The following is a 60827-nucleotide window of genomic DNA, read 5'->3' as shown; positions in this document are numbered from 1 at the left end:
CGGTATGTCGTTCCCGGCTCCCTTCAAGGCCTCGAGGCACTTCCTAGTCCCAAAGGCTTGGCTGTAGAGTAACCGAGCCTCGTCGTAAGGACCCCGACGCTCCTCTCGAGAACGAATCCTGGCAAAGCAACGATTAGCCTTGGCGGCCATTTCCGCCTCTACTCTCCCCCTTTCTCTCGTCACCTCCAAGATTCTGGAGTCTCTCAGACGTTTCATCTCTCGCTCGTGCGTGGCGGCGAGTGAAGCCCTCTCACTCTCGAGATCGGTGTTTTTCTGTTCAAGCTCGCGGACGGTTCGTCGAGACGAATCCAGCGCAGCTTTAAACTCGTCGCGTCGAGCAGCGGTGCGGGTCATCACCCCGTCGAGCCTCTGCAGATCAGCCCTCGACTCGTTCAGTTGACGAGCAGACACCTCTTCCTTCTCAGCGAACTCTTTTTTGGCCCGCTCGAGCTCCTCCAAGGCTCCTTTAAGGGCCGTGTCGTATTTATCAATCACGACATTCATCGTGCTATCACCCTGAACGCGCGACACAACAGAAATCGTGAGAAGTTAGGAGTCAAAGGATTCAAAAAAATCGTGAGAAGTTAGGACCAAGCCGTTTACCAGCAGTTTGACCCTTGCAGCTTCTTCGTATTCACCCCCGAAGATCAGGTCCTTCACAGCAGGAAGAGGTTTCGCCCTCCCTCTTAGTTGACGGAGAAACTCCCCACATTTCTCCGGAACATATACTAAGGGAGCCGGTCCCTCGTAGTGAAAGGCGACCTTGTCGGGAAAGTTGAATCCAGGAGCCCTCCTTAGAATAGCAGAGCCACCGGAAGAAGTGCCGATCTGGACGGCCCCTCCTCCGACGGGAATCGGAGTTCTCTCGCAAGGAAGCGTCAGGACAGGGGACTGCCTCTCATCGTCGCCTTCATTATTTCCCCTCCTTATCAGGAGTGGCGACCCCTCGCTATCCCCTTCGGAATCATCCGAGCAAGCGACATTAAGAGAAGTCTCGCGCTCCCCTCCTTCACTCACTCTTTCCTCGTTATTCCGTCCCTCCGAGGCTTCGACCTCAGAACCCCCTTCTTCGGGTTGGATTTCTTCTCCTCGAGCATCTTCTTCCTCTTGCTCGATTTGCTCGTTGGCATTTTCCACCTGCTCATCGGCATCTCCCAACTGCTCGCCGGCGAACTTCTTCTTTGTCTTTTTGGGCTTGCTCTTCTTCCGGGGCTCAATAGAAGGAGGGGCCTCGCTCGTCCCCTCGGCGCCCCTCCCGGCTCCCGAACCATCGTCTCTTTTTCTTTTCTTGCCCTTCCCCGCAGTTCTGGCGCCGGAAGGGAGAGCCTCGCCAGAACGAGGAACCGCTGCTGGGGGTCCTTCCCCGCTAGCCAGCTCCAGCTGGGCCGCTATTATTACGCTCAAGTCAGGGAGAGTGCCCATCTTCTTCGCCTCGGTAATTTGTTTTTGGATATCTCTCGGGGATGTCCAGTCGCTTAGCACGAATGGGAAGAACGGTCGGATCTCCACCCTCCTGAAAACATAAGGCAGAAGAGTCAGGACGCGACAAAAAAAAAAATTGCGACTAAAAGAGCACAGTCTAGAGGTGCGAGAGAACGTACTTCGAGCGATTCGATCTTTAAGCCCACAGATCCTTTCCACGGATATCTCAGACCAGCGATAGACTCGAAGCAGAGCGACGGCGCGAACACTCCTCAAGAAATCTTCGGGATAAGCTGGGGAGGTAGGATGGCCGACTGCATACAAAAAAAAAGGTTGGTCAGAATCGACAAATCGCTTACGGTTCGCGATAGAGTATTCTACCGCAAGAACGGTTCCAAAGAACTCGGTAATCGTCTTGGGGAGGCTCCTCAAAGGCCGAGCTGTCGGACTTAAGGAAGAAGTAGGAGCGCTGCCAATTCTGCGTCTTGTTCGGATGACCGGCACATATGTTGCAGTTTGGTCGCATCTTCACCGAGTAGGTGCCATCTTTCATATCGGTTATCGAGGTCATCTCCTCGAACGACCTAACGCTCATCGGCATGTCGATCTGCTCCGCCAAAACCGACAAAGTAACCGCTAGACGCAGCGAGCCATTCAGCAGCTGACTGATCGCGAGATCCCGACGTCTGGCGTATGCTGTGATCAGTCGCGGGATGGGGAACCAGCAACGAGTGTCCTCCTGAAAATAGGATTCGTACACCGTCTGGTACCCCATCGGAGGAGACCAGGGTCTCTGCGCTCCCGTGGGCACAAGGAAGGTCACGCCTACGGCACCCGTAGCCCGAAGAACCCTCTTCACGCTTCCAAGAGTCGACCTCGTCTCCTCTACGCCTTCCCAGTCCTGACCGGCCAAGAAGGCAGGACGCAATAAGTCGGGATGAAGTTGAGGAAGCTCCTCGAAAATTCCATCGGGGTAAAAAGTGGTCGGGAAGAACTCAACCTCAGAATCATCGCCATCCGAGAGACCAACCTCCGCAGGTCGAGCTCTCAGGGTGACCGAGTCAACGGGCATCGCCCCGCTCTGACCGTCTCTCGAACATTCCACTGCATCCCTCGCAACGACGTTCTGACATCCTTCTCTCGCGAGTCTCGCAGCATCCGCAACCAGAAGTCGATGAGAGCGAGATAGATTTGCCGTGTCCATCATCGCCTCGCGATGAATCGCCTCCGAATCTACGACACGACTCCCGTCGGGATTCCTCGTCGGATTCGACGTCGCTGCGGCTGCCTTTCCTTTCGATTGTTCCGATAACCTCTGACCCGACGACATCGCAGAGCGAAACAGCGAAGAACGTTTCGAACAAATCTAACAACGCTTAGAGAGATAAGGGAAAGAGAGAGAAAGTACCTTTGATCGCGGAGAAAAACTTGAAGGAATGGAAGGGGATCCGCGTATTTATAAGGAAAAGAGAGGGGGGAAACTCGAGGCGCCATCATTAGGTCTATTCGGGCCTAAACGGGCCTCGAAATCCGCCCTAAAAACCCAGCGGACCCTCGCGGCGTTTCAACTTCTCGATTCATCTAGAAGAAGAAAAAAGGGGTGGGGGATTCGAGGTATCGTCATTAAAGCCTAAACGGGCCTTAATGGGCCTCGAAACTCTCCCAAATATCCAGCGAACCTTCGCGACGAACCCTTCTTACGACACGACGACCAAAAGGAGAGATAAAAGCCTCTGCTGCTCGCTTCCGAGAGGGCAACGCTGTGCGACTCGCCGACCGATCGTTCAAATCTTCCGACAGACCTCCTATTCTCTCAAACCTTCAAACCTTAGAATCCATCACGAGCTGGAAATCACCCGCTCACTGATGGACTAGGGGGGGACTTACTGTAGAGGATGGATTCGACCATCCCACAGGGCCCGAGGAATAGGAAGGCCTGGCCCGAGTTAGGAAGAGCGACGGCTCGATCTGTCGGCTCGAGAGTCAGGTCTCTCGGCTTGACTCTTGAGTACTTCTAGCTGACCATCGTCGACTGAAGAGCGTTCGGCTCAGCGGTTGCTCGAACACCTACGGGCCTCTCGGCCCAGCAAAGGAGGCCCACCAAGATGGCGTAAAATTAGGTCAAGAGCGAGGCATCGGGACGTCTATATAAGGGAAAAAAGAGACAACGAGAAGAGGATCCGAAATCACTGACCAACACTTGACGGCTAGATTAGGGTTTTCACCTTTACTTCGTCTCGCCGTTAGTTATACTTCTCCGGTAGCTTATCGAGCCACCGGTTTCCTTTCTGTCGCACTCTCCTCTTATTTCCTTGTAACCGATCGAACGTTTTCTCTCCGACCATTAATAAGACGTCTTTGTTTAAGCCCACATCTTATTTATTACCGTTTCACGATCAAACATTCAGTCTGTGGCTCTATCTCTTGTGGTGCTACAGATTCATCATCTCCAGGACCAGAAGCAACCTCTTGACAAAATCCGAGAATCATTCTTATACTCCTTATCTCTCCTCCTTCCAAGTGATTTAAAAGTGTCTCCTTCATCTCTGGATTATTACTTCCTTTTACATCAACACAGGTTTGTCCTGCTTCTGGTTGTGAACATCAACACAGATTTTAAAGTCAAATAAGTAGATTTCAGAATCAATGATATAGATTTCACAGAGTCAATATGAGTCTGTGCATTGTTTGCTGTCAAAAAAAAAAAGATATAGATTTCAAAATCAAAATAACTGGATTATCGTAAATCAGCCAAATAGTTAAGGAGAGATACCATAATGATAACGTGTTAATATTATGGGCAAATCTCCAAAATAGCACCTTTCTAAGTTTATATCACAAAAATAGCACTCAAGAACTAAAATGACCAAAATAGCACATTTCTAAGTTTATCCTTTGAAAATTTTAATTTTTTTATTTTTCAAAATTTGAAATCTTAAACCTAAAACCTCATTTCTCAACTCTAAACCCTAAACCCTAAACTCTAAACCCTAAACCCTAAATTTTAAATCCTAAACCCTAAACCCTAAACTCTAAACCATAAACCCTAAACTCTAAACCCTAAACTCTAAACCCTAAAATTTAAACCCTAAAATTTAAACCCTAAACCCTAAACTCTAAACCCTAAACCCTAAACCCTAAATCCTAAATTCCACCCTTTAACTCTAAACCCTAAGTTTGTGACTTTTGATAAAACATTAAGTGCTATTTTTGTGACTTTTGACCTTGAGTGCTAGTTTGGAAACAAAAACTTGATTTAGTGCTATTTTTGTCTTTTTCTCTAATATTATTACCCCCGATAGTGCCTACAGGTTCTTATATCACTGTTTACATCATTATATACAAGTTGTATCTTCGTATGAAAGTGAATTAACCTCCACTCTGTATATACATAATAGACTAACGCTAAAGGGATAAAGATTGGCTATGTGGGATGTTCCAGACAAGAAACTGTTAAAGCCATGTGATGCATAGAAGGGACCATACTGTAGCATTAATTTAAGTTCTCATTACCTTTACATGGACACAGAAAACAAACGTCTTTGTAACTGGCTGCGGCTAACATTGTCCAAATAAGCTCTCTATATCAGTTCGTTTATGTCCTGATAATCATAAGTTCAATGATTAAAGATAGACACTGATTAACTGCTTTACGAAGCAAGATTTAAAACAGGAGCAGCTACGTACAATAATCTAGAGGTCTCTTATTAACACCAGAGGAAGTTGCAACAAAATAGCCGCAAGAAGGTATCGAGGAAGACTAAGAGAGACTCTCGAGTCTAGAGAACCTAGACTGCAATTTATTTTCAATGCAATTTTCTCGTCACCTCCTGTAGTACAAAGACAGAACCAAAAAAGTAGTAAAATAACTACTTCGTATATGAAGCAGCAATTTATTATTATATTACTCAAAATAATAATAATAGATAAGTTCAGTTTTGTAATAAAATAAATATAAAAACTACAATGTGTGTTTTAGCATTTTGTATATCATGATAATATAAAATCTGTCCACATATTTATAGCTATTGACACTCTCATTTGATTGGCATGTTCTCTTTGTTGATCTTGAGTTGCAAGAATTTCTTCACCATTGTTATTAACTTCTTCAAGTTCTTCCACATCAGCATTATCTTTTTCTTCAGGAAAAATATATGTTCTACAGAACTTTCGAAGAAAATTATGTAAACCAGCACACGCAAGTACAATCTCCGTTTGTGTCTTATAAGGAAAAGGGGGTGCAGACTTAAATATTAGAAATCGAGATTTGAATATACCAAAAATTCTCTTGATAACATTACTCACGGAAGCATGACGATGATTGAACAATTCTTTGTCATTTTGTGGAGTAGAATCTTGACCTGAAAACTCTTGTAGAAGATATCGAACACCACGATATGGAGCCAAAAAGTTGCGACGATTTGCAAAACCGCAATCAACCAAGTAAAATTTTCCTGATATTTAACAATAAAATAATTATTTCTAGAAAATTTATCAAGGATTACAATATATATATATAATATATTTATATGTACCTTCTGGAACTGGTAGTCGATTTGTGTTCCTTGTTAAAGCATCATTTAATATTTTTGAATCATGAGCTGAACCTTCCCATCCACTAAGTACGTATATGAACTCAAGATCAAAATTACATGCAGCCAACACTTTTTGTGATATATCTTCTTTTCTGTTACAAAAAGAAGCTGCTTCTTTTTTTTGTACCATTGCAAATATATGTGTACCATCAATAGCTCCGACACAATCTTAAAAATATAATAAATATATGATCAAAATAATAATGATATGAACAGGGATCAAAATAATATATATATAGTATATATAGTTATAAATACCTTAAAATAAGGATAAAATCTTGTATTTTCTCTAATCTTTTGAGGTATTCCGGGTCCAGCGGTAGCCATGAAACTTGGTGAAATTTGGTTTAAAGCTCGCAAAACTTTATGAAAGTTCTCACTTACAGCAAATTTGGATCTCTTAAAAGTATCTCGTGTATATATATATCTTGCGTTTTGGCCAACTATTAAGAGAAAAGATGCAACCATTTCTTCAAGGCTAATATATCTTGTATCGGTTAAACCTGTCTTCCCTCGGATGAGGTTGCATAACTTCAAGAAAATATCTGGATACATTCGGTATAACTCTCTAAAATGAATAGGATCTTCTTTCAACACACTTTCTATATAGTCTTGACCAGCTCTTGTGATTACACGTCGAATGGGACGTTCAATTTGCGTTCGAATCCTGCAATTGACGTTCTCGTTGTCGCTTCTTCAAACACATCAGCTGACGAAAAATTAAGAGCACCAATAAAGTAATATGGACATCTAACTCCTCATCTTCATGTGACATGTATCTCTCTTTGTCATCAGAAGTTTCTTGTCGCCCAAGAAACTCAGGATTCATGTTTGATAATGTCTACCTATGATAAAAAAAAGAAAAGAAAAGGTTAAGCACGGCTGTTTGACGAGATGATCTTACTTTATTTATTTGATCGTGCTTCTTTTCTTTATTACTAAATAAGCAACCAACTTATAAAATAATGTAAATTATACATATCAAAATTTTACATTTGACAAAAAAGAATGTAAGGTTTCCATTTAAATAAGAAACTAAATTTACGTAAATTTAACAAAAAAGTATGTAAATCTAAAATTACGTAAATTTAACAAAAAGTATGTAAATTTACATTTAAATAAGAAACTAAAAGCACGTAAATTTTAAATTAAAAGAAAGTAAAAAAAAAATGTAAAAAGGATGGATAGACAATCACACAAGGTAAGGCTACAACGCTCTTTGATTTATACATTATGTAACATAGTTTAAGCAACGAGGTTTACATCTCTTGACCTGTCATAGAGCAAATCTTGTCCAAGCACATATTTAATTAATTCCAGTTTTGTTTGTTTGCATACTTGCATGTTTTGGACATGCTCAAAAGCTTACAACACAGTGGAATTATCAATTTTGAAATTATAGAAAAGAATGATAAAAAAGTAATTTCATTATAAAAATCTTTTAATACAATGCAAAAACCCAGACTATAAAACCCATATCAGATGATAAAAATAAGGGAAATTGGATCCTACATCCATCAAACAAATTATAATTCATTCACTAACTAAAACTCCTGTTTTTTCAATATACACTATACACATTATAGATTACTAGGGTCGGCCCGTCCTACAGGCGGGATATTGTATCAAATTAACTAATTGTCCAACTTATAATTATAGATGTACAAATGTGGATTTGTGATAAAGTTTGATGACAATACTGTTTTTTCTTTTTAATTCTTATTCATAGTGGAGTGTGCATGTGTCAGAAAGAGGCCTATAACAACTTTTATGTTTTTGCGTATGGATTTTAAATATATATTATTTTGTATAATGCATACTTGCTCTACAACATTTGCTTGTAAACTAAAAAAACTGTTTTCTATATTTTTAAAAGAGAAAATATCTAGTCTATAATATAACATGGACATATGTATTGACTATATATATAAGTTGGGTGTTATTTTAAAATGACATATGTATAGAGGTTTTTCAACCATTACTTCACTGGCACAAAACATTTATAACTGTAAATATCTTCTTTTAAAAGCAAAACTAATAAAAACGTGTACAACAAAGGTATTTTGATATATATTATATGCATCAAGTTATAAAGGTTGGAAACATTGCAAAACTGTTTGGAGCAAAGTTTTTAACTTCACGATCTTCATCTTGACGTCAGTTCAGTGTCGGCCCTGGCCACAAGCAGAAGAAGCATGGGCTTCCAGCCGACACGATAATAAGTATTTTCGCGGCCACATATTTATAAAAAGTGACTTCAGCCTAGTGGTTCTAAGAAAAATTACCAGTGCTAGAGGTGCTGGGTTCGATTACCCCTGACTGCATTCATTTATTTTGGCTCCAAATATAAAATGGGACACATGTCACTCCCATAACGCACGACTTGATGACGTGGCTTCACGGGAGAGAGACGAACATTTCTTTATATATATAGAATAGATTGCCATATTACCCTTGCAACCAACCGGTGAAACCTACTAACAAAAATAATTAAAAAATATATAAAAAACTTTTAGCCACATCTTCTAATCCATCACCACCAACTCCACGTCTCTACTCCACCATCTCTTTCCAGTGTCTCTCTTTCTTCTTCAGATTATCAAAAAAATCATACATTTTCTTCTGTCACATAATTCTTCTCTTTCAATACTTCACCAAAAGAACAATCAATTGTTCTAAAGAAGAGACAACGATGAAGTCATAGACGGTGAGCACACACAACAATTCTTTCATTTTTTTTTATAAAATCAATTGATTCTCACAATCATGCTTTTGTTTTCATACTCTGTTTTCATTTCTGTTTTTGTTTTAAAGATCCAGTGGTGAAGAACATACAACGAACAAAGCGTAGACGGTGAGCACACACAAAAACTTTTTTTTTTCTTCTTTTTTTCTTAAATCAATTGATTCTCACAATCATGATTTTGTTTACATACTCTGTTTTCGTTTCTGTTTTTGTTTTACAGATCCAGTGGTGAAGAACAACGATGGCGAATCGGTTAAAGCATCATCGTGTTGGGAAAAAGAGATGAGATGGAGATGATCTCTATATGGTGGTGAACGAAATGAATGTATATCAGCCTGTCTAAAAAAAAAAGAATTGAAGAAGATGAATTCGACATCTATACTATATTTGGTGAAATGAAAGTATAGTATATATTTTTAAGTATAGCTACTTATGTACGGTTACCATACTATTTGAGACATATTTCTATACTACTCCTTAAAAATGTAATAATATGTCATGTTTTTAAATTTGATAGGTCTCTTCTTTGTCAATTTGTGCGATTGATTGTAATATGAAATTCATTTTTCAAGTGTTAGACAAATTTGATTATTTGGAACATTCGTTTACTACTATACTACTTAGACTATATGGAATATAAGCTATGCAATATGCTAACCAAGTAAATGTGATTTCAAGTGTTAAATATTGGAAAACAATTTATAGATTGTATTTGGGTTTATAGGTTCCTGCCTAGGGTTTAGATTTACTAAGTAAAAGTTTGGGTATAGTAAACCATATTATATACATTCTATTTGGGTTTATACTTCTTTGATTAGGGTTTAGCTTAATCTATTTATTTAGGTTTAGGGTTTATGATATATTTGGATTAGGGTTTAGTGACTAAAATGTAAGGTTTAATATTTAGAAGGTGAGGGGGTATGGTTGGGGTGAGCATTAACTTCTTTCATGCAATCATAGACAATTTATAGTTTCACCAATATGTATTATGTTATATATTTTGTTCCATTCTATTTTGGTTTTGTGTTTATATTTGGGTTTAGGGTTTATATTTGAGTTAGGGTTTAGTGATTAGAGTTTAGGGTTTAGATTTACTAAGTAAAGGTTTGGGTACAGTAAACCATATTATATATATTATATTTGGGTTTATATTTTCTTAATTACGGTTTAGCTTAATCTATTTATTTCAAGTAAATGTGCTTGCAAATGTTTAATATTGGAAAATAATTTATAGATTGTATTTGGGTTTGTAGGTTCATGCCTAGGGTTTAAGTTTATTAAGTAAATGTTTGGGTATAGTAAACCATATTATATACATTCTATTTGGGTTTATACTTCCTTGATTAGGGTTTAGCTTAATCTATTTGTTTAGGTTTAGGGTTTAGGGTATATTTAGATTAGAGTTTAGTGACTATAATTTAGGGTTTAGTATTTAGAAGGTGAGGGGGTATGGTTAGGGTGATCATTAACTTTTTTCATGCAATCATAGATATTTTATAGTTTCACCTATATGTACCATGTTATTTATTTTGTTCCATTCTATTTGGGTTCTATGTTTATGTTTGGGTTAGGGTTTAGTGATTAGAGTTTAGGGTTTAGTGATATGAACCCGTCAATGTCGTAGTGTCAGTCTATTCTATTCAATAATTGAATAGTAGAACATTCATATAACCTTGCTACTAAAGTCCTCTGAGTTATTGAACCAGAACTAAAGTTTAGTTCCTCGTACACTCTAAAAGTACTATACTATATCCACCGTGTAGTATAGTATTATGAACCTGGTGAATGTCATTATTTGAAAACGGGGAAACTTGTTTATATCTCGGATGTGGGTTGACATTTTCAGGTTAGAGTTTAGTGTTATCATCTGGGTGGGGGTTTCAATAACTCACCCTCGTTGCTCCGTTACTTGTATTAGTGATATGAACTCATCCATGTCGTAGTGTCAGTCTATTCTATCCAATAATATAGTAGTTGAACATCCATATAACCTTGCTACTAAAGTTTACTTCACAGTACACTGTAAACGTACTATACTATATCCACCATATAGTATAGTGGTATGAACCTAAGTACACTTGATATTTGAAAACGTGAGAAACTGTTTATATCTTGGATGTAGGTTGACATATCCTGATTAGATTAGAAATATTCAATTCCTTAAGGAATAGTACGCAAGACATTGTAACTTTACCATATTACATCATCTACACATTTGTCAACATTTATTCTTTAATGGAGAACGACATCATTATATTTACACAAATGAATGGACTACACCATTTATCAAACTATTGTTTTTCTATTATCCTCTACATATTTACTGAAACAATAAAACATATGTGGTTTGTATGTGTATGATGTGGCCTCATTTAATTTGGATGATGTGGTTTGTATGTGTGTGATGTGGCCTCATTATTAGCCATATTTAATTTAAGTGATGTGACATTACCTTCTTCCTTTCACCTGCTACTTGTACGTGAGAGGGTTATAACCGGAACAAAAGAGACATAATTGTTACTTACTTAATTATGTCAACATCATAAGCATGCACTTAATTTCACTTATGATTTAGGTTATTCAGCAAATAAGCCCTAAAAATAATCAAAACCCCATCGTATAAAATAATAGCTAATTCAAAACCTCATGACATTATGTTTAATCCAACCATAACGTTCATCAACAGACATGCTAATGAAAACATCTTTCATTCCTTGTTGATGAATTATTTTAACCGCATCATGACGTACATGTTCCTTCAAATCAGAAACTTCTTTGATTGCTTCCCATAAGTTATTCTTTTTTTTTCTGCTTCTCTTTGTTCATCTTCTTGCTTTTGTCTTGATTCCCTTTCTTCTATTAAATTGAAAAGTTTCTGAGTGATCGTTGTCAAAGTGTTAATCTCAGAGCTAGCTTCTTCTACACCTTTTTTTGAATGGATGGATCATGAGCTTTATGAAGAGAATTAGTTTTTTTGTTTCTTTCGTAGTGGGAGCTTTTCTACAGTATCATTTGAAGGGCTGCCAAAAAAGGATGATTGTGATTCATAATTTTCTTGAACATTAAAAGAAAATTCTTCACCATGATTTGGTTGTTCCTTTTCTGCTTCCGCTGTTTCAGTTGTTCGAGCGTCAGTTGTATCACCCAATCCAATCGCGCTTCTGCCAGTTGCTAAATTCCTTTCAAATATAATTTTGAGATCATCAAATTCTTCAAAAGTTTCATCACGAAATTTTTTGTAGTTTGGATGTGCCTAAAATTAAAAAAAAAGTTAATACAAAGAAAAAAAATTATAACAATATAGTCTTACATATCTTTTTACCTTTATATATTCAGTCCACACTTCATCTGGAGCCGTAAACCGTTTTGTAGTTGCATCCCATCCGAACCCAGAACTAAAGCGAAGAAGTTCAGCAGCACCTAGATACTTTGTTTTCAGAATCTTCATTCTGTTTGAGTAGTGCTGAAAAGTTTTGGCGCTCCCATGCATTTGATTGAGAGTAGGTAGGATTCTTCTCTCCACTGTGAATTTGCTGAATAGACCATTACTATCACGTAAACCTGCAGCAATACAATCTAAAAGTAGATTTATCAAAGTTTTATTTTCTTGAGAACTCAATTGAACACAAGAACCTTTTCCACGTTCTTGTGGTTCTTGTTGTGATTCTTCCATTGATGCTCTTTTAGGGTTTTAAAGTGTTTGTTTCTTGTGTTAATTTTCTAATGTATAGTAGAGATTATATATAACTATGATAGACCGACCACTACGATACAAATAGAAAACTAGGAAAATGTGGAAATTGGACAATTGGAAAAATAGAAAACTTTCAAAAGTGTGATGAGTGCTCGATGTTTTTAAATGGAAATGTTACAAGCACCCTACCATTTAACAAAATAATCATATTTTTGTGAGTGCTTGTATAATTAACGTATGCAATACATATATACGAAACTTGGTGCCGAAAAGATATTAGGAAAACCAATAATACAGATTTGTCAAAATATCAAGGTTCAACTCAATGTTTGCTCATTTGTATTTTTAACTTAAAATCATTCATAAATCCATTCAAATCTAATTTTAAATCAAATCTTCAAACAAATTATTATTATTGAATAACACCTGATTTTAAAATCTATTTTAAAATCATAAAACCAATAACAATTGATTTGAATATAGATTTTAAAATCATATAACCAATAACAATGAATTTGAATATGGATTTTAAAATCACATAACCAATAACACTAGATTTGACTTGTATTTTCAAATCCATTAAAATATATGAACCAATAACACCTCCTTACCAAATAAATTGGTTCAGATAGTTCATCGTTAGAAATTCAATACCAATCAATTTAATACTAAAATTTCGGTTTGGACATTTCCGGTTTAGTATTATAGGTTCGGTTAAAGCATCAATAAGGGTCTTAGAGGTTGAACCTTTAGCCTCAAGGCTTTGACACCTCTTTGAGTGAGTTCCAAGAAAACAAATGCATTTTATACAATCATGGTAAACTTAACATGTGCAGCGTTTGACCGTCACCAGAATTAGGACCCAAAAACTAAAAGAAAACTAGCTGAAGATGGCTTTCACCTCTATCACTGTCACCTGGTAAGGAATGATCATCAATAAAGACCGAGAAAAGAAAGCTTAAATGCAGAGGCCAACAACAATAACAGCCAACCTTCTGTGGCTTCTTCCATGCTGCTCTCCGGTTGAAAGAGAAGACTATAGTTGAACCGAGGTGGGAGATGAGCAGGAGAGCCGATAGAAATTCTCATCATCTCCTGTGTGTTCCTTGGAAGCATCCTTGGTCCTGGTAATGAAAAGACAACTGAAGAGTTACAATCTCAGTAAAGAAAGAAACAACAAAACACGCTTTAACTCAAAATAGAAACTAACCCAAGTGACATTCAAATAGATCCATTCCAGAAGGACTTGAAGAAGCAGAATAACTCCCTGTCTCCAACAGCTGTTGAAGATGCTGCTGTTGCCACTTGCTAATGTTTCACCAAACCATAATAAGTAAACAAACCCAAAGCAGACTAAAAGACACAAGAGGGATCAAGTACATTACTTTTGAAGGATCTTTCCTTTCTCCTTGTACGGTTTAACGAGCACACGTGAGTCACAGATGAAATGAGGGTTGCCTCGAGCCAATATGATTCTCACAGTTTCAGCATTAGAGAAAGTAACAAACCCATACATCCTTTGCTGCTGATATGGTATCCTCACATCTTCCACAGTTCCAAAGTCGCTACACATTCAAAGAAGATACCATCACACTGTCAACAACAAACAAAGAAACAATCATGACTTGATTCTCTCTTACATTAATTACCTGAAATAATAGGAGACGTCTTCATCAGTGAAGGAGGTTTCAGATGGAAATGTCAAGTAGATCTGTGTCTAGAGACTGAATCATCTCTTTCCTGCCTGCTTGGAATATCAGTAAGAGAGTGCAGTCTCTCCAAGTTCTACAACAATGTGTAAACTATTTCTTGGATCAAACCCAAAAGAGTTAAATTGAACAAAAGCGGAAGTGTAATGATTCTCCTCCAAACTGAGAGATCTTCCAAATACATACTTAAATCAAAACACACCAAAAGTCATAAAGATTTGCCTCTAATAAGAAAGTTCCTAAACATTATGCAAAACACCATAAAAGTTGAGAACATGTGACATTGTTTGCCTGAGATCCTAAGCAGATATTCCATTCTTGGCCTGGTTTGTTTCTATGGTTTTCCATTCTCTGATCTTTGCCAAAGTCTTCTCAACCTTCATCATACGTGCCTCTAGGCTCAATGATATCTCATCTATTGCAAGGTTTGTATGCTTCAAACTTTTACCATCATCTTCCTCCTCACTGGATCTCAGGTTTTGTCCATCTTCATGGAGCACACACTTTTCATCCTTGCTTCCACCAGCGACTATAGCCTTCTTTTTCTCAGTGTTGATTCCAATTACGCCAACCTCATCATCACACTTTTGTCTTGTCTCTGGTCGTGACAGAACAGTGTCAACTATTCCTCCATTAGCACCAAGAGGAGGATCTGAGGAGTTGTTACCGTTAGCTGAGCTCAGAACCGTATTCTTCCCTGCTTTGTTCCCCGTCTCTTCTTGTTGTGCTACAGTTTCATCTTTAGTATCAATCTTTTGACGGATCCATGAATCATTGTTCTCTCTCTCAAGTCTTCCACTGTTTCTTTTCCCAAGTGATTCAGAAGCATCTCTTACACCTTTCTCTCTGTCTATGACCATCTCAGCTGTGGTAATGTTACGAGCTCGCTTGTCTCCCAAATGCTCACTCTTCCTCTTCACTACTTCCTCCTTCTGAAACAACTCAGTATTTGGCACTTCTCTTGACGCTGATCCACCAGATTCTACTATCTTGGATCTCACATTTGTCGGTGTTCTAAGATCTCTAGACCTTTTGAGTTTTTCAGAAAACTCTTTTCTCAGCTTTTGACCCACTTCTCTTGATGGCAGTACCGTAGGAGGAGGATCTAAGGAGTGGTTTTCATCAGATGGGCGCATAGCTGTCTTCTTCCTTCTCAATCTCATTGCTTGACCAATGCTTAAGCCATCATCTTTCTCATCTTTCTCTGATGGAACCTGTGTCTCATCGTCTTTATAAACTCGCTTCAATGACTTCTTAGCACCAGAAGCAACAGGCTCAGATGTATCATCATCACCTCTTCTGATGTTTCTTGGTGGAACATGTGTCTTATAATGATCCTTTTGAGTCTCATCCTCCTTACTAACTCGCTTCAATGACTTCTTAGAACCAGAAGAAACAGGCTTAGATGTATCATCATCACCTCTTCTGATGTTTCTTGGTGGAACCTGTGTCTTATAACGATCCATCTGAGTCTCATCCTCCGTACAAACTCGCTTCATTGACTTCTTAGAACCAGAAGCAACAGGCTCAGATGCATCATCATCACCTCTTCTGATGTTTCTTGGTGGAACCTGTGTCTTATAACGATCCATTTGAGTCTCATCCTCCTTACTATATCGCTTCAATGACTTCTTAGAACCAGAAGGAACAGGCTTAGATGTATCATCATCACCTAATGATTCAGCTAGTTCAACAGCTCGCTTACCCTTCCTCCACCACTCACAGTACACTGAAGTAAAATAAGATAATGCAGAACGAGAAGGGACGAACAATCTCAATCCATCAATAGGCTTGTTGTACTCATCCCAAGCTGCCTCTTTGAAGAGGTTGCTTTGGTTAACAGGACAAGGAACATCCTGAAGCAATCCAAACTGTGAAGCCACTCGGTTGGGAAAGTAGCATTCCACACTATCCTTTCCCACAAGCTCAGACACCTTGATGCATCTAGCAAAGGAGATGAACTCCTCATCAAGATCAGGACCAATAGGAACAGACATTGCTTTCTCAGGGTAAAACTTAGGAAAGTTCCAGTTCCTCACAGCTTTTGTGTAAGGACGCCACTCAAAACTCTCCATCTTCGAGTTTGCCAGTATCTCCCTCACATTTCTCTTTGTTCTCATCCTCACATGCCTCTTTGTTTTCCTTGGTTTCGCTTCATCCCAAAGAGCCAACCTTGGCTCACCTTGCCGCAACGGATTAGTGTTGTTGGGACGTAGCTCCCTGAACCTCTCCCATGTCCAAACTTGAACCAACTTAAACAAGGCACTCAGCTCAACTTTGTCGTTTAACATCACTGTCTTGAAACCTCTGATGTGCTCTTTCAAGAGACTCAAGTCAGCATACAGGTGAGCAAGAACAGGAGGAGCAAGAGCAATCCTAGTACCTCTAGAGAGATGAATAGCTATGGACAAAACAGCTTGGTCAACATGGCAATACCTTGTTGGTAACACAAAGTAGCTTAGCCACAACCCAAGGAAAGCCGCATGCTCAAGCTCACCCCTAGTGCCCATGAATCTTCCCATCCATTGGAGTTTAGTTACCAAATGGGCTGAACTACCTTTCCTAATCTTGACCCATTCTTCCTCCAGTGTCCTCAGAATCTCCTCTCCCGAGCTATCCAGAGGAGTAAAATACGGTGAGCCCAAAACAGAGAAACCTAGAAGTACCATAACGTCTTCAAGTGTGATGGTTGCTTCACCCCAAGGGAAGAGGAAGGTATTGGTGTCGGGACACCATCTCTCAGCGATACCCAGAAGGAGATCTGTGTCTTTGTTGAGTCCTTTGGTAGATGCCATGACTGCTTCGAAGATCCCAGCTTTTCTCCATGTGGGTCTGTGTAAAGATGACATTTTTATAGCCCATGACTTGAAAGCTGAGTTCGCCTCTCTCCACCCATGGAAGGAAACACTCAAAGACAGAGCCTTTAAGTCAAGTTTGGATTCATCAGTGGAGGTGAGACTAGGAAGTGGAATGTTCTGAGAGGGTGGAGCCATGAGTTGTTCAAATGCTGAAGATCACACAAAGAAAACAGAGGAGGTTAAGAGCAAATAACAAGTCTAACTTTTGAACTGATGTAATAAATAAAGCAACAAACTTTACAAGTTAGCAAAACAGAGAACCTATTTGCATCAGTCAGTCAGATCCAACACAAGATTCTAACTTTACTGCTCTTTAAGCCTTACACAGACAATATCTAGGAAGGGAATGCAAATCCCACACAAAACGAGTACCAAGTTTCCCTAAGAGTTCAAAAGAAGATACCTTTACGTGAGAGAAACAGAGAAGAAGCTTGGCTTGTTGAGAAATACAGTGAAGATGACAAAATGTTGAGCTCGGAACTGGTTCAGAGATTTTGTGTGTTTTGCCTTTCTGAAAAAGCTTAACTTGTTGGAACCCTAAACCCAAGAAAAAAAAGATAATGAGAGAGAGGTCTCTTCTTTTCTAATTTTTTTTTTTAATTCTGAAAGTTGCAGTGTGAAGCAGTGCCTTTTTTAAGGTAAATGGAAAGATATGAAAGGTCTCTCATCATCGGTACACACAAAAACAAAAAAAATATTCATTTAACATTTTTGATTATATATTTCAAATAGTACTAAACTAAATACACACGTAACATCATAAAGCTAAGTTAAAGTTCATAAGATTATGCAAAAGAGTGATATGTGACGTTGTTTTATTCTTTCTGATCTTAAGGTTTTTGACATGATTAACTTAAGCAGAAAGTCCAGTTTGGATATGGTTTCTTTTGGTTATCCAATTTCTAATTGTTGCCAAAGTATTCTCCACCTTCATAAAACGTGCCTCTAGGTTCAATGCTAGCTCCTCTGTTGTAAGCTTTCTATGTTTCAGTCTTTCATCATGAAGCAAACACTCTGCTTCCTTGGTTCCAGGATCAACCACAGTCTCCACTGCTTCACTTCTATTTACATCAACACAGGTTTCTCCTGCCTTCATTGGTGACAGAACAGTGTCACCAATACATGGGATCATAACCACAGTCTCCACTGCTTCACTTCTAGTTTCTTCTTCATCATTCTGTGGCTCTATAACTTGTGGTGCTACAGCTTCATCATCTTTAGAAGCAAGCTCTTGAGAAATCCTTGAGTACTTTTTATACTCCTTATCTCTCCTCCTGATTCCAAGTGATTCAGAAGTGTCTCCTACATCTTCGACCAGAGTCTTCTTCATCTCTGGATCATTACTTTTCCTTACATCAACTTCATCAACACAGGTTTGTGAATCATTGTTATCATCCTTATCTCTCCTCCTGATTCCAAGTGATCCAGAACCATCTCCTCCATCTTTCTTTCTACATTTTACCAGCTGAGAAATGGTAATATCATCATAAGAATCCATACCATTATCATCATCACCCTCACGAGCTCGCCTGCCTCTCAAATTCTCACTTGTCCTCTTCGCTAACTCCTTGTGAAACAACTCACTAAGTGGCATTTCTACTGAAACTGATCCCATACGTCTCGCTATTCTAAGTTTCCTAGGTCGCTTGAGTTTTGCAGGAAACCCTTCTCCCAACTTCTGAAGAACTTCACTTAGAGGCTGTGCCTCAGGAAAAGCACCATCATCACCAGCATTGCTTGCACCAAAAGTTTCATTTGACTCCTCAAAACCAAGAAACTGTGAAACTGATTTCACCCACCAATCTCGGTATCTCATAGTAACAGAACCTGCAGCAAGACGAGAAGGCATGTACAGCTTCAAACCAACAAGAGACTTATTGTAATCATCCCATGCTTCCTTCTCTGTGTAGTCACTGCTATGACGAGTAACCAAACCAGGAAGATCTTGACTAAACCCGAACTGCATCGCCACTCGATTCGGATAATAATCCTCTACAAAACCAATCCCAACAAGCTGAGAACTCCTCACACATCTAGCAAACGCAACAAACTCATCATCAAGACTGTTATCAACATTCACCCACATAGCTTCCTCAACGTAAAACCTAAGAGGGTTCCAATTCTGTAATGGTTTAGTATATGGACGCCACTCGAAATCATCAAGACTCAATCTCACATTCTCATACTTCTTCTGCAAACCGTCCCACCGAGAGATTCTCGGCTCCCCTTTAGGTATCTCCTTAGCTTTTGGTCTCACGTTCTTGAACCTCTCCCAAGTCCACACTTGAACTAACTTCAACAGAGACTTGGGATGATAAGACTCATCTCCTGTAATGGCACCTAAATCTCTGTACACGCTAGCGAGAACCGCAGGAGCAAGAGCAACCCTTTCCCCTCTAGCTAAACGGACAGCAACTGGGAACACATGTCTTGAAATAGAGCGGCGAGACATATGTGGAAACACCAAATGAGAAAGCCACATGGCAAGAAAAGCTTCATGCTCCAACGGATCATCTCTGTCTCCGAAACGCAAAGTCCATTGTGACTGTCTCACTTGCCCACCTTTGCCCCCCATAATCTTTGTCCTTGCTTTCTCCAGCTTCTTCACGGCATCTCTCATCTCTGAGCTTTCCACAGAGGCGAAAACAGAAGAACCCAAAACTGAAAACCCTAGAAGAACCATCACATCCTCTAGCGTTATCGTTGCTTCACCCCAAGGGAAGACGAATGATTTGGTCTCAGGACACCATTTATCAACTAGGGCTTGAATCAAAGATGGGTTTTTACTGATTTTGAATGTAGATGCCTTGATAGCTTCAAAGATCCCAGCTTTTCTCCAAGTGGGTTCGTGTAAAGCTTCCATCTTTCGCATCCAGGATATGAAATTACGATCTGTAGACCCAGCCCCATTGCCGAAACTCCTCAAAGACGGAACCTTTACGTCTGATGAAGAAACAGAGACACGACGACGACGAGGAAGCTCGGCCACAGGACCGTCAATGGAGGTTACGTAAGGTTTCAGGAAATGGGTTTTCATCAAGCAGCAAGGATCTCTCGTTCTTTCTACACTTGAATCCATAAGATGATTAAAGTTTTCTTCTTTCTCTTTTTCTACACCTGAATCCTTATATGGTAACTTGAGAGGAACTCAATTAAATGAACACAAAAAAAAAGATTTATTTATTTCATAAGGGAGCATTTTATTTAACCTGATAAATTAAATTGGTTCAAATTCATTGTTAAATCTTCAATACCAATCAAGTTAATATCAAATCTCGGTTTGGACATTTCCGGTTCAGTTAAGTTGGGCTAAAGCGTCAAATTAGAGTCTTAAAGGTTCAACCTTTATCCTCAAGGCTTTGTGAATTGTGCCACTGACCCTTTTTTGAAAGTGAGTTCCAAGAAAGCACACGTATCTTATACAATCATGGTAAAAACTAACAGATGCAGCTTTTGCCCATCACTAGAACTAGGACCCAAAAAAACTAAAAGAAAATCTAATTAGAGTTCCAGTTACTGTGTTGATCCGATCATCCTCCATATGTTGTCTGAGGTTAGTCATAATAGCTTTTTGTTGATTACATAATATCCTAAAGCTTGACTGATCTCTTTAACCTTTTCTCTTGTGTTTCCATGTTAAAAACCCCTCTTAAGCTTTGGTATATATACACAATTTCTTTTCTACTTCCATCTTTTATCAGTCTTTACCTCTCTGCACTCAAAACAAGAAAAAAAAAAACAAATGAAGTTAAGCAACAAAAGGTAACAGTTTTATAGGAGTTTCAAGTTACTTCATGGCGTAATTGCTCACCTTTCAATCAGTACACTTGTTTCTTTCTACCTATAGTGAGTGAGCCTGAAAAGGTAAAAGATGGTTTGGGTTTAGAGAATATGCTATTTTGTTATGAGATACTATCTGAGTTTAGGTTGAACATACCCATTCCTCTGCTTTGGTATCAGACTCAGTTTGGAGTGTTTCTTCAGACTTAATAGGGAAACCAAACAAGCTATCAGGAAGAGTATTCTCCGGACTTGTCTCTTGCCTTGAGAAATGATAAATAAGAACGTGTGTAAGAACTAATGAAGTAGCTTATTTAGGCCTTAATTCAAATCACTCGTTTACCTGTTGTGGAACTCGTTACTGTATCCGCATACTTTGTTGTTGTTTGGTACTAGATGAAGATGGCTTTCACCTCTATCACTATCACCTGCCAAGAAAAAAGATCATCAATGAAGGCCGAGAAAAGAAAGCTTAAAAGGTCAACAAGAACAACCTTCTGTGGTTTCTTCCATGCTGCTTTCTGGTTGAAAGAGAAGACTATGGTTGAACCGAGGTGGGAGATGAGAAGGAGAGCCGATAGAAAGACTACGCTGGAGATGATGAACAGACTCATTCTCCCTCCCAGGCAATTGCAGAGCCAAGAACCTTCTTCTTTGGAGTTCTACTTCAATGGCATGTTGTGCATCAGCTTTCCTTCTCATAATCTCTTGTGTGTTCCTTGAAAACATCCTTGGACCTGGTAATGAAAAGACAACTGAAGAGTTACAATCTCAGTAAAGAAAGAAACAAAAAATACAATTCTTAACTCAACACAGAAACTAACCCAGGTGACATTCATAGAGATTCATTTCAGAAGGACTTGAAGGAGAGTAGTTCCCTCTCTCCAACAGCTGCTGAAGTTGCTGCTGTTGCCACTTGCTATCATTTCACCAAACCATAATAAGTAAACAAACCCAAAACAGACTAAAAGACACAAAGAGGGATCAAGGTACATTACTTTTGAAGGATCTTTCCTTTCTCCTTGTACGGTTTAACAAGCACACGTGAGTCACAGATGAAATGAGGGTTGCCTCGAGCCAATACGATCCTCACAGTTTCAGCATTAGAGAAAGTAACAAACCCATACATCCTTTGCTGCTGATATGGTATCCTCACATCTTCCACAGCTCCAAAGTCACTATAAATTCAAAGAAGATGCCATCACTCTGTCAACAACAAACAAATAAACAATGATGGCTTGATGATTCTCTCTTAACATTACCTGAAATAAGAGGAGACGTCTGCATCAGTGAATGAGCTTTCAGATGGAAATGTCAAGTAGATCTGTCTAGAGACTGAGTCATCTCTCTCATGCCCACTTGGACTGTAATAGTAACCACTTTCTTCTCCTTGTCTGCAAGAAACAAAGAAAAAAAAACATTATTTCTTGTAAAGTCAGAGTCTTTCACAAACACAGATCAAAAAGATTCAAACTTTACCTTAGCGCCATGAGCTGAGCCATTCTCTGTTGCTGAGCTAACTTCATCCTCATCATCCCCTCTCTCTGTAAGCAAACGTAGCCACTCTCAACACCAGATGAATCGAACCAATCAACTAAACCGGTCTGTGGAAACCGATAACCGGCTCCTCCTCCTCCAACTCCAAACCCTGGTTCCTCTGGTTCGCCGTCTGCAGAGAAACTCCTCTTGTGCAAACTAGCAAACGGATCCTCTTCGTCGGGAAACGACAAGCGATTGCTTAACTGTTGCTCCTCGCCGTCACGAAATGGGCTAGAATCGAAGTTAGGGTTAGGGTTTCTAGAGAAGTCGAAGAACCCATTACTTGGAGAAGACTGAGACAATGGCTGGTGGTGATGGGGTCTCGAGATATGGTTTCCGTTTGAGGAAAGACCTAAAACGGATTTGGCTTGACGACAGAAAGTCTGTAAGAGAGTGTCGGGACCAAAAGCAAGACGAATCAAATCGGTTTGTTCCATGTCTTGCAATAGAAAGTAGCCAATGAGTTTGGGGGCGTTGTCTGGTTCTAAAGTTCTGATCTTTTTGAAGATTATGGAAGTGGGATCGTCGGGATCCATGGCCGGAAAAGTTTTTGATTTTGTTCTTTTCTCTCAGGGGATGATGAAAAAGGAGACTCTTCTCTTGATTTGCCTCGGAGAATGGTAACGAGCGGGATTATAATGAAAAAGATTATATAACTTTACTTTTTGCCTTTCCTTTTGGTTAATTAGCGTTAAATTGCGATTTAGGGAGTATCAGCATAAATAGGAATTAGGAATCAACCCTCTTCTTCCCCTTTTCTTGGATAAAGTAGCTTTCCTATGGTTAAAAAAAAAAATTAAATACAAGAGAACCTCTATAAATTAATAATGTTGGGACTTTAAAATTTTATTAATTTATAAAGATATTAATTTACAAAAGTTTCCTATTTTAGATTTTTTTCTATTTTTGAATATTTTTATTAATAAAACAAGAAAATATTTGATTTTACCATATGTAAATTATTTAAATTTTAGAAATTTGACTTTCATATTATTTTATTATCTTATTTGGTGTATATTTTTATGTTTCATATAATTGTTATGTAGTTTTCGATATAATTTTACTAAATATTATCAAAATATATTAAAATATTAAGAAAAATATAAGTATTTTTATTGTGAATATAAAACCAACAATATAATGTTTAGTTTATACTTATATAAAATATATATAGAGATAGATTATTAATTTATGATTTTAATGGGACTATATATTTACATAGGAGTTTTAAAAATATTATTATCTTATTATTTTATCGATTTGTGTCATTTTTTACACCGGTTCAAGTTGAAACCGACAAAATTTATTAATTTATGGAGATTATTAATTTATCGAGTATTAATTTATAGAGGTTCTACTGTAAACAAAAAAAATTAAAAAAAATGTATTACATTTTCACTCAAATGCTATTTTGAAAAATATTTATTGGTATTCTTAAATCAGGTAAAATAAATGTATGAATTGAAATAATAATTTTTCCTAGATTTGTTTTGTTGGGTAAGATTAGAAAGCAATGTTCAAGTAGAATGATTCAATGTGAACAAATGAAACAGTGATGATTATCATCAAAGACATGGAGCAGTATTAGTATGTATACAAACCAAAATATGATATAGTAGTATCTTAATTGTTAACTGATAAAATAATCTTATACAATAAAGTAGAGTTTAGTCTCTCCTCCTTCTTCCACATCATCAGAGAAGGAGGGGCAATTGAGGACACGTGGCACCTCAAGAAATCTACAATTTTTATTAACATTTACGGGTCTTTTCGTGGGCCTGTTATTTTTAATATTGAATCTTAGTATTTGGCCTACATCGTCGTCTTCTTCCTACCCTAATTTCGAGTTCCTCTGCAAAAATGGCATAGTAACGCTTAGGTTTAGCATTAAGAGCTCGACATTTACATTCACATTAACTCACACTAATCGGATGCATCCACGACGTCTTAGTAATTGCCCCACCACCCTCTGCTTCAGCTTCTTCATAATCAAACACCTCTAAATAGCCACCTCCCTGTCGATCGTTTTCACAGATTCATTACACCCTTCCTCTCCTCATACTCTGACAAGCATCCAGTAGTCATGGCCGCTTCCCAGCTATCGCTTTCCTATTTGAATCCCAGACGTTGTTCTCAGGTCGTTGTCATCCGCCTTCTCTGCTTTTGGGAAGCTAGGAATATGAAGTAAGGTGGGACTACTCTTGGATGATAAGGTTGTTCCTACTGTGTTACTATCATTACAACGCTTCGTCCTTTTCATTCAAATATTGAAAACATTCATTCTGTCAGGCTTGCTCATTGGATTTGTAAGCCTGATTTCTTCTATGGTGGTGCTAGATTTAAATTTTAGATATCATGTATGTGTTGGATGGGATTAATGATTGCAAGGAATAAATAGGCACAAGGAAAGCTATGGACGATGTTGGGATCTGATTCTTAAGCTCAGGTACCTTCCCTTTAATTGTTTATTACATGCTTAGACATAATAACAACTTACATTCTAATTTTGCAGGATGCAATTCGTGTAGCCGTTGCAAGAATCAGAAGCTTCATAACCTAAGGACGAGAAATCACGGTTACATAACTTCAGAGTTGTCCATGCTAGCGCTAAGGTATGTATGGCTTTGCTTCACTTTCTTTACTCATATTTATCCTTAAGCTGAAGCTTACAAAATACTATCTACCATTGATATCAGTAGAGAACTTTTCAGTGTATGACAACATATGTGATTGCAAGAATTCATGACGTTAAGCAACATTGTGTTCTGAATCTGTTTCTTATGGTGTTGATGTGGCCGTTTGAACTCCACGTGGATCATTGATCTAATTAAGCGAGGAGATTTAAATCTATATGGGGTTCAGTTTCCTTTTATTTGTTATGTTAGGTATGCTCTTAGTTGAGAGTGTTGAGACTTTCAAACTGTTAGATGGACGAAGGCAACATTTGATTGCATTTAAGGCAATTTGATCATATATTTCAAGAGGGAGGATTACACTGATAAATAAAGAAGAGCAACAGAACCTCCCTTTATCTTTCTGGCAGCTCCATCACCAGGCAACAGATATTGTTTTCAGCAGTTCTATATGGTGTTGTAGTCGGATTTTCCAAATACTTTGGGTGAGTAGGGGTATGAACAAGAGCAGAGTGATCAGTGTCCACAACATCTTCTTTTGCATCTTTGTTATACATCTGAAAGACATGCGAGTGCATATTAAAGCAGCATCTTTGATCTTTCAGAAACAAAAGTTATCTTTTTGTACGTTGTTCTTTCCTGCAGAATGATGGAAGACTAAAGAGAGAGAGACAGAGAGAGCAAGAAACGTGACTGCAGGTAAAAAAATGATCTGTGAACATTAAACTGCATTAAAGTTAACTTGATTGCTTCCACCGCTGATATTTTATTTTTCTTTTGCGTTTTTTCTATTCTGGATGAATAATAGAGAGCTTAATCAAGTGTTGTGATGCACACGTAAGCTATCATTGGCGGGTGAACTATTTATGCGACGGGCGTGATTTGCCTCAGTTTTTGGAAGATCATCATGGGAATTTCCCCTGAGAATGACTTATTTGCAAGGTTCAAGACTCTAAGTCTGGTCAAACCTGAAAGAGAGGCTGGGATGCTTCCCTTGAGTTCATTGTTGGAAATATCAAGAACTTTGAGATTCCTTAACTCCGAGAAAATCGCTGGTAATGGACCCGAGTTAGTAGTTAGGTGTAAGATAGAGATGAGTCAGGTTCTTGAGGATGATGATGTAAGAAAATGGCTTCTGTTTTTCTGTAACAAATAATTCTTTAGCTGGAGAATTTTTGCAGGTTAAAAATATGTTATATATTGTGAAATTAGATAGATACTGGGGCAAGTTGCTTGTAAAAAATATTTGTTTTATAGTCTGAGAAAAAACAAGATGCAGCCATTAACAAATGATGACTATTTCTCTGCATTTTAGTTTTCTGACTGTTCTATTATTTAATTTTTTTTGCGTGAAACATTTTCGCAGTAACAATTTTTTTTACTGTAATGTAAAGCAATCAGGGTAAGCCGTGACCGGTGTAAATTTCAAGGCGATCAACTCTTTTTTAGTTAAAGTTGAAATAATCTACAACATTTCAAAGTTAAAAAACTACAACATTTTATGATAGTTTACAATATTTTCTTATTTACTTTTGTATTAGGGGTTATCCACAAGGAGAAGCACAACTAAAGATTAATTAATAAATAATCAAAAAGATTTCCAAAAAAATAAGAAATCTAAAAAATATATATATAACAATAAATTTTGATGAAAATATACTATATAACCCAAAACACACAAAAATAAGAAAAACACATAAATATCTAAATAAATAGGCAGCTTAGAATAAAACTTAGGGATTTTTTTACGATATTGTCTTTTAATGATCATCAAATGAAATTAAAGGAAATTAACAAGAAATTGATGAAAAACAAAACTAAAGTAGAATACAATCAAATAATCTTTTAATAAAAATATTCAAAAACCAAAAGATATACTCTTTCTGTTTTTTTTTAAATGTAAGTTTTATTATTTTCACCCATATTAATAAAATATTAAATATTTATTATTGACATATTAATCTGTAATAAACTATATCCCAGAACTTTTAATCAATATAATTAAAAAAAACAATTTGTTTTTGAACTGTGAAATTTAAAATAAACAATGTATTGTAAGTGTAAAAATGTATCTTTCTAAAATATATGTTATTTTTTAAAATATGAGTCTTTTCTAAAAAGGAAAAGTATATACCTCAAAAATAAACACAAGAACAAAAAAAATATGTAAAATAAAGGAAAAAGTTATGTCATGAATTTCGGAAAGTCCTCAAAATACAAATAAAATACTATTATGAAAACAAAATGTATATTCATATAATATAAATGAGAGACGCAATATAATATAATTTTACAAAGATAATAATAAAATAATAAACAAATCAAAAGACTTACACTGTTAAAATATATTCTCATAAAAACTATCACAATAATTCTATTACTAAATTTAGTTTTTGAAATAAAATTTGGAGCTAGATATCAAAATATGAAACAGTTTCAACTGATAAGATGATAAAAATGAGTAAATGATTCAACAGTTTACACATAATAAATAAAAATCTTGGAGCATGATTAAGAATTAACTTACTAGATTCAGGATCCCCTTAAAGACAAAGTGTTTAACCAATACGGTCATAATAAAGTTCCTAACAAATTGCCACATCGCTGACATGAACAAAGTATGCAAAGATCGTTACTATTTAAGTAGATTATCACAAAAACCATGCATTTACATTATTCATTTTCAAACTAAAATTTACTTTGTAATGACTATCAACTATTTCTCTAACTTTAATTATATCAATTAGTTATGTTATTCTTTATGACCTTAGCAACTTCTAAACAAATTAATACATTGTAGTCGTTTACCACTATCAAATGGATCGAAAAATATCATTTTTTCAACATATTTTCATCTTCATATTTTTGAAAATAGTTTCTTTATTAATACTATAAAATAAATTGTAAATTCATTACGAGATAAAACATACAAGAACCCGGCGCGTAGCGCCGGAAAACCACTAGTTTCAAATAATTTGATATCATGAAAGCTTAAAAAGGCATGCTATGATTCAGTCTCGAGTGATATCTTTATTATTATTATCATTATCAGCTTTTTAGATAAAAAAATAGTTTTTTTTTTGTTGTTTCGGAAAAATCCTCACGATTAACGTTTGTAACAAAATATCTTTGTCGTTGGAAGTAAACAAACAAAATAGAATGTGGTAAATATATCTCGTAAATCAGGGAACAAAATCACAAACTTAGATTAACAAAAAGCTAAAATCTTATAAACGGAAGCTAGAATCATAATTTATGTAACTGGAATATTTGATTCCACTGTTTAACGTTTTAAAAAATTCAAAAAGAATTACAGGTTACAGAGTTATGTTTTAATCTCTAATGGTTATCTCTCTTAATCTATTATCTTTGATCTATTGATTCATTAAACGGTATGTTTTGTTTGCGATAAGACCAGAGAAGAAACAATGCCGAGTAGGAAGAACAGAGGGAACACCCAGTGGACGGGCTAACTCTGGCCATCGTCTTGGCTTGTATCACCGTTTTCATTGTTGCCATTTTCATCAACGTCTGCCCCCAAGACGGCCGCTGGTCGCTGGAGCCAAGGGAGATTGCGTTGCAAGGTTTCTCCGTAGGTTCTTGTTCCAGCCACTCAAAGAGAACCTCTCTTAAACACATCTTCTTCATTGTAAGAATTCTGTATGTTTCAAAATAAAAGTGTCAATCTTTTTCCTTCCAAGAGTGAACGTTTTGATCAGTCTGATCCTTTACTGCCTTACAAATCAGGTTCATGTTTGTTTTATGTTTCAAAAGTATCATTCGTTCATCTTTTTTTACCAGAGTTGCGTTTGATTTTTTTATGCTTGATTCTTTGACGCTTTAGAATTCAAGTTCAAACTTGTGGTTTCAGATTGGAGAAGATGGGAGCTTCAGAATGGAGCAAAATTCATGAATGGTAGAGAAGCCCACAAAGATACAATTGAATGTTAATTATTTAAGGTTTTTAAAAGACGCCAAGTGTAACCTCCTTGTAAAAGTATTAAGTTAGGTGGACACATGAGATAGTGAAACCCAGTTAGTTTTTGTTTAGTAGAAACACATTTTCATTCTCACCTTCGTTTGCATCTGATTCATCCATACGATGGTTGAAGTCTGATTTCTAACATCTTATTTTGGATGTGGAGATACTTTAAGATTTTTTTTCTTTGATTATATAATGTTTACTAAACCCTAAATTGTCTCAAATTCTCTGTCAAATTTTTTAAATTTTATTGATCGAGAAACACGAAACTGACACCAAACCAGATATCAAATTAGACCTGTTTTTCTTTATTTTTTGAGCCAGGTTACGTGATTGATACATAATATTTAGAATTAGTTGAATAAAGTGTAAGATAAAATTAAATATATTGTTTGCTCTGTGATTTAATCCCGTTGGACGTGTAGAATCTGTATGTAATAATTGTTGTGATTGTTGTAGTCCGACAAATGTTTTGTTGGAAATTATTTTTTTTTTTTCTGAAAAAGGCTATTGCTGGAAATTATTTGACTTAATTTATAGTTGTGCTCAGTGTTCCTTTTGTCATTTTTTCTATCTTGTTTGAAAACCTCTTTTCTCAAAATCGAACCATTTGAAGCTTTTGTTGTAACCATTTACATAGGGTGACAAAGTTCAGACATTTGCAAACTACACTCTAGAAAGTCTACATCTTTTCTCAAAAAAAAAGCCTGCACTCTAGAAAGTCTGTAGAAATATCATTTTTTTAATCATTTAAGCATGGAGTATCAATCAAAGTGGAGACTTATTACACTCTGGTCAACACAACATTTTCAACAGAATGCGTGTGGCTACTCTCCCTCTTTAGCCCACTGAATGACCTGCAAACATGGTAAATAAAGATAATGCATCTAAATAAAGATGGTTGAGGATATGAGAGAGAGAGAGAGAGAGAGAGAGAGAGAGAGAGAGAGAGAGAGAGAGAGAGAGAGAGAGAGAGAGAAGAGTGCAACATAAGGCTTACCAAATGACGTAGGTGGAAATGGGTGCTCGACAATGCTTTTTCGTGTTTTGCCATGAACTAAACAGAACCATAACCTGTATAATGTCCAGCATATATTCCTCTTTGTAAGTCTGAGACCCTCAATTCACATAAACAACAAAACGTAAATGATTGTGGTTGATCTTGCTCGGAATAGTAAATCTAACAATAGTTTTAATTCTGACAGAGGCTAATGTCACATCCCCGTGTAGCTGTTGTAAATTATTTATAAAGATAGTCATAAACCGAAACGATGCATAAGACCAGAACTTCAGTAAGTGCGCTGTTACCTGCCAAATGGACTGATTGTCTTAGTTCTTTCTTGGTTGCCTCAACAGCTAACTTTTCACATGTAGCTTTGTTGAGGATTTTCTGAATCTTTCCCAACCGTCACTCTCCATTTGCGTTCAGAAAATTTTAACTTTAAGGCAAGCCCATCCAGAGAAGCTCCCTGAAATCAAACAGAAATGAGTTGCTGTGATATTAAATCCAATCAACTCGCAGTTTCAAAGAGACAACTATTATACACATGTACATCTCTGAGTCGAATTCTACAAAACTATAACCGCTTGAAACATTTTTCACATTCCTTACACACTTTATTATCTGCTTATATGGATTAAAATTAAAAAAAAAACACTAAAACAGAGTCATGGTTAAAAGCAAATCATTCATCCATGTGTCAGCAATGAAAAAAAAGGCTTACCTTCACACTCAGAATCTTTCCTTGGTTCACCAGGTCTATTAAATACTTCTTCAAACTCTCATGATCTCATTAGTGTCTTGAAGCTCAGATTCATAACATGAATGACATTTGACTGAAATATAATACACACCAAGAATTCTCTTTCGAATCCGACCCTGTTCTACCACCGCCACGACCGGGATTAACCCAAAGGGAAACTCCATCTCCGGGAGGCTGCCAGAGATCCGGGGGGTCTCCTTGAGAGCACAAAAGAGCAGACTTTACACCGTTCACCTTCTCTGCACCTCAATTCGTAGCTTAACACCTCTCTCTCTCTCTCCTCCCGTAGGCTTGAGAGAAGAGATCTTGTTACGGTGGTGGTTGGAGTCGCGGCGTGGAAACGGTTCAAGATGAAGTATTGAAAGCGAGAGAGGGTGAGTGAAGCGGTTTTTCTGGAGGTCTTTGACCTCAAAGCTTGCGGCCATGGCGGGTTAACAGGAAAAAAAATCAAAGTGAGGGAAAGTTAATCAGCAATCGATTAACATCATCCAGTTCAAGCTGAGATTTTTGGAGATGGGTATGCGAGAAATGAAGGAAAGATTGAAAATTTTGGAGATATGGTGATGTATGGTTTTGAGAGATGGGAAGCTAGCCTTTTTATAGCCTTTTGGAGATATGGTGATGTATGTTACCTTTATTAATATACGTGTTCTTCGTTACGCACCGTTATAGCTTTCCAATCTCTCAAAACCATACATCACCGTCTGCCGATCGAAGAGAAACGAAGAACACGAAGGTTTCGCATCGCAACTGATTAGGGTTTCCTTCGACATTTGTGGTCGATGGGTCGCAAACGTACGCACGACATAAAGCCCAAAGCGAAGCCCGCAATTATGATAAGTGCATGTTAATGAAACGATGCGTTTCATACGTGTCGGAACAGTATCACGCGAAGCGAATTTGTGACCTGTCAGCTGACGTAAATAGCCTGGGAAGGATCCAAACCTTCTTTTATATATATAGATAGATAAATATATATATATATATATAGATAATCTCATAATCAAGTTAAATTATTGAGACGTGCATTTAATACCACGAAAAGATTTAAACTCCTCAAAGAAAATTTGCGATCTCATAATTACCTCTCATCATTCTTGTCGTGAATATGGAGGACGGAGAAACCACACCGACCACTTGCTTGCATGCCACGGAACCAAGACCCATGAAAAACCCCAAGTTGATGGTGAAGCAATAGAAACAGAGGAAATTACAAAACTCTAAAACCACCAAAGGTCGACAGAAGATAAAGATCAAGGAGATCAAAGAGGAGAACCGAAGACAAGTAACATTTTCGAAACGCCGAACCGGTCTTTTCAAAAAAGTGGCTGAACTAAGCGTCCTTTGCGGCACACAGATTGGTATAATAAAATTTTTACGTTGTGATAGAGTCTACTCGTTTAGTAATAAAAAAAGTACTTGCGTATGGCTCCGGTGACGCTAAGGTATAAGTTTGGTGATGATGTGGCAACCGAACGAGTGGAAGACAATGGTTTTATGTGGTGGATGAGGGCGGTGGAGAGTGTACCGAAAGAAGATATGGAAGAGTATATGAAGGGGTTGAGTGGTTTAAGGGATAATTTGTGGACGAGGATTTATGAGTTGGGTGGTGATCCGACGATGCAGATTAATGCTCAGGCGTTTCCAAGTCGAATGGCTCTGGTTTACTGGGAAATGATGGATGAAAATCTGGTGATTAGGTACGATCAAGATGAAGCAGTTAACGGGTGTATATGTGGACTTTGCGGCGATTCCGTTTCTGTCTCAAAACCGTAGGCAGTGAAGTGTTTTCATTAATATATTTACACTTCGGTGTTATACCTATATGTTTATCTAAATTATTTACATTGGTTTAACTAAATTAATTCATGGTTTTTCACATTTAAGCTTTTAACATTGACTTATTATTCTATTACAAATATCTAGAAATGTTACATAGACAACTATACAATCGACAATTATAGTTGTCTTATGACGATTCATATATAACTGTTATACTTGTAACATCTAAATATCTCATGTGTACATTTCTCTTCACTAATTTTCATAATTGTATTATCGTTTTTTTCTAGACTGAAAATTTGAATTTGTTAGTGTATAGTTATTGATGAACTCGTGGTCTATCCACACTACACGCGGGATATATTGTTTATGTTATTTAAGTAAAACTATTTGTTGTAAGTTATTGTTGTTGTGTGAAATATTAGCATTTGGAAGAGTTGATTGTGTGAATGTTCTGTTTAAAAAAAAAAAAATCTTAATATACATCCACATAATTGATTATTTGTTATTTGCGCTTGCGAATTATCAAAAATGATTTGATTTCTTTAAGTATAAATATGTAGGAAATTATCTTTTTTTTTTTTATTAAAACTGATGAAATAATAAAACGAATTGCTTTCTAAATATTTTAATAGTTGAAAGAGAAAGACAATGATTTTTTGGGTTGGATTTTCTTGATTCTCTTCTTTTTTGGTTGTAGTCTTGTAGATGAAATGTTTAGTTTCAGTTCATGTCTGTAAATTGACTCATATCCTTCTTTTAATGCTTTGATGTTTTTCATTTTGTTTTCAGAGTAGAATTGTGTAGCAGGTGATGAGACCATCAATAGTTTTGCTTAAAAACTAAAGTAGTTTATTATTTTAGAACGAATATATGTAGCATAAAATAAAATGTTATAAAAGAAGATATTGCCATATAACTGGCCCAAATATTTGAGTATGTTATTCTCTATCACAAAACAACCTACTATAATTGGATTAATAATGCCCTTCATGTGCATATAATTATGCAATGATCATGCCAAAACAATAACAAGGAAAAATAGCATTTTATTAGTGTGAGTAGCTTGGTCGGTATATGTTTTAATTAAAATATGATAATTTTTTCCTGATGAAAATCATACCTCAATAAACTGTCTGTCTTTATTAACTAGTCTTATTCAAACTAAATGAAAAAAAGAGAGTAACAACATTCCTCTAGTTCCACTTTTTCTTGTAGTGTCCACCTTCTTCAATCATGCTAGCTATACATTGTTGTACTCTCATATATGTGGTTTCTCATTTCTATCTCTAAAAAGTGGATGCATCATTAGTATATGGTTTCCATATTTAAAAGTCATAACATTTTTGTTATCTGATCCATAAAAATAAATAAATAATTAAAATAAATAGATAATCCAAAAATAAAATAAAATAAAAATATTTTACCACAAAAATAAAACTTATTAACTTCTTAAAATTCTAATAACTTATATAATAACTTTAGTAAATGAAAATATTGTAAAATTTGTATACAATATAATATTTATCATATATATATATATATAATTCTTTGAATATATGTATATATATGCATGTAACGGATCGATCAGATATCCGTTCCTAAAAATATTAGACTTGTAATTTGCTTCGTTTCTGACGGGTATTGCATATTAGTATTTTCTTTGCTTCGTAGAGTTACGGATATCCAGTTTTTCTATTCGAATCGGAACGGAGAACGAATTGAACCAAAATTTACGGATATTTGTCAAATCGTACTTGTATCAATAGGTAAATAGGTTATTATACTTTAACCGAAGAGACACACAAACAAAGAATAGGTCGCCATGGGTATTTCCAAATTTCCGTAACTTTGGAAAAGAATAATACTTTATAATTCCTAACTAAAACTAAAATATACACTAATCTTCAAAGATTGTCATATCTAAACTATGTAGAATAAGGGAAAGCTATTTATTTTGTAATTTCAAAAATGAAAAAAATACCAGAACACTAAGTCAAATACATGACAAATTCATGAACCGTACTTGTTTATGCAAAGAAAATTTATGACTTTCTGTCAAACTGAACTTACATGTTGAAACTTGCAAGTTTGAAGTTGGGACATTTATAGAGAACAATTTCTACAGTATTGTAGCGAAAGTTCAACCAGAGGGCCGAACTTGCCACCTAGTTTTTTGTGTCTTTATACGTTAAAAAAGAAGAAGATAACTTCAACATTAAGACACAAACATTACTGCACCAATAAAAAGCAGCTGAATGCAAAAGAGAAACTCAATAGCACAAATTCTATTCATTTTTGGACAACACACACAGCTCTAATCTTTTACAACCCACACATAAACTTTAAGAAAACATATATTGTACCAGAAGGTTAACATAATCTAAAAGAGAATGAGAAATTCAACAACACCATCAACATTATATTGTTCTTTATCAGGCCCGACTCAAGAAATGGGTGGGCCATGTGCCATCTAACACTTTTTCTGCTATGTTTGTATATGATTGTAAAAAATTGGACCTTGTTACAAAAGTCAAGATGGTTTCGTAAGGAAATGAAGATGGAGCCCATACCATTAATGTTCACAGTAATATTTGTCGAAATATCTGTCTATATAAGAGATTGTAATACGTTCATTTTACTTTGCCCCCTTCGAACGTAATAACATCAAACTCTCTTCTTTGGTATACTACTTCTTCCTCTTATTTATTATGATTCTTATTTTTTCTAATTCTTCCTCTACCTTTTCTCATATTTACGTAACATGATCAAACAAATAAACACCTCATATATACAAAACACAAATAAAATAATATATAATATAATTATAACACGTTATCAGCACGATCACTCTATTATTAAAATTCGTTCTTTTGATTATCATGTTCGGAGTGGGGCCTCCATTTTTATTTGTTACGTTTATGATTACCGGAGTGCAGCCCTGCCGCCCCGCTTCTTATTGTTAATTTTATAATGGTGATGAATTACAATTCTGCTGTGTTAGGAATTGTGGCCAAATTGAGAAATTGTGGTGAAACGATCACCGAATCTCAAATGCTTGAGAAGACATACACCACATTCTACAAGAGCCACATCACCCCACAACAACAGTACAGGTTGCGGGGATATACCAAATTTTCGGAATTGATTGTGGCGCTTCTCATAGCAGAAAAGAACAATGAGCTTCTGATCAAGAATCACATGACTCGTCCAACTGGTTCTAAACCGTTTCCTGAAGCAAACACATTAGATGCGAAGAAACCAGTCAAGAAAAATAAGGCCTTTCGGAGTCGCGGTCGTGGCCGTCTAAACTACCGTAGACGTGGACGAAAGTACAATCTACAAGATAGGAAGTCATTCCAGTGGGTCCGCTCTGAGCAATCCCCTAATGGAAAAGAACACCAAGGAAATACCTCCCAGAAGCGAGAAGAAGCTTGTTTCAGATGTGGTACTAAGGGACATTGGTCTCGTTTATGTCGTACCCCTGCACACCTTTGTGCTCTATACAAGGAGTCCGTCAAAGGGAAAGAAAAAGAAGTAAACTTTGCGGAACACTCTGAGGGTACAACGCACCTCGATGCGTCTGACTTTGTGAATGATTTCGAGGAGACTGCTATCACGGAAGCCTAAGTGCCCATCATGTAACTCTTGAAATTCCACAAATATACCATAAATAATTGTTGTTTGTGGAAGATTAATGTATAATTGTTGTGTTTTTTTCACCTTCTTATGTATAATTATTGTGTGTTTAATGTTTGCTAATGATGTATAATATTTTATGAATAATATTATCTTAAGTTAATTATTTTTGTTTGTCTCAGGAATGGACATTACAAATGGAACACCAACCAAGATCAATGCTAGAGATATTTGTATACCAGATAGTGGAACAACACACACTATTCTGAAATACAGAAAATATTTTTCTGAACTAAAACCGACAAATATCACTGTTAACACAATATCGGATCCTGCAGACTTGATCGAAGGGATTGGTAAAGCCCATTTCACGTTACCCAATGGGACAAAATTCTCTATAAATAATGCATTATTTTCTCCAAATTCTAAAAGGAATTTGTTGAGTTTTAAAGAAATATATCTTCAAGGATTTGATACTCAGTCTGCAACTGAGGATGGAAAGAAGTATATGTATATTACTCTTGAGAATCGGGAAAACAGAAGGTGTTGGAAAAATTACCAAAACTCCTTTCTGGTCTGCATAATACTTATATAAGTGCCATTGAATCACATTTGGTGATTAAAGAAAATTCTAGTAATTTTACACTATGGCATGATCGTCTTGGTCATCCAGGCACTACAATGATGCGAAAAATCATTGAGAACTCACATGGTCATTCACTGAAACCCCAAGAAGTTTATCAGGGGAATAAAATGACATGTACTACGTGTTCTCTTGGAAAGTTGATTATAAAACCATCGCCAACCAAAATAGATAAAAAGTTACCAAAGTTCATTGAACGAATTCAAGGCGATATTTGTGGACCTATACATCCACCTTGTGGACCATTCTATTATTTTATGGTAATGATCGACGCGTCGAGTAGATGGTCACATGTTCGTCTATTGTCCTCTCGGAATGTGGCATTTGCGAGATTTTTATCTCAGATAATCAAACTAAGAGCTCAGTTTCCTGATTATCCGATAAAGAGAGTTAGACTGGACAACGCTGGTGAGTTTACCTCTCAAGTATTCAATGATTATTGTTGAACACCCTGTCGCTCATGTTCATACAAAAAATGGTTTGGCTGAATCATTAATTAAACGTCTGCAACTGATTGCGAGACCATTGATCATGAAATCTAAACTCCCAACTTCCGTGTGGGGACATGCTATTTTGCATGCAGAAGCACTGATTCGGGTGAGACCAAGTGCATATCACAAATACTCCCCAATACAGTTAGCATTTGGACGAGAACCAAATATTTATGATTTAAGAATTTTTGGTTGCGCTGTATATGTGCCAATTGCACCTCCCAAACGTACAAAGATTGGACCCCAAAGGAGGCTAGGGATATATGTTGGTTGTGACACTCCATCAATTATACGATACCTAGAACCACAAACTGGTGACGTATTTACGGCACGTTTTGCTGATTGCCACTTTGATGAAAAAGTATTCCCAGTTCTTGGGGAGAAAATAAACAAGTAGGAAAGAATATCAAATGGTGTGTACCATCTTTGCTACACCTTGATCCCCCTACAAAACAGTCAGAATTAGAGGTCCGTCGAATTATGCATTTACAAAACATCGCAAATCAACTACCCGATGCTTTTGCAGACACCAAATTGGTTACAAAATCACATATACCGGCTGCAAAATACTGCTCGTGTAGAAATGTCACATGAACGTGGAGTAGACGATAATACACGAGAGTCTAAAATACACTTGAAGCGTGGTAAACCTATTGGTTCTAAGGATAAGAATCCTAGAAAACGAAAGGAGGCAGAAAAACAAAATCCTTCCAATATAGCAGAAAAGTTGGAAGAGATTAACAATGAGGTCGATGAAAATGTTGAACATCATGACTCTGAAGAAAGTCATGAGATTTCTGTTAATTACATTCATAACAGAAAAATATGGAATCGAAACAAAGTGAATGGTGTTGATGATTTTTTCTCATACTTTGTTTCAAAGGAAATAGATGAAGAGAGTGATGACCCTGAACCAAAATCTATCTCGGAATGTCAAAAGAGACATGATTTGATAAAATGGAAAGATGCAATACAAGTTGAACTTGATTCACTTAACAAATGAGAGGTATTTGGTCCTATTATAATCACACCTGAAGCTGTGAAACCAGTTGGGTACAAATGGGTTTTCGTTCGGAAACAAAATGAGAAAAATGAGGTTATGAGATATAAGGCTCGTCTTGAAGCTCAAGGCTTTTCTCAAAGACCTGAGATCGATTATGAAGAAACATATTCTCCTGTTATTGATGCAATCACGTTTAGATTTTTGATGAGTCTTGCGGCTAATCAAAATCTAGAAATGCGTCTAATGGACGTTGTCACTGCATACTTATACGGATCTTTGGACACTGATATCTATATGAGAATCCCTGAAGGATTTAAAATGCTAGAACCATTAAGTTCTAAACCTAAAGAGTTTTGAACAATAAAATTGCAAAGATCATTATACGGTTTAAAACAGTCTGGACGCATGTGGTATAATCGTCTCAGTGAACATCTAACTAAAGAAGGATATGTAAATAGTCCTATATGCCCATGTGTTTTCGTCAAGAAAACATCATCTGGATTTGTTATCATTGCCGTATATGTTGATGACCTAAATATTATTGGGACTAAAGAAGAAATACAAAAGGCATCTGATTATTTAAAAGGAGAATTTGAGATGAAAGACCTCGGACAAACAAAGTATTGTCTTGGCCTGCAAATTGAGCATTCTTAAAAGGGTATATTTGTACACCAGTCTACATATACGAAAAGAGTGTTGAAACGATTCAACATGGACAAAGCAACTCCACTTAGCACTCCTATGGTCGCCAGATCACTTAATGTTGAAAATGATCCTTTTCGACCACATGAACAAAATGAGGAGATAGTTGGTCCTGAAGTGCCATATCTAAGTGCAATAGGAGCACTTATGTATCTCGCTAATTGTACTCGACTCGGTATATCATTTTCCGTTAACCTTTTGGCAAGATTCAGTTCATCTCCTACGCATAGACATTGGAATGAGATCAAACATGTCCTTCGTTATCTTCAAGGAACGATTATTTTATCCTAAAAACACTAACGGAGAAATGGTTGGCTTTGCAGATGCAGGATATTTATCTGACCCTCATAAAGCTCGATCACAAACAGGGTACGTCTTCACGGTTGGAGGAACTGCTATATCATGGCGATCCCAGAAACAAACACTTGTAGCCACTTCCTCGAACCATGCTGAAATAATTGCTCTCCAGGAAGCAAGCAGAGAATGTGTTTGGCTCAAATCAATAAGTCAACACATCCTATCAAGTAGTGGGATCAACGTCAACTCAAAACCGACCATCTTATACGAAGACAATGCATCATGTGTTGCTCAAACAAAGGAAGGATACGTCAAAAGTGATCGAACCAAACATATTCCACCGAAGTTCTTCTCATATACCCAAGAACTCGAGAAGAATAAAGAAATTGAAGTGAGATATGTTCGATCTTGTGACAATGCTGCGGATCTCTTTACAAAGTCATTACCAACTACGACATTTAGAAAACATGTTTACAACATTGGAATGCGTCATAAACAAGACTTGTAGTGATCGCCTACTCGAGGGGGAGCTTCTGAGTTGTACTCTTTTTACCTTGCTATGGTTTTTCCCACTGGGTTTTCCAAGAAAGGTTTTTAACGAGACAACTAAAATGCAATACAAAAAAATTAATGATGATAGTCTCCAAGGGGGAGTGTTACAAAAGTCAAGTTGGTTTCGTAAGGAAATGAAGATGGAGCCCATGCCATTAATGTTCACAGTAATATTTGTCGAATTAGCTGTCTATATAAGAGATTGTAATACATTCATTTTACTTTGCCCCTTTCGAACGTAATAACATCAACCTCTCTTCTTTGGTATACTACTTCTACCTCTCATTTATTACGATTCTTATTCTTTCTAATTCTTCCTCTACCTTTTCTCATATTTACGTAACATGATCAAACAAATAAACACCTCATATATACGAAACACAAATAATACAATATATAATATAATTATAACAGACCTTTTATTTGTGATAATTTTAGAATTTAGAACTCTAAAACTATAAAAAAAAAATTGTAATGAAAAATTGAGGACCCTCTGCATTTGCACCAAGGGCACACTCACAAAGCCGGCACTGTTGTTTATCATATAAGATAGACTTCACAATGCAAGAAATCCCGTAAGGTTCTAAAAACATCTCTGAGCATTTCCAAAACACAACCCTTGTCAATATTCTGCTCGTGCAGACCAAAAAGTAGCAAACACTATAAGCTTCACTTCCAGTAGAGTTTCAAAGATACAAAAGAGCACAATAAATGTACTTGTAACTTAGAGTTCATGTCTTTGAGCATCAGAATCACCTCCCTCTTGACTTCACCCGTTCCAATCCTTTCATTGAATATATCAGTCTCTCTCACCCTAAGCCTTAGAGTTTGGTTCTTGTAGACTGGAGCTTTAACATGACAAGATTCAAAGACTCTGTATACATCCCCAGATGAAGATTTACCAAACGGCCACCTTAAACTGCTTGTTGGATCAACTTGAAAAGGAAAATAATAAATTAGAGGCTACAGCCCAAAACAAGCCCATAAAAGGCCCATATAAGAGTTTTATAACCCACCAGTAGTAATATGAATATCTAAGCAAACAGACGCAAAGAGTTGGGAGGAGAGCAAAAAATACGGGAAGAGATTTGATAGACTACGGCGGCGGCGGCGGAAGTTATGGCGAACCTAGAACCCGAAACAGTCGATTTCGAGCCAGAGGAGGATGACCTCATGGACGAAGACGGTGCAGCAGCTGATCTTTCCCCACGCGCTGCGAATCCGCGGCTTAGGTCTACTATCGCCGGAGCGAACGACGATTCAGCTCAGAGGAAGACCAAAGGCCGTGGCTTTCGCGAGGAGAAAGATTCCGATCGCCAGCGCCGCCTTTCCTCCCGAGATTTCGATTCACTCGGTTCCGATGGTGGTCCCGGCCCTCAGAGATGTAACCTCTCTCTCTCTCTCTCTCTAGCTTAAGTTGATTGATTTGTTCTAGGGTTTCTCAGATACCCATGTGGCTAAGATTCGATTTGACCTAGAAAGCTTGCTCCTTTCTGCGAACATTAGGACGTAACATAGTTTCTACGAGCAAGAATAAATGTGAAACTTTGGTCTGATAGTATACATTGGTCTTTACTTGATGGTAATAAAGAGTTAGAAGAACTGTTTTGTGGATGATTTGTTGTCTTGGTTTATGTGTAGCCATCGAGGGGTGGATTATTTTGGTGACTGGAGTTCATGAGGAGGCACAGGAAGATGATATATCGAATGCTTTTGGTGATTTTGGGGAGATTAAGAGTTTACATCTCAATCTCGATCGCCGTACTGGTTTTGTCAAGGTATGGAGTTTTTTTTTTATTCTTTGTTCTTAGTAGCTCTTCTTGATAGTTAGTTTAGTAGCCTTTTGGTGTTTGCTGTTTAGCAAAGTAGTTTCTTTTGCTATGTTAGATTTTTGTCATGGTTGAGTGATTTTCTGTAAAGTGTAATAATGTTTTGTCCCAGATGATATACTCTTTGATATACTGTTTGTGTTAATCAGTGTAACGCTGACTAATTAAAAAAGGAAGTTAATTTTGGAATGTTAGACTACTGTTAATAAAAGATGTAACGTTTTTGTATCTCAGATGACTCTTTCCTCTTTAAACACACTTCTATGTGTCAATCAATAGCTCCCTTGTGTATCAGAATGGAAAGCCGAAGTAATAAGCTTTGTTTTAGTTACTTCAGTTATTTTGTGATTATCTTCTGGAAATTGTAACAATCTTTCCCACTTCATATTTGTCTTCTTTGTTCTTTAGGGTTATGCTTTGATAGAATATGAGAAGAGTGAAGAAGCACAGAATGCTATCAAAGCAATGAATGGTGCTGAGCTTCTTACACAGAACGTCAGCGTTGACTGGGCCTTCAGCAATGGACCCAATGCTGGATCTTACAGGAGAAGGAACATGAGGTTTGTATCCTAATCTCTCTTTTGTATCGCCTCTCATAAACAAGTACGAGGAGTTTACTTTTTTTTTTGGTGAGATGAAATTGCAAGTATGATTAAGAACACCTACGTGCAAGTGAGAGTAGTCTTTGCTGCTTTATTTAGAGTTAAGATTGTGTATGTATGCTTATGTCTTAATTGTTGACAAAGTATGTGACTTTCTTTAAGTTGTTTGACCTTGTTGTTTGCGTTTTATTCATAGCATGGTTTTCATTCGATTGTTCTGTGGGTTTTACAGGTCTGGGAGGTCACAACGTTCAAGAAGTCCGAGAAGACGTTTCTGATTGTTTCATTTGGTTCCAGAGTTGTCTCCACATCTCTCTGTATTTGTGATTCTCTCTCTCTATCTGTAAGTCGTGAGTGTTTGGGCTCTTTTTCTCGGTTGCGTAGGTTTGGATATGTATTTGCGTTTTGAACACCATGAGAGATATGTTTCAATGCTTCTGGTTTGGGAGAAGAAAAAAATATTGGTTGAGGATTATGTTTTAGTTTTTATTATCAATATTGCTTTCATATATGGGTAGTTAGTGAAAATCAAAGAAGACCTTCTGTTACTACAGAAATTGAAACCAAATATGTTATCAGAAAGTCAACAAATCCCATAAATTAGTTGAGAAAAAATCGAGTAAAATAAATAAAAAGCGCTGGGAAGGCAACTTTGGCCACGGTAACAAAAAGTCAATAACTAACGAGTTGGAGGTAGAAAGAAAAACTTAGTATATAGAATTATAGATCGTTGAATTAAATAAACGTGTCAGTTAGAGCTGAAAATTTTAATCATTGCCCGCGGGCTCCGCCAAGTTTGATCCGCTGCGGGGCGGGTACGGGTCGAACCATTTGAAATTTTTAAATCGCGGGTGCGAGTGCGGATCGAGATTATTTTGACTGGGGCGGGTGCGGGTCAGCCGAATTTGAATCGCGGGTACCCGCCCATCCGCAAATTAAAAAAAAAAACATTTTTGAAAAAAAAAACATTTTTTCGTAAAATATATAAAAAACAATAAATATTTGTATAATTTTAATTATAAATATATTTTTTTAATAGTAATTTTTTAAAATAACTATTATATAAATAAAAAATAATTATTTTAATTAAAATAATTATTATATAATTAGAAAATAATCAATTTTAATTAAAATAACTATTTTTAATATAATTAATAGAGAAAAAGACAAAAATAGCACTAAATCAAGTTTTTGTTCCCAAACTAGCACTTAAAGTCAAAAGTCACAAAAATAGCACTTAATGTTTTATCAAAAGTCATAAACTTAGGGTTTAGAGTTAAAGGGTGGGGTTTAGGATTTAGGGTTTAGGGTTTAGGGTTTAGGGTTTAGAGTTTAGGGTTTAGGGTTTAGGGTTTAGAATTTAGGGTTTAGGGTTTAGAGTTTAGGGTTTAGGGTTTAGGATTTAGGGTTTAGAGTTTAGGGTTTTGGGTTTAGAGTTTAGGGTTTAGGGTTTAGAATTGAGAAATGAGGTTTTGGGGATAAGATATAAACTTAGAAATGTGCTATTTTGGTCATTTTAGTTTTTGAGTGCTATTTTTGTGATATAAACTTAGAAAGGTGATATTTTGGACATTTGCCCTAATTAATAATACCCGCGGGTTTGGCGGGTTACCCGCGGGTTTTGGCGGGGCGGGTGCGGATATAAAAGTTTTTGTTTGCGGGTTATGCGGGTCGAGTTTTTGAATCGAAAAAATGATTCGATCCGCGGCGGGGCGGGGCGGGTCGGGGCGGGTTGACCCGCGAACCCAGCACTAAGTTCTACGCAGTTTTATGCTTGAGATGTAATAAATATAATGAAGGTTATATATGTAATAGATATTACAGAATGTTACTTCCAGTTCTCTCTTTATTTATTTCATCATATCTCATGACCTAAATAAGCCGACTTCGACAACATTTTCCATGTTCGAATTTTTTGACACTCTTATCAATTGATGAAAATTTTCAATTTTATTTTATAATACAACTATGTTAAAATAAACAATTTGTTTTATTTAGTATAAAATTGACTTACCATGGAGGTCAACATGGCTAAGAGTTTTTTGTGAATATATAAGAGAAACAAAAAATAAATCATCAAATCACGAACCCCATTATTAGACCATGTTTATCGCAGAACCTAAAGAGTTTCTTAGTGTTAATTGTTGAATTAATTAAATCCAATGAAAAGAAAAACCAAGATTACCGATCCTTAATGGAAGGTTTTGGGAATCGGTTTTATGGTGGTTTTTCAAACACGTGACAGCACCACAATTTATCTTTTTTTTTCCATTTCTTTTCTCTCTCTTTCTTGGTTTTTTGCATATTCGTTTCATTCTTGTTTTCTCCGAGAGACGAGAAAGAGAAGATCGAAACCGACGAAAGACGACGACTCCGTCGGTCCCGTCGACGTCTCCTCCGTTTTCTCCGTCAGAAGATTGATCGGAAGCCACCACAGAGGACGACTCGCGCTCTCCTCACCGCTTCTCCTCCGTCTTCTCTCGAGTTATCCGTCAGAAGACCGATCGAGAGCATGCACAAACGACGACGACTCTCTCGTTCCTCACGGCGACTCCTTCCTCTTGAACTCGATAGGTGTGTGCTTTCTCTTGATTCTATCTTCATCTCCTAAACTACTCTCTGAATAATTGGGGATGAAAGCTTCGTGATGGACTACGAAACGTTTGATAGCAGCGGTTAGTTCCCTTCCCTAACATTGTATTAGAATGAAACACCTTCCTTGTTCTTATTATCTTTGGTTCTTGTGAAATTAGGGTTTACGCAAGTTGTGGACTTTCTCAGATTGAGCAGGAAGCATACATATCTATCATTAGTTAGTTGGGTACTTCAATGAATCTCAGGTACTTCAATGAATCTCAGGTGTTCTTCTTCTTAAGTTAGTTTACGGCTAATCTATTTTTATGTATGTATCTTGTTCAGGAAAAGGACAGTCTTATACCAAAATTGCGTAAAGAGTTGAAAGTGTCAAACGAGGACATTGAGAGCTTCTCCGTCTGATCCGTGTGTCTCTCAGCTATCGCTCACGATCTCTTCAAACTGGTAAATGCTTTGTCTCTGTATTTTCAGTTCTGTAATAAAGTTGATAAATACTTGTTAAGGTTAATAAATGCTTGTTAGGTTGTGGTTAGAGAGTGTGATGAATGCTTGTGAATTGTGATGAATTGTTGTGATGAATGGTTGTGGTTAGGACTGTGTGGTTAGGTAATAAATAAGTTAGATACTTGTCTTCTCATCTCACCTCAACTCAACTCAAAGAGTAAAGCCATTACAAGACCCATATCTAACACGATCTTTCTTCTCTTCTCATTTATTAAACCCCTTCTCTCGTTTTTATCATCTCTAACACAGCCTCTTCTTCTTCTTCTTCTTCTTCTTCTTCTTCTTCTTCTTCTTCTTTCTCTCTTCTCTGGCATTCTAAGATATGGATTCTACGAATCCATATACTCGGCCTTCCAATTTCACTGACCTGTTGAACAGTCAACAAGACAGTGACCTTCCTGTACCCTCTTCTTATGAGAGTTTTTCACACGGTGGAGTTCTCAGTTCACAAATCCCTATGTTCAGTTCACAACCATCTGGAACTGCAAGCTTCTGTGAAGACTCACCTACATAGAAGAAAGAAAGAAAGAAATGGTCTGTCTCTGATGATTTAGTGCTCATTAGCGCCTGGTTAAACACCAGCAAGGATCCGGTAGTAAGCAATGAGCAGAAAGCAGGAGCTTTCTGGAAGCGCATTGCCAATTACTTTGCAGCTAGTCCAAAGGTGGCAAGAGGTGAAGAACGAGAGCCTATTCAGTGTAAACAAAGGTGGCAAAAGGTGAACGATCTTGTTTGCAAGTTCTGTGGAGCTTATGCGGCTGCAACAAAGCAGAAAACAAGTGGTCAGAGTGAAAGTGATGTTGTTAAACTGGCACACCAAATCTTCTACAACGACCATAAGATGAAATTCTACCTTCACCATGCTTGGGAGGAGCTGAAAAATGACCAGAAATGGTGTGCGCTTGCGAGTACTAAGATTGATGGACCACAATCATCAGGCGGTAAGAGGAGGAGGTGTGAGGATGGAGCGCAATCAGCTTGCTCTGAAGCAACCACTAATCGAGCTGATCCTACCGCACGTCCTCCTGGTGTTAAGGCATCGAAAGGAGCATGTGGTAAGAGACCAATGGTAGATCAGCAGGGTGTCACTCAGTTTCAAAACATGGTGTCTATCAAAGAGAAAGACATGTCTATCAAAGAGAAAGACATGGCACTGAAAGAGAGACTCTCGAAGATGGGACTTCTAGGCAATCTCATTTCAAAAACAGAGCCACTCTCGGAATATGAAGAAGCGCTTAAGCAGAAGCTAATCACAGAGATGTTGGGTGATTAGTGTGTCTGTCGCATGTTTAAATTGTATGTGTTTTTTCTCTATGTGTCTTTCGTGTAGCGCAAGTTTGCATATTGTATGTGTTTTCATGTTTCTGTGTTGATGTTTCAATGTTTCAATGTTTCAATGTTTCAATGTTTAAGTGATATGTGTGGTCGTTGTTGATGTTATGTTTAATGTTTGGTCGTTGTTTCATATGTTTCAATGTTTCTGTGTTGATGTTTCAATGTTTCCGTGTGCAGAGAAACAGAAGTTGTGATATGAAGCAAGCCACAAGATTCTTATTGAAGTCAGAAGAAGCAAGAGAAGTCACGGGTGTGTATGTTTGTATGTCTGTATTAGTCACAAGTTTGTCATGAGTCTGTATGTCTGTATTAGTCAAGAGTGTGTCAAGTTTGTCACGGGTCTTTGGTATGTTTGTCACGAGAGTGCTTTACTTCTCTCCTTTTCTATATAAGTCACAAGTTTTGTATACAAAATTTACAAGTTTACTTCTCTCCTTTTCTAAATATATCAAAGTCTCATTCGCAAAACACTCTTTTTCGTCATCTTCTACTTGATCATCTCCTTCGCCAAAACACTCTTTCTCATCATCATATCTTCTACTTAATCATCTCCTTCGCCAAATACACTTGTTTCAAAAAAAAATAAAATCAAAACACATTTTAAATTTTGATCGCATATATGGCATCTTCTTCTCGTAACAATTTTGAGGGAGTAGATGGTCAAAGTTTTGATGAATATTTTGATCAATATGTTGATCAAACATTCGAAAATTTGGCTATTAATTATGGTGATCAAGAAGACGAAAGAACAAAAAGAAAAAACGAGTTCACATCGAAAGAAATCGTGAAGAAGGCGATCGACGTTTGTGGAATGATTATTTCAGTGAAACTCCAACATATCCTAAAAATCTATTCAGAAGACGATTTAGAATGAACAAGTCATTGTTCATGCGTATTGTTGATCAACTTTCCAATGAAGTTGAATTCCTTCGACAAAAGAAAGATGCTCTCGGAAGGCTTAGTCTCTCTTCACTTCAGAAGTGTACGGCAGCCATTCGTGTCTTGGCCTATGGTTCTGCGGCTGATGTTGTTGACGAATACCTCCGACTCGGTGCAACGACAGTTCGGTTATGTGTGGAACATTTTGTAGAAGGAATAATATATTTATTCGGCGATGAGTACCTAAGAAGACCAACACCGGCTGATCTTCAACGTCTACTTTATATTGGTGAGCATCGTGGCTTTCCCGGGATGATAGGGAGCATCGATTGTATGCATTGGGAGTGGAAGAATTGTCCCACCGCTTGGAAAAGTCAATATTCACGTGGTTCGGGTAAACCCACAACAGTGTTAGAGGCGGTTGCTTCGTATGATTTATGGATATGGCATGCGTTTTTTGGACCTCCAGGTACCTTAAATGATATCAATGTTCTTGATCGCTCACCTGTTTTTGATGACAAAATAAAAGGTCAAGCTCCGCAAGTTACTTTCTCTGTCAATGGAAAAGAGTATCATTTGGCTTACTATCTCACCGATGGTATTTATCCGAAATGGGAAACTTTTATCCAATCTATTCCAATACCACAAGGTCTGAAAGCGACTTTGTTTGCTCAACATCAAGAAGCTGTCCGAAAAGATGTCGAGCGTGCTTTTGGAGTCTTGCAAGCTCGATTTGCCATTGTTAAAAATCCAGCACTTTTTTGGGATAAAGCCAAAATTGGGAGGATTATGAGAGCATGTATCATACTCCATAATATGATAGTAGAAGACGAACGAGATGGATACACTCATCTTGATGTTTCAGAGTTCCAAGAAGGAGAAGACACCAGAACTTCACATGTCGATCTCACGTATTCTACAGATATCCCTTCAAATATCGCCAATATGATGGGTGTTCGAACTAGAATTCGTGATAGACAAATGCATCAACAACTCAAAGCTGATTTGGTTGAACATTTATAGAGTAAGTTTGGACGTGATGAAGACAACAACTGAGTTCGAATGTTTCTTTCAAATTACTCTTAATTATTGTACTAAGTTTTATTTTTATGTTTTTTAATATCAATGTTTTAAATATTGTCTTTTAATATATTTTATTTAATAAATAAATTTTATCTAAAATTTTTTTTTTTTTAAAGATCTCTAATTAAGAAATTCCCTTTGGACCGCTCAAAATGAGAGTTTCTTAATTAGAGCTCTTAACCCCACTTAAGTACAATTAAACTATTAAATAATCATTAAGGATCCCACTTAAGGATCATGGGATAATCATGCTCTTAGTTACTCCTTCCATTTTTATTAGATGTCTTTTTAAAATAGGCCCACAGATTAGAAAAACATTTATTATTTACATTTTCTAAACAAAAAAACATCACTAACTATACACAAACGAACAATAGTAAAATAAACGGCATAATATCATTGGTCAGATAACATTAATTGTTAATAAATTTTGTTATAGAAATTAAAAACATTATCAAGTATTAAAAAATAGAAGGAGTATGAATGAAATGTATATAAAATCAGTTTTTGCCAGACAGAAAACTATAAAATAAAGGAATATATATATATTTAAAAGTCTAATATACTGATTTGATTTTTATTACAGATTATAAGAAATATTGTATCCAAAACTGTATAACTGATAATTTTATCTGTGATTCACGTCTCATAGTTTAATTTATATCATCATGAACCATCTTTAAAAAATCATCCAAGCAATTCTACTTTCATTATGCTCTAGATCTGTCGCCATTTACGCCTATCAGTTCACTTTCCGTCAACATCAGTCGATGACTCGATGGATACAGTAAACACATTCATCGGTCACTTGGTTCAGTAACAGTTTGGTTCCCGACACAAGTTTTCGAGACTATACACATACACATCATCTTCGACAAATGTTTCTCTTGAGGAAGCAAATAGTCGGAGTAAAAGTTAATTTGTACATAAAGAACTGAACAGAAGAAATTAAAACTGATTAATTAATACTACCAGTAAACTTGGTTGGAGTTACGCAAATTGTTAAATGGTTACATCATTCAGCTAGACCCAATCAAACATTCTTTGCTTCCTCGAGTTGTATACGGAGTACTTCTTTTCTTTCAATAGTGACTTTAATTAATACTATAGCATTAATGGACGATGAAAGTGGTTATAATTATGACGAGGGGAAGAAGGAAGAAATCATTTAATAAGTTTATAGCTACCAATATGATTAGGTTACCGCAGTAATGAATTCTTGTTGGTGCAATTTAAGAGAAGGTTCAAACATTTTAGTTACGTAATATACGAAAGATATGTTTAGATACAATTACGTAACCATTTGGCTATGTATCCCTAGATTGTCAAAAGTTAATATTTTATCTTCGATACTACACTAAAATATATCCTGATGTTTATCGTAATGTATGTATTCCATTGTGTAGTTTATTAAATATGGAGGGAAAGAAACACGAGAAACTCTGAAAAATCTTTTACCACCGATAAAACTTGCAAGGCTCATTGACAAGTAGTCGAATTTTTTTTGAGAAACCGATTGAATACCATATAAGAGACTTCATGAAAGCATTTTACCGATTTAGCAAAAAATAAATAAATTTAAATGATATGAAATAATTTAAATGCTCCGAAAACATAAATGTTTTCTTCATAGAATATGTGGTCACGTTTATGTATTTAGTATAATGTTTTCTACAATTTACACAAGGACGATCAAAGTACGATATGTGCATTCATTCTAGGGACCCTTCGTCCTAATATAACAACAGAGATGTAATGATTGTTCGTTAGCAAGGTCGTGTTAATCAATAAATTAACCCAGGAAAAATCAGGAATAATAGGTAAATAATACTAATCCAGTCGCATGCTATTTTACAATATTCATTTACACGCACAAAAATAAAGAAAAAAATTAGAAGTAATTTTTGAATCTGAGTTTGGTTAGGTCGAACGAAATGAAACTAAATTCGATGGTGGGTATTTCAAAGACGTTTTATTGATCAGTATGTGATAACTAATGAGATTACAAAGAGAATAATGGAAAGAAAGAAAGGTCGGAGCTTTGTAGAAAGACTCCGACAAGAACACTGGAGAGATCGATTGGTCGTAAACCCTAGATCTTGCGGTCGAGTGTTTTCTCTCGGATCCCTCTCTCTTTCCCTTATGTCGTTCTTTTATAGCTCCAGTTTGTCTATCCTTCGTTCGCCCTAGGACGGTGTTTACTTTGAAGGCCCAAGCCCGATTTCGTGCTTTGATGGGCCTTTGGGTCGAACGAACTTTATTAAGTCGATGCGAGCTCGGTCAATCGATCGTCGGTACGATCGAACTGATCGTTCTACTTATCTGAACCGGCCTTGATTGAGTCATTGATGCTAATAGGCCGAACCCCGTTATCTGATGGGCCTTGTGGAGGAATATTAAATTCTCCTCCAACAGTAAGCTCCCCCCCAGTTCGCTCACGAGGGACCTGGTTTCTCGCGAGTGGAGTGCTAAGACTTGGCTCTGAGGATAACGGGTTAAGGTCGTCTTTGTCTCATCGGGGCGATCGATCGTTGAGTAAACTTCGGTGAGCTGAGGGCAAAGTCATTCGGTGATCTTCCCTTCGATCGTAAGGTGCTTAATCGCGCTTTAGCACGAATCAGGGATTGGTTTTTGAGACTCTATCGAACTGGCCCGACGCGATCTTTGGAAGTGCGATCGATCGACAGGCTTTAGGGTCCCGCACAACGAGGGTCGATCGATCGTCGAGCTCTGATCGTTGAGTAAGTCTTGGTGCGCCGAAAGGGCTTCACAAGGTAAAACCGTGCAAAGAAAAACTGCGTGCTGCTGGCTGATCGATCGCATGACGTTATACTTTGTTCATGACAATTGATCGTGCCTTGATCGACTTTGACTCAGTTTTTACCGTAACGGATGCAACTTCACAACTTCACAACTTCAGTTGTTAGAGGTGGGGAAAAACCCATGTGACGCCGACTTTGATGCGTGTGATTGCTGAAGAAGGGAGCTTGCTCAGTGTGGTCCTACGAATAATCGATCAATTGTTCGAGCGGAAGGTTGGTCTGAAGGGATGATTTCAGTGTATGAGATTAAACCGGTTCGGTTTGGTACAGAATCTCGAATCAATTTCCCGTTTTTGATCCTAGAATCTAGGGTTCTCCTAGACTTAATTATTGCACCGCCTTCGGGTTCCGTGCCCTTTGCTATAAAGGGGTTGCTTCTCTTCTCATTCTTTCACTTCTGCTTGGATAAAAGGTACTTTACTCTCTACCTCTTCTTCTTTTTCTTTACTTCCGCCGTCTCCTTTTATTATATATATATATATATATATATTTTTTTTTTTTTGGGCCGTTCTTCGTTTTTCCGATTTGCCGCCGTGGGTTCCGCCTTCTTCTTGGTATCGATCGTTCGTATCGATCGTTCGTCGTGTTTCGCCGATCGATCGGATGGCACTGCCTTCGCGGGAGAAGTACTCCGCATCTGAGAAGGGAAAAGGGGTGATGAAAAACCCGGCTCCTTCGAGAGGTCAATCGCTCGGTCCAAAGCTAATGGCGTTCGCAATAGGAGCTTATCGGGGTACTCTAAGTGGCGCGGCTGGCTTGGACTTAGGTCAAAATGCACCGGTCTCAGATATCCTGGATGATCTTGGGAAAAGCGGTGAGATCGCCGGAGGTGATTTTGGTTGCGCGGAAGACGATGGAGGGGAGACCGTCGCGGGTGGTGCAAGGAATAGATTCGTCGCTCCTGAGTCTGCTGACATGGTATGGTGCCGGTCGATCCCGTTTCGTCTTGGTAACGACGGATCGATCGACCAGCTTTTAGATCTTCCTCCAGAGAGTTCTCGTCCGTCGGTAGTGTCAGGGCAAGATTGGGGAGACATTTTGCCGACGCATTCTTCGGTTGGAACTGTGTCGCTGCTGTTGAAGGGGTGCAACAGTGACTTTCATAGTTCCTAGGGCTGAGCAACGTCCTTGGTCTGCTCCGATCGGCTATCATTGCGTTTATGAATCTTTTTTTGAAGAGGATTCGAGGTTGTGGTTTCCGATCCCCCGTCTGATCACTTCGTACTGTTCGCGCCGTGGTATTGCGCTTACGCAGCTAGTGATTGGGGTAGTCAGAATCGCTGTGGCGCTAGCGGCAGAGATTGATGTTTCGATGTCCGATCGCATTTTTGAAGAGCTGACGCAGGTCGAGCCAAAGCCGAACGGCCTCTACACGGTGCAGATGCGTTCCGGTCTTCTAATCTTGACGGGTCACCCTTCTCGCACAAAGAAATATTGGCACCACTATTACTTTTATGTCAAGGCGAACGAGTTTGCTTTTGAGGAACCGCCGACCGATAGCTTTCGGGTTTTCTGGAGCCGTCACATTGGTAGATAGCTTATGTCGAGCAATTTCTCTGTTTCACTGATTCTCACTCCTTCGATTGATTTTCTTTTTGCAGTTGGACATCCGAATACCATTGAACCTTCGGATACTTTCTGGAGGGATTTACCGAAGGTTGTTGTTCTCAGTCAGCAGGAGTGGGGGAGTTTCGATCGTAAAAGGATTCGCCGTCAACGGAAGCGAATCACTAAAGGTAAGTTCTCCTCCTCTCGCCTTTAAGTTGATAACCGTTATTTTTCGCTCTAGTCTTCTTGTCCGATCGATCCTCATTCTACTTTGTATTGACTCTTTTATTATTGTTTTTTGTTTTGTAGTCGACTGGCCGTCGAATCTCCCTTGTGAAGAATTAAAAGGAAAAAAGAGAATGAAGCTTCCTCTCATGGGGCAGATTTCAAAAGCGTATCCGAGCTACAGCGATATTCTCCGGGTTCAGCTAGGTGGTGAGAGCTTTGCCGTTGTGACCGAGTCGGAGAAGCTTGGTTTCCGAGCTCGCGTTTCCTGAATGTAATTTGCTCTGTGAAGGATTTGGCGAGTCTGCCCGGGCGGATATCGAGGTAAATTTTTGGTTTGCTGAATGTAATTTGCTCTGTCTTTGGAATAGTTTCTATATGTGCGATCGTTTTATATTGTCTCACCGGTCGTCTTTCGTCCTTTACAGGTTGTTGTTCGTAAAAATCAACTTATACTGGATTACGAGATGGCCTTGCGAAAGCGGCTTCAGATCTCATCGAGGCCGAGACAGTGATTGAGATCAAGGATGCGGAGATCGCTAAACTTAAAAAGGATGCCCTCGACAAGGCGAAGGAGATAGTTTCTGAGCAAAGCCGCTATTATCGCGAGCACAAGCAAGCCACCGAGACAGCCGCAGGTCTTGAGGAGGAGCTGGAGACTGCTCGAAGTAAGGTTGCTCAGTTGGAGGGAGAGAAAGCTGATGAAGCTGGAAGAGCGAAGAGAGCGATAGACCGTATGAGGCAGACTCACCGTCGCAAGCTTAAGTCCGCGACGAGCTGTATCGGGGCTGCGGCGACAGACCTCTCCGATAAGTTTAGGCAGTATATGGTTGATCGGGATAAGCGTGAAGGGAAACTTCTTCTTCATGCTCAAGCTTTCGGGACGTTAGAGTCGATGGGTACTTTGGAAGAATTGGGTATGCATATCCCGAAGAAGATGAAGGATACTTAGGCCGCTAACGAGGCAAAGTTCAAGAAAGAGACGGAGGAGGTGACCGTTGAGAGTATTATGGAGCAGGACCTTGTTCTCCCTAGGTTTCCCGGCCTTGATGCGCTCCAAGGCGTGAACCAATTTGGCTCGAATATAGGAACTGTCGATCCAATCGCTGCATCCACCCTCCGATCTCCTGCTCTAGTTGGTGATCACCCTGTGACTGCGTCGAGCTCGAGCTCTTGTGGTCGATCGAAGCATACTGCGTCTGGGGGCCATGCGGATAAGCCTTTGGGTTTTGCTTTGGAGGTTTCGACTCAAGTGGCCTCGATCGAGGAGCGGGAGCTTCCTCTTACGGGTTCGTAGAGGATGGAGGCCGCAGGGGCGACAGGTACTGCCGCTTCGAGTCCAGTCGCCGAGGATTAGTCTTCGGGAATCGGTTGGACTAATTGTTGTTGTTGTCTTATTATATATCTTCTTTTGGGAATATTTGGTCGTGGTATTTGAACTTTGCTTTTCTTTTTTGAACTGTTTCTTATGTTGTAGACCCTTGCACCTTATTCCTCATGTTCTATTTTCTATGCCGAAAATCTGTCACGAAATGAATTTTCTTGATTAGGCTCCATGGTGCATTGAGAAGGCCTTTGTTCGGTCCTTCGATTAATCGATTGTTCCAGTGACCAAACGATTATCTAGGAAAACCGCGAACCTTCTCGGTGATCGACGGAAAAGCGGGGGTCCGGCAGTCGATTGATCGATCGCTTGTTCGATGCTTGCTCGTCTGATAAGCAAATCTCCACCAAACGGTCATGTTCCGAGAGTTGGTCGTGGAAGATGAGCGAAGTACTCGTTGGTACTTAGGCTATGTGATGCGTAGCCATTCAGATGTGGGGAAAGTGGCATACGTGCGTTCGCATGATGCCTTTGCAGATATCCTTTTCCATAAAAGATATGTCGACAATTTTTTTTTTTTTTTTTTTTTTTGGAGTACGGCTGAACCTGATGGCAAGATGCCTACGTACCCCGGTTAGGGGATCAAGCCAATAGTAGTTCGATTTGACCGAATGGCGGTTTGGTCATTTGCCATGATCAAGGCAAAAGTGACAAGAACGTGCTCATTCGGCGTTTGGGGTGGAAGTGACGCGGTGTCATCCGCTTGAAGATGGAAGAAAGTGACGTGTCGTCATTCGTTCAGCTCTGAGCGAAAGTGACGGTAAGGTCATTCGCTTGACTTTCTTTTTTTTTTTTTGTCCCATGGCGAAGGTTGGCGGCGTTCCACGCTCGTGGTACTGGTTCGCCAGTCGAGGTTTCCAATCGATAGGCGTCGGGCTTAACAACCTCGACTATCTTGTATGGTCCTTCCCAGTTCGTTCCCAACTTACCGGCCTTCCATTCTTTCGTGTTTTCAAACACTTTGCGAAGGACTTGATCGTTGAGTTCCAACGGCCGAGCGCGAACCTTTTTGTTGTAGTAAGATTCAGCGAGGTGTTGGTAGTTCTGGATTCAGAGCAGCGCCTGGTCTCTTCGTTCTTCGATCGCGTCCAAGGCATCAAATAGCATTTCTCGGTTGAGTTCCTCGTTCTGTAGCATCTTTGCTCGGCGAAGGCTTGTGACGTTGACTTCCGCCGGAGCCATAGCTTCGATCTCGTATGCCACAGAAAATGGCGTTTGACCGGTCGCGCTTCGTAGGGTTGTTCGGTGTGACCAAAGTACTCCATCCAACTCATCGGCCCAATGACCCTTCTTGAGGTCCAAGCGTTTTTTGATTTCATCGAGGATTGTTTTGTTGGTGGCTTCGCCTTGTCCGTTACATTGTGGATAGCGAGGCGTCGCCGTGTTCAAGCGAATCCCCCATCGTTCTAGAAACCCGCAGAAGTTGTTAGAAATGAACTGAGAGCCATTGTCAGTGACGATTTCGTAGGGAAGGCCGTGCCTGCAGATGATGTTCTTTCAGACAAAGTTTTGGACTTCTTTTTCGGTGATGTGGACGAGTGCTTTCGCTTCGACCCACTTGGTGAAGTAGTCCATCATGATCAGGGCGTATTTGCATTGTCTGGAACTTAGCATTGGTCCAATGAGATCCATCGCCCGGCGCATGAACGGGTAGGGAGCCGTCATAGTTCGTAGAACTTCGGTCGGGCTGTGTATGTACGACGCGTGCCGTTGGCACTTATCTCACTTACGTGCGTACGTTTCGCAATCAGCGATCATAGTCGGGCAATAGAAATCGAGGCTTTTCACTTTAAGGGCTAGCGCTCGGCCGCCTGAATGGTTCCCTGCTGCTCCTTCGTGAGTTTCGGCCATGGCTAGCGATGCTTTATCTGTACCGAGGCATGTCAACAGAACTTTGGCAGATGTCCAACGATGTAGTCTTCCATCGATGAGAATTTAGTTTGCGCTCTTGGTTTTCAATCGACGGGCTTCCCATTTGTTTTGCGGAAGTGATCCGTCTGAAAGAAACTGGACAAAAGGGGTTCGCCAGTCGGGCGGTGTATCATCAGGTCGATCGCCATTACATGGTCGCTCTCATCGTGCGATAGAGTGATGCTTGGTTTGTCAATCAGTTGAATCGGAATGGTCCGCTTTACTTGATCTCTTGGACTGCTCTCGAGTGCCGCTAGAGCGTCCGCGCAGACGTTTTCGCCGCGGGGAATCCTTGTAAGCTGGAAAGACTCAAATTTTTTGGCTAGGTCTTGCACGACTTTAAGGTAAGCATCCATTCGGTCGTTCTTAGCGTCGTAGTCCCCGCTAAACTAGTTAGCGACCAATTGAGAGTCACAGTAAGCGTGGATGCGCTTTGCTTGGCTTGCTTGTTCAAGGCGTAGTCCAGCGATGAGGGACTCGTACTCTGCTTCATTGTTGTATGCTTTAAAACCGAGTTGGAAAGATTGCTGGAGTAATTCGCCGGTGGGGGATTGGAGGTGGATGCTGATCCCGGAACCTTTGCTGGAAGATGATCCATCAACGTGCAGAATCCAGGTAGCGTTGGATAGTTGTAAATCTTGCTCGAGTTCTGGCGTTAGCTCAATGAGAAAGTCGGCCAGCACTTGGGATTTCGCAGCTGGTTTACTCTGAAACGTGACGTCGTACTCACCGAGCTCCATGGCCCATTTCGAGAGTCTACCAGAGTGATTGGAGTTTTGCATGATGGTTCGTAGTGGTAGATTTGTCAGGATAACGTTCGAATGAGATTGGAAATAAGGCCGAAGCTTTCTTGCCGAAGTCATAACTGCCAATGCCATCTTTTCGAGGGTCGAATACCGTGTTTTTGCGTCGGTTATGCGTTGACTGGTGTAGAATATTGGACGCTGCTCACCTCGATCATCTTTGACGAGAACGCTACTCACAACCGCGTCAGAGATTGCAATGTAAAGGTATAATGTGTCACCTCTGTCTGGCTTAGCCAACACGGGTGGCGTTGTGAGATAGCGTTTGAGCTGTTCGAATGCTTCCTTGCAGCGTTCGTTCCAAATGAATTTCTTGTTGCCACACAGCAGATCATAAAAGGGGGGGGCACTTATCGGTTGATCGTGATATAAATCGATTGAGGGCGGCGATCCGACCGGTCAGTCGTTGCACCTCGCGACTGTTTTTGGGACTAGGAAGGTCAAGGATGGCAGTTATCTGCTTTGGGTTCGCCTCGATCCCTCTTTGAGTGACTATGTATCCAAGGAATTCCCCGGACGTTACGCCGAAAGTGCATTTCGTTGGATTGAGCTTCATGCCATACTTGTTCAAGATGAAGAAACAGTCTTTGAGGTGGTCGATATGATCGGCTGCCTTGTGGGACTTCACCAACATGTCGTCAATGTATACTTCCATTGTGGCTCCCAATCGCTCGGCGAACATTTTGTTGACGAGTCGTTGGTATGTCGTGCCAGCGTTCTTGAGACCGAAAGGCATTACTTTGTAGCAGTATATTCCACGGTAAGCGATGAAAGCTGTTTTCTCTCGATCGTCTGGATGCATCATTAATTGGTTATAACCAGAGAAGACATCAATAAATGTCAGCAGCTCGTTGCCTGCTGTTGATTCGACAAGTCGATCGATGTGAGGGAGGGGGAAGCTGTCTTTAGGACATGCTTTGTTGAGGTCTGTGAAGTATACGCAGACCCTCCATTTGCCATTCTTCTTCTTTACGACGACTGGGTTTGCCAACCATTAGGAGCATGCGTTTAGCAATCAGTCGACCTCTTCGTTGACGGCCTTCGATCGTTCGGGCCGAGTTTGCGCCTTTTTGACGATTTGGTTTGAATGTTGGGTCGACTTTGAGCTCGTGTGTAGTGACACTGGTATCGATCCCTTTCATGTCGGAGGTAGACCAAGCGAACGTAGAGACGTTATCCCTAAGAAATGAAACGATCTTGTCTTTCCTGTCATCCGGAAGGTGGGTGCCGACTCGGACAGTTTTGGCTTGGTCACTATCGTCGATGGCTACCTCGAGAATTTCTTCCTGAAAAGGGTAGATCTTCTGGATTGGTTTGGCGACTGCGTTAACGTGGGAAGTCGCCTTTTGATTTTTTACCTCGGCGACGAGGAGATCTCGAGCAGCTGCTTGGTCGTCCGAAGAGTGATGATCCGTCCGTCGTTACCGGGAAATTTAATACATTGGTGATAGGTGGAAGGGATAGCCTTCGTCGCATGGATCCATGGCGTGCGTAGGATTGCGTTATATGGAGCTCGGACAACGATGACGGAGAACTTGACGTTTTTGCCGATGTCTTAGGCATATACGCGCAAGCGTATCGTTCCGAGCAAAGTTTCGGTTGACCCGTTAAAACCTGCTAGCGATCGCGCATAAGGTTTCAGGTCGTCAAGGCTTATCCCCATCTTGACGAGTGTGCTTTTAAAGATGAGGTCCACCGAACTGCCAGTATCCACGAGAACTTTGGTGACCGTGCAGTCACTAATTTCGATATCGACGAGGAGCGAATCGTTGTGCGGCATGTGGACACCTGCCGCGTCTTCGGTAGAAAAGGTGATTTGAGGGGTAGCCTCTGGGGTGGTGGGCCAGTGCTTAGTTGTGATTGCCTTCCGGCGGAAAGCTTTCACAGATCTGATGGAATCATTGCCAGGGGGGATCCTCCCATGATCACGTTCAAGCGTTGAAATTGCTCTTGGTGCTCTTTCCCGGATCGTGTCGTTCGCTCGGCCCTGAGGGAGTCGAGACGCGTACGCAGGTCTTGGGTCTTGCATTGGTACGGGATGATCGGCTCTGGCTCCTCTTTGGAACGGTCGGTCTTGCATCGTTTGAGTTTTTCGCGAAGATCTGGGATCTTCGAGTTGAGCTTAACTCGTAGATCAGTCGTCTCGATACCATTAGACTGATTGTTTGACCGCGGCTCCCGTTTAAGTTCGTCTTGTCGGTGGAACGGATCCTTTCGCTTGGCGTCTAGGATGTGTCGAGCAACAGAAGCATTGAGCTTTCCTACGGAGCGACTGATATTAGGCGGTGTGCCATCGACTTCCATAAGCGTGTTGTCGGTGGAAGTGAGGCTTTCAATAGTCTGCACTGATTTTTGGTTGAGTGATTGACGTAGATCGTCCTCCGGCTTTGCCATTGTGGATGGAGCAAGGGATGGCGTGGCTCGGATTGTGAAAATCTTTCGCCGGGATTTTGGTTTTTCTTCGTCGGAGGTTGATTCCTCGTCGTGATGCGATTGGTCGCCATCATCCGCGGGAGGGGGGTCTTCTTCCTTCTTTTCACTGGACTTTTTCTTCTTGTCCTTACTCTTACTCCAACTTTTACCCTTTTTGGTCGTTTTTGGTTTTAGTGGTTCGACCTCGGTGCGACCGTCGCTGGTGGAGGCGAGCCATGCTTCGTAGAGGTGTATGAATTCTTTGGTGTCATGACCTTTCATATCATGGTACTTGCAAAACTTGTTCTGGTCGTATGAGCTCTTAGGGTTAGCGGATGCTGACTTGCGGGACTTCTGCATTTTTCCTTCGGTATCGCGTTCCCATACATTCCACCCTGGTTCACGTACCGCAGCAACTGCACCAAATTGGTCATCCTCGGAGATGGCATAGACGGGTCCTTTCTTTTTGTAAGGGGCGTGTTGTCGCTGCTCTTGGGCTTCCGATGTCTTTGATGCCGTTGGCTTTAGAGCCTGCTGCTTGGCGTTGTAAGCTCGCTTGTCTTCGTCCATCTTGATAAAGTTTTTTGAATCGTGCAGAGCGTCTTCGATGGTTATAGTCGGGTTAATCCCAAGGTAGTCTCGAAACTTGGAGTTAATCCAAAGCGCGTTGGTCAAGGCTTCGACGGTGATGTTATCCGGGATAGGTACCTTTGACAGTACTTGCTTGAATCTTTCCATAAAGTCCTTGAGACTCTCGTTTTGCGACTGGGATAGTTTCCATAGGTCGGCCATGGATGTTCCTTGACGGGACCACATAATGTAGTTTTTGAGGAAAGATGCAGACAGGTCGTCGAAACTATCGATCGAACCTTCTTTTAAATGGGAAAACCAACTTAGGGCCGGTCCCGAGAGGCTCTCGACGAAGAGTTGGCAGAGACCCGCGTCTCTGTCTTCGTCGGAGGAGTGATTACGACCCATAGCGATGTTGAAAGCGGTCATGTGGTCGGTTGGGTCCGAATCTCCCTTGTATGAGGGGATACGAAGTTTCTCCGTCTTCTTGATCTT

General features: G+C 38.8%; 7 protein-coding genes, 2 long non-coding RNA genes and 1 pseudogene across 13 annotated transcripts; 5 read left to right on the top strand and 5 right to left on the bottom strand.

Moving 5' to 3' along the window:
- Positions 1–13236: 13236 nt before the first annotated feature.
- Positions 13237–14010, bottom strand: LOC106389750 (zinc finger CCCH domain-containing protein 55). Of its 2 annotated transcripts, XM_048760435.1 has the most exons (4): positions 13843–14010; positions 13668–13765; positions 13450–13581; positions 13237–13373 (listed from the first exon to the last, which is right to left on the bottom strand). In XM_048760435.1, exons 1-4 carry the CDS (start codon positions 13971–13973, stop codon positions 13327–13329), a joined length of 408 nt encoding a protein of 135 aa, XP_048616392.1. In that variant the 5' UTR covers positions 13974–14010; the 3' UTR covers positions 13237–13326. The 2 variants fall into 2 exon arrangements, with proteins under 2 accessions (XP_048616392.1, XP_048616391.1); XM_048760434.1 differs by having other exon boundaries at positions 13237–13581.
- Positions 14011–14251: 241 nt separating this feature from the next.
- LOC125575010 lies at positions 14252–17659 on the bottom strand. The gene is made up of 2 exons (XM_048760431.1): positions 17428–17659; positions 14252–17173 (listed from the first exon to the last, which is right to left on the bottom strand). The coding sequence occupies exon 2, from the start codon at positions 17157–17159 to the stop codon at positions 14466–14468; it is 2694 nt and encodes an 897-aa protein (XP_048616388.1). The 5' UTR covers positions 17160–17173; positions 17428–17659; the 3' UTR covers positions 14252–14465.
- Positions 17660–17708: 49 nt separating this feature from the next.
- On the bottom strand, positions 17709–20320 carry LOC106384633. The gene has a single exon (XM_048760432.1). It carries the CDS (start codon positions 20101–20103, stop codon positions 17878–17880), a length of 2226 nt encoding a protein of 741 aa, XP_048616389.1. The 5' UTR covers positions 20104–20320; the 3' UTR covers positions 17709–17877.
- Positions 20321–20372: 52 nt separating this feature from the next.
- LOC106389749 (zinc finger CCCH domain-containing protein 55) lies at positions 20373–23089 on the bottom strand. Of its 3 annotated transcripts, none has more exons than XM_013830087.3 (9): positions 22284–23088; positions 22067–22198; positions 21803–21982; positions 21629–21723; positions 21299–21541; positions 21148–21232; positions 20962–21067; positions 20836–20865; positions 20373–20736 (listed from the first exon to the last, which is right to left on the bottom strand). In XM_013830087.3, the coding sequence occupies exons 1-8, from the start codon at positions 22877–22879 to the stop codon at positions 20839–20841; spliced, it is 1464 nt and encodes a 487-aa protein (XP_013685541.2). In that variant the 5' UTR covers positions 22880–23088; the 3' UTR covers positions 20373–20736; positions 20836–20838. The 3 variants fall into 3 exon arrangements, with proteins under 3 accessions (XP_013685541.2, XP_048616390.1, XP_013685543.2); XM_048760433.1 differs by having other exon boundaries at positions 20836–20880; positions 22284–23087; XM_013830089.3 differs by lacking the exon at positions 20836–20865 and having other exon boundaries at positions 22284–23089.
- Positions 23090–23577: 488 nt separating this feature from the next.
- On the top strand, positions 23578–26293 carry LOC125588723. Of its 2 annotated transcripts, XR_007324852.1 has the most exons (5): positions 23578–24556; positions 24742–24789; positions 24856–24955; positions 25229–25675; positions 25785–26293. It is a non-coding gene; the product is annotated as an uncharacterized LOC125588723 (long non-coding RNA). The 2 variants fall into 2 exon arrangements; XR_007324853.1 differs by having other exon boundaries at positions 23579–24556; positions 24856–25675.
- Positions 26294–29548: 3255 nt separating this feature from the next.
- Positions 29549–31521, bottom strand: LOC106402884. Its single transcript, XR_007324851.1, has 4 exons — positions 30683–31521; positions 30267–30427; positions 29959–30032; positions 29549–29815 (listed from the first exon to the last, which is right to left on the bottom strand). It is a non-coding gene; the product is annotated as an uncharacterized LOC106402884 (long non-coding RNA).
- A 308-nt stretch (positions 31522–31829) lies between these two features.
- On the top strand, positions 31830–33389 carry LOC106384632 (annotated as a pseudogene).
- A 2087-nt stretch (positions 33390–35476) lies between these two features.
- Positions 35477–36133, top strand: LOC106384631. Its single transcript, XM_013824569.2, has one exon. It carries the CDS (start codon positions 35477–35479, stop codon positions 36131–36133), a length of 657 nt encoding a protein of 218 aa, XP_013680023.2.
- A 4720-nt stretch (positions 36134–40853) lies between these two features.
- LOC106389747 (RNA-binding protein Y14) lies at positions 40854–42736 on the top strand. Its single transcript, XM_013830086.3, has 4 exons — positions 40854–41214; positions 41472–41608; positions 42068–42219; positions 42494–42736. The coding sequence occupies exons 1-4, from the start codon at positions 40950–40952 to the stop codon at positions 42537–42539; spliced, it is 600 nt and encodes a 199-aa protein (XP_013685540.1). The 5' UTR covers positions 40854–40949; the 3' UTR covers positions 42540–42736.
- Positions 42737–45682: 2946 nt separating this feature from the next.
- On the top strand, positions 45683–47121 carry LOC125588311 (glutathione S-transferase T3-like). The gene is made up of 3 exons (XM_048759597.1): positions 45683–45760; positions 45875–46656; positions 46873–47121. Exons 1-2 carry the CDS (start codon positions 45683–45685, stop codon positions 46631–46633), a joined length of 837 nt encoding a protein of 278 aa, XP_048615554.1. The 3' UTR covers positions 46634–46656; positions 46873–47121.
- Positions 47122–60827: the final 13706 nt, after the last annotated feature.

This window comes from Brassica napus, chromosome C6, assembly GCF_020379485.1.
Source record: "Brassica napus cultivar Da-Ae chromosome C6, Da-Ae, whole genome shotgun sequence".
Classification (NCBI taxonomy): Eukaryota; Viridiplantae; Streptophyta; class Magnoliopsida; order Brassicales; family Brassicaceae; genus Brassica; species Brassica napus.
The sequence above is the reverse complement of the archived record's forward strand: the minus strand, read 5'-3'. Positions and strand labels throughout refer to the sequence as shown.

Excerpts from the sequence above, each read along its gene's own strand:
- LOC106384633 (XM_048760432.1), bottom strand. The coding sequence starts at position 20,103 with ATGGATTCAAGTGTAGAAAGAACGAGAGATCCTTGCTGCTTGATGAAA.
- LOC106389749 (XM_013830087.3), bottom strand. The coding sequence starts at position 22,879 with ATGGATCCCGACGATCCCACTTCCATAATCTTCAAAAAGATCAGAACT. Across the intron at positions 22,199-22,283 it reads GCTCAGCTCATGGCGCTAAG|ACAAGGAGAAGAAAGTGGTT; the intron begins GTAAAGTTTGAA and ends TGTTTCTTGCAG. Across the intron at positions 21,542-21,628 it reads TCTCTATGAATGTCACCTGG|GTCCAAGGATGTTTTCAAGG; the intron begins GTTAGTTTCTGT and ends TTTCATTACCAG.
- LOC125588311 (XM_048759597.1), top strand. The coding sequence starts at position 45,683 with ATGGATTCTACGAATCCATATACTCGGCCTTCCAATTTCACTGACCTG. Across the intron at positions 45,761-45,874 it reads AACAAGACAGTGACCTTCCT|AAGAAAGAAAGAAAGAAATG; the intron begins GTACCCTCTTCT and ends TCACCTACATAG.
- LOC106389750 (XM_048760434.1), bottom strand. The coding sequence starts at position 13,973 with ATGTATGGGTTTGTTACTTTCTCTAATGCTGAAACTGTGAGAATCATA. Across the intron at positions 13,766-13,842 it reads AAAGGAAAGATCCTTCAAAA|CAAGTGGCAACAGCAGCATC; the intron begins GTAATGTACTTG and ends GTGAAACATTAG. Across the intron at positions 13,582-13,667 it reads TCTATTTGAATGTCACTTGG|GACCAAGGATGCTTCCAAGG; the intron begins GTTAGTTTCTAT and ends TTTCATTACCAG.
- LOC106389747 (XM_013830086.3), top strand. The coding sequence starts at position 40,950 with ATGGCGAACCTAGAACCCGAAACAGTCGATTTCGAGCCAGAGGAGGAT. Across the intron at positions 41,609-42,067 it reads GCCGTACTGGTTTTGTCAAG|GGTTATGCTTTGATAGAATA; the intron begins GTATGGAGTTTT and ends TTTGTTCTTTAG. Across the intron at positions 42,220-42,493 it reads TACAGGAGAAGGAACATGAG|GTCTGGGAGGTCACAACGTT; the intron begins GTTTGTATCCTA and ends TGGGTTTTACAG.
- LOC106384631 (XM_013824569.2), top strand. The coding sequence starts at position 35,477 with ATGGTGATGAATTACAATTCTGCTGTGTTAGGAATTGTGGCCAAATTG.
- LOC125575010 (XM_048760431.1), bottom strand. The coding sequence starts at position 17,159 with ATGGCTCCACCCTCTCAGAACATTCCACTTCCTAGTCTCACCTCCACT.